The 72,089-nt window shown below is 45.0% G+C and overlaps 2 long non-coding RNA genes across 3 annotated transcripts; both read left to right on the top strand.

The window, feature by feature from the left end:
- The first annotated feature begins 29,481 nt into the window (after positions 1-29,481).
- On the top strand, positions 29,482-32,895 carry LOC141026397 (uncharacterized). Its single transcript, XR_012188478.1, has 2 exons — positions 29,482-29,902; positions 32,629-32,895. It is a non-coding gene; the product is annotated as an uncharacterized lncRNA (long non-coding RNA).
- A 4,029-nt stretch (positions 32,896-36,924) lies between these two features.
- LOC141026396 (uncharacterized) lies at positions 36,925-46,323 on the top strand. Of its 2 annotated transcripts, XR_012188476.1 has the most exons (4): positions 36,925-37,304; positions 38,401-38,469; positions 40,058-43,494; positions 45,706-46,323. It is a non-coding gene; the product is annotated as an uncharacterized lncRNA (long non-coding RNA). The 2 variants fall into 2 exon arrangements; XR_012188477.1 differs by lacking the exon at positions 38,401-38,469.
- The last annotated feature ends 25,766 nt before the right edge of the window (positions 46,324-72,089 follow it).

The following is a 72,089-nucleotide window of genomic DNA, read 5'->3' as shown; positions in this document are numbered from 1 at the left end:
GATCACCAGACAACGCTCTTGGTTGTTTGAAGCAGGAAGAGCAACTGAAATGGGTTCAACATTGAGGGGCTCAGAAGCGACATCACACTCTTTCTTTGAAGACTTTGTCTTCAACTTCTTCTTGGATGGGGCCTCATCAGAAGCATCCTTGTGTTTGCGCTTCCTGGCTTCGGCTGCCCTTGTCTTCTTTAGCTCTGAAGCTGCTGAGGTGACCTTAGGCTTCGAGCCTGTCATGCTGGCAGGGAAGACAATGCGAGGTTCTTCCTGCCTTGGTGCTTCAGTTTGGGTCACAGCAGACTTCTTCTTTTGCTTGACAGCCATCTTGGGATCGATGCCAGGACGCCCAAGAGCTTTTGCTTTTCAGCTTCATTGTGTGCTTGAACACATTTCTGTGCGAAGTACTCATGCGCTCTCTTGAACCTTTAGCTTCATTGCGCTTCTTGTGAAACTCTTCCTTGAGGTCATGCATCATTTTCTTGAAGATTTGAACATCTGCCACGCTGAGCTTGGCCATGTTCTTCTTGAAGTGAGCATTCTCATAGTCGATCTTGTTCTTGAGCTCAACAATCTTCTGAGCCAAGGCCAACTCATTAGCAATTGCTCTATGAAATGTGACACTTATGTCAACGGGTAGCTAAAGATCATCAATACTGATGCTCTGGTCATCGAACCATTCATCAATGAAGTTGTTCAGTATATCAACATCAAAGAGGGGCAGATCGTTGAAGATCTCCGCCTCTTGCTTGCTCTTGATCAGCATCTCAAGGGCATCATCACCAAGATCTTCATCACTGGACAGATCAATGGTGTCATCCTCATTGCACAGAACGGCAGTAGGAGTCAGTTCATGCCCAGAAATCTTCTTGGGCTTCTTGGTTTTCTTTGCCTTCTCGGTCTTCTTGGAGACACGAGACAAATCTTCAGACTGCACACTGGGTTCAGGAGGTGCAGTGGCAAATGGCTTCACAGTCGAAGCTTTTGGTGTGGCAGAGGGCATCGAAGCTTTTGATTTCTTCTTCTTCTGCTTTGGTGGTGCTGGCACATCTTCAGAATCTGCGTCGTCAGCTGATTGCTCCATAGTGTGTGTAGCTATGTGAGAGAGAAGCCCATCGAAGTTGGTGAAGGGTCCAACGACATTTGGATTGGCATCACGCGTTCCATCAACCCTTGGAGCAGATGGACCAGGGTTGAAGTTGAGGCCTAGCTCCTTCTTGTTTTTGACAACTGACTCCTTGGCAAATTGATAGTTGCGCTTGAAGAGATTGTCTTCCCGACACCATAACATAGATGATGGGTCAACATTCTCTGGCTTCGGTCCTCGGACCATGCATGGGTAGAAGCCTTGAGCAATGGCTTCAGACTTTGACTTGGGCTGCAGATTCCTGTACAGAATATCTCCCCATGGGCGCTTGATAGCATTCTTCTCTGCATATTCAGGAGTTACGGAGTTATACTTGAACCACTGTTCTGCCCAATATCTTTGAATCCATTGGATTCGGGTCTTACACTGGCCATAGCTTTCTTCTGGATCTGACTTGTACTGTTCAAACAGATCAGGAGGTAAATCCTTGGCAGTATCTCCACGGTGTTGCCTGCCACCTTTTCTTGCTGATTTCTCAGTTGCCATTGTATTCAGACTGAATGGCTTTAGAACAGTGAATGGCTTCCTTCTATTAGTCAGACAAGAGCTGGCTTCAGGGGAGTGTATATGACATTGTAAGAACTCTGCAAATGAATGCAGACTATGAGAACCAAGGGATTCTCCCACGGACATGTACCTGTGACAGCATTAGAGATGCGAGGGAAGGGGAAGAGGTCATATGCATTCTCAGAAGATTTTGAAGAAAAATCGGTTTGAAGACATTGACCTCATAGAGCGAAGACATTCACTTATTTGAAGAGAGTTGGTTCCAGATTTGTACGAATCCATGAATAAGTACAAGTGAGGAATCTAACTAGTTATGAGCATAAGGGAATATTCTTAGCATGATATGAGATGCAGATAAGAACATATCCATACTTGGAAGTGAAGAAACCACTTTTGGTTAAAGTGGATGGATTGGACGGATTGAAACGGCAGTAAAAAGTAAGATTTAATTACCGCTGACGAACTGCTAGACGAGGCAGAGTTAGAGGCCGAGCAGTTCAATCTCCCGCGCCCTAACTTGGTGGCGGAAGACACCTACGGCGGCGGCGGAGAGGACGAGGTCCGCGGCCGGCGTGAGGATGGTGTCGAAGAAGTCGCGGTAGCTAAGCGCTTTGTCTCCGGCGTCGACGCGAGCTAGCGGAGGCACTAGGGTTTGAGCGAGGCGGCGAGGTGGAAGAGATAATGACCGCGGTGAGTGTGTATTTATAAGGAAAGGGACTGCACAACGCAATTACCCAGGTGCCCCTGGTGGTTCACATTTGGAGGACACGTGGCTTGCATGCAACTTATTGAAAGTTGTTCCACATTCCCACGCACGCCTGGATTGTCAGGTGGTCGTTCCGGCTTCTCCGGTATTCAGGCAAAAAGGATATGGCATTAAAACAGATTTAAATGTTTGTCTCTTTGTCTTCTGCTTACAAGGACTCAGAGAAGACAATCGATAGGTTTCAATAGAATGCACATGATTTGGACAGATAGAATTTGAGGAAGAAGCACAGAAGAGGTTAGGGTCCGATCACATTCACTTAGATCAAGTAAAATCAAGTATGAAGACATAGCTATAAGTGAATGCTGTAGAGGATAGAACACGCATATGCATATATATATATATATATATACCTCGAAGTCAAATTAATGTTGAAGATAAACCAAATGCGAAGACTAAGCAATTATGATGCCAAAAGAAACACTTCAAAAAGATTTTGGTGGTGGCGTTACCCACCATATAGGAAGTATTAGACCCAGACACGGTGCACAATTATCGTGGCGCTCTGAAGTCAAATTCCACGTTATTGTATTCACACTTAGAGTGTATGTCTTCATTGATTGAAGATATACGTTACTTCGTGTGTTGCACATCTAAGTCATCAACATGCATAAGCGTTAGGATGTGTGTCCAATTACAAGACATTTGAGGATTCTAAGATATTTAGCTCACACCGCAACTTGCAAAACCTTTTCTCATCCAAGGGCTTTGTGAAGATATCTGCCAATTGATCTTTAGTGTTGACATGAATGATATCAATATCTTCCTTCCTGACATGATCTCTGAGAAAGTGATGATGGATCTGAATGTGCTTTGTCTTTGAGTGCTGAACTAGGTTGTTGGCAATATTGATGGCGCTTTCATTATCGCAGTAGAGTGGCACATGCTTCAGGTGGATACCATAGTCCTTGAGAGTTTGCTTCATCCATAGAAGCTGAGCGCAGCAAGATCCAGCAGCAATGTATTCAGATTCAGCAGTGGAGAGAGATACACAGTTCTGCTTCTTTGAAGACCAACAGACAAGAGATCGTCCAAGAAAGTGACATGTGCCTGATGTGGACTTGCGATCAACCTTGTCACCAGCATAATCAGCATCTGAGAATCCAACTAGATCAAACTCTGAGCCCTTTGGATACAATAATCCTAGTGTTGGGGTGTAAGCCAAATATCGAAGAATTCGCTTCACGGCTAAGTGATGCGATTCCTTTGGTGCCGCTTGGAACCGGGCACACATGCAAACGCTAAGCATTATATCTGGCCTAGATGCACATAAATAGAGTAAAGAACCAATCATGGAGCGGTATACCTTTTGATCAAACTCTTTACCATTGTCGTCGGGACCCAATTGACCTTTGGTTGGCATTGGCGTCATGTATCCTTTGCAGTCTTGCATTCCAAACTTCTTCAGGCAATCTTTGAGGTATTTCTCTTGTGATATGAAGATGTCGTTGCTCTGCTGACAGATTTGAAGACCGAGGAAGAATTTCAGCTCACCCATAATGGACATCTGATATTGCTCTTGCATCATGTGTCCATACTCATCACTGTATTTCTTATCAGTGCAGCCGAAGATAATGTCATCCACATAGATTTGGCACACAAACAGTTCTCCATCATATGTCTTCGTGAAGAGTGTAGGATCCAGAGAACCAGGTTTGAAGCCTTTGCTCTTTAGGAAGTCTTTGAGTGTGTCATACCAAGCACGAGGGGCTTGTTTGAGGCCATACAGTGCCTTGTTGAGCTTGTATACCATATCAGGATGTTTTGGGTCTTGAAAACCAGGTGGTTGTGCAACATATACCTCTTCTTCAATCTTGCCATTGAGAAAGGCACTCTTCACATCCATTTGATACAGAAGGATGTTGTGATGGTTGGCATAGGCTAGCAGTATGCGAATGGCTTCAAGCCTAGCCACGGGAGTGAATGTTTCATCGAAGTCAATCCCTTCTACTTGAGTGTAGCCTTGAGCAATGAGACGAGCCTTGTTCCTTACAACTTGACCATGTTCATCTTGTTTGTTGCGATAGATCCATTTGGTGCCAATGATGTTATGCTTGCGAGGATCAGGACGCTTAACCAATTCCCACTCATTGTTCAGCTCGAACTGTTGAAGCTCTTCTTGCATCGATTGAATCCATTCAGGTTCCATGAAGGCTTTAGCAAGTTTCTTGGGTTCAGATATAGAGACAAATGCAAAGTGTCCACAGAAATTTGCTAGCTGTGTTGCTCTTGAACGAGTGAGCGGACCAGGTGCATTGATGCTATCGATTATCTTCTCAATCTGTACTTCATTTGCAACACGAGGATGAACTGGACGAAGATTTTGCCCTTGCAGATCATTGTCTTCAGCTTCAGCATTGACTTCAGGCTGAGCATTGTCTTCGGGTTGATTAGGTGCAGAAATGATGATTTCTTCTTCAGCCTGAGCCTCTGAAGGTATGATTTCTCCAGTACCCATAAGCTTGATAGATTCACTCGGTGAGGCTTCATCTAGCACATTTGACAGGTGCTCTCTTTGCGAGCCGTTAGTATCATCGAACTGCACATCCACAGTTTCAACCACTTTATAGTGAAAGAGGTTGAAGACTCTGTAGGAGTGTGAATCCTTTCCATAGCCCAGCATAAAACCTTCATGTGCTTTCGGTGCAAATTTTGAAGTGTGATGTGGATCCTTGATCCAGCACCTAGCACCAAATACTCTGAAGTAACTGACGTTTGGCTTCTTACCAGTTAGTAGCTCATATGATGTCTTGTTTAGAAGCTTGTGAAGATAAACACGGTTGATGACGTGACATGCAGTGTCAATTGCTTCAGTCCAGAATTTCCTGGGAGTCTTGTACTCATCGAGCATCGTCCGTGCCATCTCAATGAGGGTTCTATTCTTGCGCTCCACGATGCCATTCTGCTGAGGTGTGTATGGAGCTGAGAACTCATGAGTGATGCCCAATGTATCAAGATAAGTGTCGAGGCAGGTGTTCTCGAATTCTGTGCCGTTGTCACTTCTGATGTGCTTGATCTTGATGTCATAGTTCGTCATGGCACGATTGGCGAATCTTCTGAAGACGCAGTACTTCATTCTTGTAGAGGATTATGTGCACCCACGTGTATCTTGAGTAATCATCAACAATGACGAAGCCATAGAGGCAAGCAGTGGTAGTAAGAGTAGAGTAGTGAGTAGGGCCAAATAAGTCCATGTGAAGCAGCTCGAAGGGACGTGATGTCGTCATGATTGTCTTCGAGGGATGCTTGGCCCTAGTCATCTTTCCAGCTTCGTAGGAACCACACAGATGATCCTTCTTGAACTTGACGCCCTCGATGCCTACGACACGCTTCTTCTTCACGAGAGTGTACAAGTTCCTCATACCAGCATGCCCTAGCCTCTAATGCCAGAGCCAGCACTCTGAAGCTTTTACTAGAAGACATACGGCCAACTGTGGTCCTGCTGAGAAATCTACCATGTACAAATCGTCTTTTCGATACCCTTCAAAGACTAGAGACTTGTCAGATTCCATAAGCACAAGGCAACGATACTTTCAAAATATCACAATCATGTTCAGATCACAAAGCATTGAGACAGACATTAAGTTGAAACCAAGGGATTCAACAAGCATCACTTTATCCATGTGCTGATCCTTTGAGATTGCAACTCTACCCAGACGCAATACCTTGCTTTTACCAATGTCAGCAAATGTGATGTGACTCTTGTCAGATGGACGTAAGGTTGAGTCCATGAGAAGACTTCGATCACCAGTCATGTGGTTAGTGCATCCACTGTCCATAATCCACTCAGAAGCCTTTGGTGTCGTACCCTACAGTGCAGTTAGGGGGATAGGCTTCACCAAGGGAAATGTGAAGCATAAACATTTGACGAACAAGCATATTATCAAAGTTCAGATCCGGGTAGGGTATATGGGATGTTTGTCAAGGAATCCTGGAACGAAATACATAGTAAGACCATTTGGACATTTTATCTTGCATCCCACAAGATGTTTTAGGTCTCCAGCATAAGCATCAGATGCCTTTGATTTCCGGCTGGATACCTTTCCATGCAAAAGAGAGTTATTTTTTCTTAACCATCCACATTTTCAGGGGTGGCTTAGAAGCAATGAGTCTAAGTGCAGCATCTGAGAACTTTGGCTTTGGAGCCCTAGCAAATAGCCTTGTAGGAGGTGAATAATACTCATAAGAATAAGCAGAAAAGTTCTTGGTCTTATGAACATAGCGGTTTGACGAAACACGCTCATATTCATAAGTCTGAGTATGGTTTCCCTGCAAAACATTGGCGTTACGGTGACTCTGGTGAGTCCTCTGTCTGTATGAAGCCTTTGGACCATATGAAGCCTTTGGTCTGGGGTTTGTCTTCTTCCCAGGTGGTGTCATGATGACATTCACAGGAAGATTCTCAAGACAACTTTTGGGCACCCAGATCTTCTTCAAAGGTGGTCCATTCCTGCAGTTAGTACCAATATACCTGGCAAACACTAAACCATTTTGATTCTTAAACAGTTTATAGTTTGCATCAAAGGATTCATCAATGATAATCGGGTTAGCACAAGTGAAGCCAGATAAGGTAGATGGATCCACTGAAGGTCCGTTTGCAGCAACCCATGTGGTTTTGGGGTACTGCTCAGGCTTCCAGTAAGAACCATCAACATTCATTTTCCTCTCGAACCCAACACCCTCTTTCCTAGGGTTTCGATTCAGAATCTATTTCTTGAGGACATCACATAGTGTCTGATGCCCTTTGAGACTTTTGTACATTCCTGTCTCAAGCAATGTCTTCAACCTGGCATTCTCATCAGCAATAGTGGTGGTATCCTCAGCAGAGGGTTTAGTTACCACATCAGCAATTGAAGATATTGCAATAGTAGCAGCAGTAGAACATTCAGCAACAGAGACAACATTATCACGCTCAAGACATTTTAGACATGGTGGTTCAAATCCTTCCTGAGCGGAACTGATCTGTTGAGCGCGGAGTGACTCGTTCTCTTTTTGAAGATCTTCATGAGACGCTCTCAGGTTCTCAAGCTCTTGCTTCCTTTGAAGATAATCATAGGAAAGCTTCTCATGAGTAGCTGATAGCGTTTCATGATGACTTTCAAGTTCCTCATACTTAACATGAAGATTTTTTATGTCTTCAATTAAGGACTGAGATCGGGTCATTTCCGCATCCAACAGGTCATCGCTTTTGTCTAGCAACTTTTGAATATGTTCCATAATATTCTGTTGTTCAGTTGCAATTTTAGCAAGTGTTTTGTAGCTAGGTTTAGATTCACATTCAGAGTCATCTTCACTTGATGTTTGAAAGTAAGCATCGCGTGAGTTTACCTTGGCACCACATGGCATGAAGCAGTAGGTGGGAGCAGAGTCATCCTCATCATTAGCATCAGCGTTGGTGACGGGGCCATTGTCTTTAGTGTTGAAGATGGACTTGGCGACATACGTTGAATCTAGAGCCAGGCTTGCCACGCCTGAATCAGATTCCTCTTCAGACTCCACCTCTGCCTCCTTAGATGCAGACTCCTCCTCTGAATCCATCTCCTCGCCAACAAATGCACGAGCCTTGCTGGATGAGCTCTTCTTGTGTGATGAATACTTCAACGAACACTTGGAAGGAGACTTTGAGGATTTCTTCTTCTTCTTGTCATCAGAATCATATTCCTTGCTCTTTTTCTTCTTCGGCTCATTGTACCACTGTGGACACTCGGAGATGTAGTGACCAGGTTTCTTGCACTTGTGGCATGTTCTCTTCTTGTGATCACGAGTGGAAGCTTCATCATTTCTTGAGCTGGATCTTGAAGACTTTCTGAAGCCTTTCTTCTTGGTGAACTTCTGGAACTTCTTCACAAGCATAGCAAGCTCCTTTCCAATGTCTCCAGGATCCTCAGAACTGTTGGAAATATGCCCTAGAGGCAATAATAAATTGGTTATTATTATATTTCCTTGTTCATGATAATTGTCTATTGTTCATGCTATAATTGTGTTATCCGGAAATCGTAATACATGTGTGAACACATAGACCATAACATGTCCCTAGTGAGCCTCTAGTTGACTAGCTCGTTGATCAATAGATGGTTACGGTTTCCTGACCATGGACATTGGATGTCATTGATAACGGGATCACATCATTAGGAGAATGATGTGATGGACAAGACCCAATCCTAAGCATAGCACTAGATCATGTAGTTCGTTTGCTAAAGCTTTTCTAATGTCAGGTATCATTTCCTTAGACCATGAGATCGTGCAACTCCCGGATACCGTAGGAATGCTTTGGGTGTACCAAACGTCACAACGTAACTGGGTGGCTATAAAGGTGCACTGCAGGTATCTCCGAAAGTGTTTGTTGGGTTGGCACGGATCGAGACTGGGATTTGTCACTCCGTGTGACGGAGAGGTATCTCTGGGCCCACTCGGTAATGCATCATCATAATGAGCTCAATGTGACTAAGTAGTTAGTCACGGGATCATGCATTACAGAACGAGTAACGTGACTTGCCGGTAACGAGATTGAACGAGGTATTGGGATACCGACGATCGAATCTCAGGCAAGTAACGTACCGATTGACAAAGGGAATTGTATACGGGATTGCTTGAATCCTCGACATCGCGGTTCATCCGATGAGATCATCGTGGAACATGTGGGAGCCAACATGGGTATCCAGATCCCGCTGTTGGTTATTGGCCGCAGAGATGTCTCGGTCATGTCTGCATGACTCCCGAACCCGTAGGGTCTACACACTTAAGGTTCGATGACGCTAGGGTTATAGGGAAAGTTTGTACGTGGTTACTGATTGTTGTTCGGAGTCCCGTATGAGATCCCGGACGTCACGAGGAGTTCCGGAATGGTCCAGAGATGAAGATTTATATATGGGAAGTCCTTATTCGGTCGCCGGAAGTGTTCGGGGGTCTATCGGTATTGTACCGGGACCACCGAAAGGGTTCCGGGGGTCCACCGGGAGGGTCCACCTGCCCCGGAGGGCCCTATGGGCTGAATATAGAGGGGAACCAGCCCCTAGGTGGGCTGGGTGCCAAACCCCCCTAGGGCCCATGCGCCTAGGGTTTGGGGGAAACCCTAAAGGGGGCGCCCCCCTTGGCTTGGGGGGCAAGCCTCCCCCCTTGGCCGCCGCCCCCCTCTAGATCCATCTGGAGGGGGCCGGCCCCCCTCTCCCTTGCCCCTATAAATAGAGGGGGGGTGGGAGGGCAGCCGCACCACATCCAAGGCGCAGCCCTCCCCCTCCCCAACACCTCCTCCTCCTCCCGCGAAGCTTGGCGAAGCCCTGCAGGAGTACCACGCTGCTCCAACACCACCACGCCGTCGTGCTGCTGCTGGACGGAGTCTTCCCCAACCTCTCCCTCTCTCCTTGCTGGATCAAGGCGTGGGAGACGTCACCAGGCTGCACGTGTGTTGAATGCGGAAGCGCCGTTGTTCGGCGCTTGGATCGGAATCAACCGCGATCTGAATCGCTACGAGTACGACTCCCTCATCCGCGTTCTTGTAACGCTTCCATGTCGCGATCTTCAAAGGTATGAAGATGCACTCCCCTCTCGTTGCTAGTAAACTCCATAGATTGATCTTGGTGATGCGTAGAAATTTTTTAATTTCTGCAACGATCCCCAACAGTGGCATCATGAGCTAGGTCTATGCGTAGTTTCTATGCACGAGTAGAACACAAGTTATTGTGGGCGTCGATTTTTGTCAATTTACTTGCCGTTACTAGTCTTATCTTGATTCGGCGGCATGGTGGGATGAAGCGGCCTGGACCGACCTTACACGTACGCTTATGTGAGACAGGTTCCACCGACTGACATGCACTAGTTGCATAAGGTGGCTAGCGGGTGTCTGTCTCTCCCACTTTAGTCGGATCGGATTCGATGAAAAGGGTCCTTATGAAGGGTAAATAGAAATTGGCATATCACGTTGTGGTTTTGGCGTAGGTAAGAAATGTTCTTGCTAGAAACCTATAGCAGCCACGTAAAAAATTTGCAACAACAATTAGAGGACGTCTAACTTGTTTTTGCAGCATGTGTCATGTGATGTGATATGGCCAGAAGAATGTGATGAACGATATATGTGATGTATGAGATTGATCATGTTCTTGTAATAGGAATCACGACTTGCATGTTGATGAGTATGACAACCGCAGGAGCCATAGGAGTTGTCTTAATTTATTTATGACCTGCGTGTCAACTGAAACATCATGTAATTACTTTACTTTATTGCTAACCGTTAGCCATAGTAGTAGAAGTAATGGTTAGCGAGACAATTTCATGAAGACACGATGATGGAGATCATGGTGTCATGCCGGTGACGATGATGAACATGGCGCCCCGAAGATGGAGATCAAAAGGAGCAAAATGATATCGGCCATATCATGTCACTATTTGATTGCATGTGATGTTTATCATGTTTTACATCTTATTTGCTTAGAATGACGGTAGCATAAATAAGATGATCCCTCGCTAAAATTTCAAGAAAGTGTTCCCCCTAACTGTGCACCGTTGCGAAGGTTTGTTGTTCCGAAGCACCACGTGATGATCGGGTGTGATAGGTTCTAACGTTCGCATACAACGGGTGTAAGCCAGATTTACACACGCAATACACTTAGGTTGACTTGACGAGCCTAGCATGTATAGACATGGCCTCGGAACACAAGAGACCGAAAGGTCGAACATGAGTCGTATAGCAGATACGATCAACATGAAGATGTTCACCGATGATGACTAGTCCGTCTCACGTGATGATCGGACACGGCCTAGTTGACTCGGATCATGTATCACTTAGATGACTAGAGGGATGTCTGTCTGAGTGGGAGTTCATTAATAATTTTATTAGATGAACTTAATTATCATGAACTTAGTCTAAAATCTTTACAATATGTCTTGTAGATCAAATGGCCCGCGCTACTGTCAACCTCAACTTCAACGCGTTCCTAGAGAAAACCAAGCTGAAAGACGATGGTAGCAACTATACGGACTGGGTCCGGAACTTAAGGATCATCCTCATAGCTGCCAAGAAAGCATATGTCCTTGAAGCACCGCTAGGTGAAGCACCCATCCCAGCAAACCAAGACGTTATGAACGCCTGGCAAACACGTGTTGATGATTACTCCCTGGTTCAGTGCGGCATGCTTTACAGCTTAGAACCGGGGCTCCAAAAGCGTTTCGAGCAGCACAGAGCATATGAGATGTTCCAAGAGCTGAAAATGGTTTTTCAAGCTCATGCCCGGGTCGAGAGATATGAAGTCTCCGACAAGTTCTACAGTTGTAAGATGGAGGAGAATAGTTCCGTCAGCGAACACATACTCAAAATGTCTGGGTTGCACAACCGCTTGTCTTAGCTAGGAGTTAATCTCACGGATGACGCGGTCGTTGACAGAATCCTTCAGTTGCTCCCACCTAGCTACAAGATCTTTGTGATGAACTTCAGTATGCAGGGGATGGAAAAGACCATTCCTGAGGTATATTCAATGCTGAAATCAGCGGAGGTGGAGATCAAAAAGGAACATCAAGTGTTGATGGTGAATAAAACCACTAAGTTTAAGAAAGGCAAGGGTAAGAAGAACTTCAAGAAAGACGGCAAGGGAGTTGCCGCGCCAGGTAAGCAAGCGGCCGGGAAGAAGACAAAGAATGGACCCAAGCCTGAGACTGAGTGCTTTTATTGCAAGGGAAACGGTCACTGGAAGCGGAACTGCCCCGAGTACTTGGCGGATAAGAAGGCCGGCAATACCAAAGGTATATGTGATATACATGTTATTGATGTGTACCTAACCAGTGCTCGTAGTAGCTCCTGGGTATTTGATACCGGTGCGGTTGCTCATATTTGTAACTCAAAGCAGGAGCTGCGGAATAAGCGAAGACTGGCGAAGGACAAGGTGACGATGCGCGTCGGGAATGGTTCCAAGGTCGATGTGATCGCCGTTGGCACGCTACCTCTACATTTACCTACGGGATTAGTTTTAAAACTCAATAATTGTTATTTAGTGCTAGCTTTGAGCATGAACATTGTATCTGGATCTCGTTTGATGCGAGATGGCTACTCATTTAAATCCGAGAATAATGGTTGTTCTATTTATATGAGAGATATGTTTTATGGTCATGCCCCGCTGGTTAATGGTTTATTCTTAATGAATCTCGAACGTGATGTTACACATATTCATACTGTGAATGCCAAGAAATGTAAGGATGATAATGATAGTCCCACATACTTGTGGCACTGCCGCCTTGGTCACGTTGGTGTCAAACGCATGAAGGAACTCCATGCAGATGGACTTTTGGAGTCTCTTGATTATGAATCATTTGACACATGCGAACCATGCCTCATGGGCAAAATGACCAAGACTCCGTTCTCCGGAACAATGGAGTGAGCAACCAACTTATTGGAAATCATACATACTGATGTGTGCGGTCCAATGAGCGTTGAGGCTTGCGGTGGCTATCGTTATGTTCTCACCCTCACTGATGACTTAAGTAGATAAGGGTATGTCTACTTAATGAAACACAAGTCTGAGACCTTTGAAAAGTTCAAGGAATTTCAGAGTGAGGTTGAGAATCAACGTGACAGGAAAATAAAGTTCTTACGATCAGATCATGGAGGGGAATATTTGAGTCACGAATTTGGCACACACTTGGAAATGTGGAATTGTTTCACAACTCACGCCGCCTGGAACACCTCAGCGTAATGGTGTGTCCGAACGTCGTAATCGCACTCTATTGGATATGGTGCGATCTATGATGTCTATTACCGATCTACCGCTATCATTTTGGGGTTATGCTTTAGAGACTGCCGCATTCACTTTAAATAGGGCTCCGTCGAAATCCGTTGAGACGACACCGTATGAATTATGGTTTGGAAAGAAACCTAAGCTGTCGTTTCTTAAAGTTTGGGGATGCGATGCTTATGTCAAGAAACTTCAACCTGGAAAGCTCGAACCCAAGTAGGAAAAATGCGTCTTCATAGGATACCCTAAGGAAACCATTGGGTATACCTTCTACCTCAGATCCGAACGCAAGATCTTCGTTGCCAAGAACGGGTCCTTTCTGGAGAAAGAGTTTCTCTCGAAAGAAGTAAGTGGGAGGAAAGTGGAACTTGATGAGATGACCCCTCTCGAACCAGAAAGTAGCACAGCACAAGAAAATGTTTCTGTGGTGCCTGCACCGACTAGAGAGGAAGTTAATGATGACGATCATGATCAAGTTACCACTAAACTTTGTAGGTCCACAAGGACATGTTCCGCACCAGAGTGGTACGGCAACCCTGTCCTGGAAATCATGTTGTTGGACAACGGTGAACCTTCGAACTATGAAGAAGCAATGGCGGGCCCAGATTCCAACAAATGGCTTGAAGCCATGCAATCCGAGATAGGATGCATGTATGAAAACAAAGTATGGACTTTGACAGACTTGCCCGATGATCGGCGAGCGATAGAAAATAAATGGATCTTTAAGAAGAAGACGGACGCGGATGGAAATGTTACCATCTATAAAGCTCGACTTGTCGCTAAGGGTTATCGACAAGTTCAAGGAGTTGAGTACGATGAGACCTTCTCACCCGTAGCGAAGCTGAAGTCCGTCCGAATCATGTTAGCAATTGCCGCATTCTACGATTATGAAATATGGCAAATGGACGTCAAAACGGCATTCCTTAATGGCTTCCTTAAGGAAGAATTGTATATGATGCAGCCGGAAGGTTTTGTCGATCCTAAGAATGCTGACAAGGTATGCAAGCTCCAGCGCTCAATCTATGGGCTGGTGCAGGCATCTCGGAGTTGGAACATTCGCTTTGATGAGATGATCAAAGCGTTTGGGTTTACACAGACTTATGGAGAAGCCTGTGTTTACAAGAAAGTGAGTGGGAGCTCCGTAGCATTTCTCATATTATATGTGGATGACATACTATTGATGGGAAATGATATAGAATTCTTGGAAAGCATAAAGGCCTACTTGAATAAGTGTTTTTCAATGAAGGACCTTGGAGAAGCTGCTTACATATTAGGCATCAAGATCTATAGAGATAGATCGAGACGCCTCATAGGTCTTTCACAAAGCACATACCTTGATAAGATATTGAAGAAGTTCAATATGGATCAGTCCAAGAAGGGGTTCTTGCCTGTATTGCAAGGTGTGAGATTAAGCACGGCTCAATGCTCGACCACGGCAGAAGATAAAGAAAAGATGAGTGTCATCCCCTATGCCTCGGCCATAGGGTCTATTATGTATGCCATGCTGTGTACCTGACCTGATGTAAACCTTGCCGTAAGTTTGGTAGGAAGGTACCAAAGTAATCCCGGCATGGAACACTGGACAGCGGTCAAGAACATCCTGAAGTACCTGAAAAGGACTAAGGATATGTTTCTCGTTTATGGATGTGATGAAGAGCTCGTCGTAAAGGGTTACGTCGATGCTAGCTTCGACACAGATCTGGATGACTCTAAGTCACAAACCGGATACGTGTATATTTTGAATGGTGGGGCAGTTAGCTGGTGCTGTTGCAAGCAAAGCGTCGTGGCGGGATCTACATGTGAAGCGGAGTACATGGCAGCCTCGGAGGCAGCACATGAAGCAATCTGGATGAAGGAGTTCATTGCCGACCTAGGAGTTATTCCCAATGCATCGGGGCCGATGACTCTCTTCTGTGACAACACTGGAGCTATTGCCCTTGCCAAGGAGCCCAGGTTTCACAAGAAGACCAGGCACATCAAGCGTCGCTTCAACTCCATTCGTGAAAATGTTCAAAATGTAGACATAGATATTTGTAAAGTGCATACGGATTTGAATGTCGCAGATCCGTTGACTAAACCTCTTCCACGAGCGAAACATGATCAGCACCAGAACTCTATGGGTGTACGATTCATCACAATGTAACTAGATTATTGACTCTAGTGCAAGTGGGAGACTGTTCGAAATATGCCCTAGAGGCAATAATAAACTGGTTATTATTATATTTCCTTGTTCATGATAATTGTCTATTGTTCATGCTATAATTGTGTTATCCGGAAATCGTAATACATGTGTGAACACATAGACCATAACATGTCCCTAGTGAGCCTCTAGTTGACTAGCTCGTTGATCAATAGATGGTTACGGTTTCCTGACCATGGACATTGGATGTCATTGATAACGGGATCACATCATTAGGAGAATGATTTGATGGACAAGACCCAATCCTAAGCATAGCACTAGATCGTGTAGTTCGTTTGCTAAAGCTTTTCTAATGTCAAGTATCATTTCCTTAGACCATGAGATCGTGCAACTCCCGGATACCGTAGGAATGCTTTGGGTGTACCAAACGTCACAACGTAACTGGGTGGCTATAAAGGTGCACTGCAGGTATCTCCGAAAGTGTCTGTTGGGTTGGCACGGATCGAGACTGGGATTTGTCACTCCGTATGACGGAGAGGTATCTCTGGGCACACTTGGTAATGCATCATCATAATGAGCTCAATGTGACTAAGTAGTTAGTCACGGGATCATGCATTACGTAACGAGTAAAGTGACTTGCCGGTAACGAGATTGAACGAGGTATTGGGATACCGACGATCGAATCTCGGGCAAGTAACGTACCGATTGACAAAGGGAATTGTATATGGGATTGCTTGAATCCTCGACATCGCGGTTCATCCGATGAGATCATCGTGGAACATGTGGGAGCCAACATGGGTATCCAGCTCCTGCTGTTGGTTATTGGCTGGAGAGATGTCTCGGTCATGTCTGCATGACTCCCGAACCCCTAGGGTCTACACACTTAAGGTTCGATGACGCTAGGGTTATAGGGAAAGTTTGTACGTGGTTACCGAATGTTGTTCGGAGTCCCGGATGAGATCCCGGACGTCACGAGGAGTTCCGGAATGGTCCGGAGATGAAGATTTATATATGGGAAGTCCTTATTCGGTCGCCGGAAGTGTTTGGGGGTCTATCGGTATTGTACCGGGACCACCAAAAGGGTTCCGGGGGTCCACCGGGAGGGTCCACCTGCCCCGGAGGGCCCTATGGGCTGAATATAGAGGGGAACCAGCCCCTAGGTGGGCTGGGCGCCAAACCCCCCTAGGGCCCATGCGCCTAGGGTTTGGGGGAAACCCTAAAGGGGGCGCCCCTGGCTTGGGGGGCAAGCCTCCCCCCTTGGCCGCAGCCCCCCTCTAGATCCATCTGGAGGGGGACGGCCCCCCTCTCCCTTGCCCCTATAAATAGAGGGGGGGTGGGAGGGCAGCCGCACCACATCCAAGGTGCAGCCCTCCCCCTCCCCAACACCTCCTCCTCCTCCCGCGAAGCTTGGCGAAGCCCTGCCGGAGTACCACGCTGCTCCAACACCACCACGCCGTCGTGCTGCTGCTGGACGGAGTCTTCCCCAACCTCTCCCTCTCTCCTTGCTGGATCAAGGCGTGGGAGACGTCACCGGGCTACACGTGTGTTGAACGCGGAGGCGCCGTTGTTCGGCGCTTGGATCGGAATCAACCGCGATTTGAATCGCTACGAGTATGACTCCCTCATCCGCGTTCTTGTAACGCTTCCGTGTCGCGATCTTCAAAGGTATGAAGATGCACTCCCCTCTCATTGCTAGTAAACTCCATAGATTGATCTTGGTGATGCGTAGAATTTTTTTAATTTCTGCAACGATCCCCAACAAGAACTCCAGTCAGATTCTTCTTCAGATGAGGAAACAGCCTTTTCCTTCAAAGCGCGAGTTCAGCCATAGTTGGGACCATAGAGATCTCTTTTCTCAGATAACTGGAACTCATGTGTGTTGAGCGTCTCAAGTATGTCAGACGGATCGAGAGTCTTGAAGTCAGGGCGTTCTTGAATCATCAGGGCCAGGGTGTCGAATGAGCTGTCAAGCAATCTCAGAAGCTTCTTGACGATTTCGTGCTTGGTGATCTCAGTGGCGCCGAGTGCGCGAAGCTCATTTGTGATATCAGTGAGGCGATCAAATGCGAGCTGGACATTCTCATTGTCATTTCTCTTGAAGCATTTGAAGAGGTTGCGAGGAACATCCATCCTTGAGTCTCTCTGGGTTGAGACGCCTTCGTTGACCTTGGAGAGCCAGTCCCAGACTAGCTTCGCAGTTTCCAGAGCACTCACACGGCCATACTGTCCTTTGGTCAGATGACCACAGATGATGTTCTTGGCAGTCGAGTCCAGTTGAATGAACCTCTTGACATCAGCAGCAGTGACACCTTCACCGACGTTGTGAACGCCGTTCTTGATGACATAGCAGAGGTCGACGTCAATGGCTTCAAGATGCATACGCATCTTATTCTTCCAGTAGGGGTAATCAGTGCCATTGAAGACAGTGCACGTAGCGGAGACTTTGATTATCCCTGCAGTCGACATAGCTAAAACTCCAGGTGGTTAAACCGAATCACACAGAACAAGGGAGCACCTTGCTCTGATACCAATTGAAAGTGCTAGTTATTGACTAGAGGGGGGTGAATAGGCGATTTTTATGAAAGTCTTCAAAACACGGGGGCTTTGAAGACAAACAGTAGAAATGAACCTATTGATATGCAGCGGAAGGTAGACTACACTAGACAGGCCATAGTCAAGTAACCTATGAAGTGAAAGCACGAAGATTATCAGCAGCTAGGTAGTATGGATCAGGATGGAAGATAGTATGAAGCCAGACAGCAAACAGTCTTCACACAGTGAAGCCAATCAGATCATCCAAGCAGGCAATGACTTCACGAAGACAAACTGTAAAGTAAAGAGATAGGAAGGATAGAACCAGTTGCTTGGAGAGGACACGGATTTGGTAGACCAGTTCCAGTTGCTGTGACAACTGTACGTCTGATTAGGGAGGCTGAGATTCAACTCAGAAGACCGCGCCTCACCTTATTCCCCTTGAGATAAGAACACACAGTCCTCGCCCAATCACTCTGGTAAGTTTTCAAGGTATACTTCCAAACCTTCACAAACTTCATTCACTGGCAATCCACAATGGCTCTTGGATGCTCAGAACGCGATGCCTAACTGGCTGGAGGATTCACATTCCTCAAGTGTAACAAGTCTTTAGATCACGCGGACAGAAAGACTTCAGCGATGCCTAACACTCTTTGGCTCTGGGTGTTTTGGGCTTTGTCCTCGCAAGGATCTCTCTCTCAAATGCTTCGGAGGTGGGTTGCTCTCAAACGAAAAAAGCCGTGTAATAACTCTTAGCAGCCACCAATTTATGGTGTAGGAGTTGGGCTATTTATAGCCAGGAGGCAACCCGACCTGATTTGTCTGAAATGACCCTTGGTCACTAAGGAACTGACACATGTCCAACGGTCAGATTTCAAACACACGCGACAGCTTGACTTGGGCTACAAGTAAAGCTGACTCATCCAGATCTGGATAAGATTTGCTCTCATTGTCTTCACTCGAAGACATAGGATTTGGTTGAGCATCACAACAGTCACTCTATAGGATCGAAAGTATGTCTAGAGGGGGGGGTGATTAGACTACTTGACCAAATAAAAATCTAGCCTTTTCCCAATTTTAAGTCTTGGCAGATTTTAGCAACTTAGCACTAGTCAAGCAATCAACCTACACGTGCAAGTCTAAGAGTATAGCAGCAGAATGTAAAACATTGCACATGAAGGTAAAGGGAGGAGTTTGGAGGGAGCAAACGCAATGTAGACACGAAGATTTTTGGCGTGGTTCCGATTGGTGCTGCTATCGTACATCCACATTGATGGAGACTTCAACCCCCAAAGGGTAACGGTTGCACGAGTCCATGGAGGGCTGCACCCACGGAGGGTCCACGAAGAAGCAACCTTGTCTATCCCACCATGGCCATCGCCCACGAAGGACTTGACTCACTAGGGTAGATCTTCATGAAGTAGGCGATCTGCTTGCCCGAACAACCTCCTTGGTTCAACTCCACAATCTTGACAGAGGCTCCCAAGTGACACCTAACCAATCTAAGAGACACCACTCTCCAGAAGGTAATAGATGGTGTGTTGATGATGAACTCCTTGCTCTTGTGCTTCAAATGATAGTCTCCCCAACACTCAACTCCGTCTCTCAGATTTGGATTTGGTGGAAAGATGATTTGAGTGGAAAGCAACTTGGAGAAGGCTAGAGATCAAGATTTATGTGGTTGGAATGGAATATCTTGACCTCAACACATGAGTAGGTGGTTCTCTCTTAGAAAATGTATGCTGGAAGTGTAGGCATGTTCTGATGGCTTTTTCCACGAATGAAGAGTGGGTGGAGGGGTATATATAGCCTCCACACAAAATCTAACCGTTACACACAAATCACCAAACTCGGTGGGACCGAATAATGAAACTCGGTCACACCGATTTAGTTCAAAAAGTGAACGTTAGGATTTTCGGTGGGACCGACATGTCAACTTGGTGGGACAGATTTCATTAGGATTAGGGCATAACGTAATCTTGGTGTGACCGATTACACAAACTCGGTGGGACCAATTTTCGTAATAAGCTAACCAGAGAGTTGGTCAGGCAAACTCGGTGGGACCGATTCGCTCATCTCGGTGAGACCGAAACGTTATGAAGGGGAACTAGAGAGTTTGCATTGCGAACTCGGTGGGACTGATCGCTCATCTCGGTTGGACCGAAACATTACGAAGGGAAACAGAGAGTTTGCAATCCCAGCTCGGTGAGACCGAGATCCCTATCGGTGAGACCGAAGTGACTAGGGTTTGTGGTAGTGGCTATGTTAAGAGAACTCGGTGGCGCCGGATAGAATGTTTTGGTGGGGCCGAGTTTGACTTTTGGTTTGGGACATATGTGGATATGAGAAAGTAGTTTATGGTTTTTGGAGCATATCACTAAGCATTTTGAGCAAGCAACCCATTAAGCAACACCTCATCCCTTTTAATAGTATTGGCTTTTCCTATGGACTCAATGTGATCTTGGATCACTAAAAGTAAAATGTAGAGTCTTGAGCTTTAGAGCTTGAGCCAATCTTTTGTACTTAGCATTTTGAGGGGTCCACATTTCTAATCCATGCCATGCCAATCATTGAGCTTTCCTGAAATATTTATCTTGAGATATCATTAGCTCAATGAGCTATATGTTGTTAGGAATTACCAAAACCACCCAGGGATAGTTGCACTTTCAATCTCCCCCCTTTTGGTAATTGATGACAACATATAGATCAAAGCTTCGACAAATGATCATAAGATTGAAATACATCGTCGCTTTGAGAAGTATGTGATAAGCAAGAGCTCCCCCTAAATTTGTGCATTATTTAAAATTTGCTTTTGAATGCAAATGCACAATCGATTAGGATCGTGGGTTACTCTTCCATGTCACATACATCTTGGTGGAGCGCTCAAATGATGGAAATTAAAAGCATGCACTCATCACCAAGCAAAGTGAATGAACATATATGGGATATAAGAGATAATATCATCCAATCAAGCATTAAAAGTAGCATATGATCAAACACATGATCAAGCAAGTATCTCACACACAGGCATAGAGTATCAACCAAGCACACAAAAAGTTCAACCAAAAGCAAGAGAGACAAAGAAGCAAAACACTCTCTCTCGAAGCCTATGATCTATACATTTCTCCCCCTTTGGCAACAAGTTACCAAAAAGTTCGAAAATGCATAGTGATATGCGTCTCTCAGGCTTGGTCTTCGGGAGGTGGTGTAGAGAGAACTCCAAGGACGAAGGCATCAGTTGATGTAGTTGGAGCTGGTGGAGTGGCTGCTGGAGGTGGCACTGAAGCTGTAGCTGCTGGTGCTGACGATGTAGCTCTAGTATCTGGTACTAGCACTGCAGCAGACCTCTGACTCCTTGGCACTCGCTGAAAAGCATCTGTAGTTGCCTTCCCTTTCCTCTCTTCTGCTTCCTCCTGGAGCTGCTCAACTGTTGTCTGTATCTCAGTGACCTTCAGATCAAGATCATAAAATTTTGTCTCTATGATCCTCTCCAAGCTCTCCTGATTTTGAGCCAGGGTGGCCAAGCCCTTCTCAATCCTCAATGTAGCTTGAATCAGATATCCAAGCTGATCTTGCTTGCTCTTCAGGAACACCTGAGATGCTTCCTCGACACTTGGCATCCTTGCAGCCTTTTCTGCCTTTGCTTTAGCTCTCTTCTCTTGTGCTTGTGCTGATGAAGGTTCACTCTCATTCATGACAACTTCATTATCTTCAAAATCTGGGAGCAAGGGGAAATGCTCTTTGTCCAACAAGTAAGTCCCTGTGCCCATCTTGGAGTTGATGAGCACCTGAATATGTGGAGCATACCCACAAGATCTTTTCTGGTCAGCAGCTGTCCTTTTGATTGTCTCTACAATCAGACTCATGACCTTGAATTTTTGAGGCACATCAAATATTTGCAGCAAGTTGATGGAGTGTTCTCTAATCATCTCGTGATCTCCAGATTTGGGTAACAGAGTATGCCTTAAGATGGTGTTGATAGTGGGTAGACCAGACAACAAATAGTGCACAGATCCAAACTTGTGTGTCTCCAAAGCTTTATCAGGGATCTCTTTGTACATGTTTGCCATGGAGTTGTGGTCTTTCTTCTTATTGGCATACACATCCAAATCATCCTCATGCTCTTCTGGGGCTTTGATCAACTTGCCCCATTCTTCTACAGTTGATTCATACCTTGTACCTTCAGACATCCACACTATCCTCCCATCTGGATAGAAATGAGCAGTGGAATAAAACTGCATGATTAGCTCATCATTCCATTTGGTGAGCTTCTGACCTACAAACTTGTCAACTCCACAAGCTTTGAAGCTGTCTTGTACACCTGGGAAGTGATCTTCATTCTCTTTGATGTATTCCCAATCAACCCATCTCATGTCACAGACAATTGGCTTCTTGTCAAGCAGAATAGTCTCATAGAAGTCTTGTTGTTCTTTGGTGTGGAACCTATAGTCCACAACAGTTCTCCTTTTCACAGCATAAGGATCAGACTATCTCCAAAGTCTCAATCCTGCATCTTTCCTGATGTGCATGTCCTCAGCCACTGGATGAGTCTCATTGTGGTCTGAAATCTTGGGTTTCAGTTTTCTTGGCACTAGGGCTTCATCATCCTCTTCTTCAACTTCAGGCACTGGGGCCTTGTTCTTCTCTTCAGCAGGAATGTTTCTGGTGCTTCTCTTGGGCTTAGAGGGTTTCTGAGTTTGAGATGTTGCTTTGGGAGCAGTCTTGGGCTTTGATGGAGCAACCCTTGACTTGATTGCATCTCCCATAAGCTTATATGACTTGGGTACTGGTGCAACATCCTCTTCCTCTTCTTCTGAATCTCTTACCATAGTTGATTTTCCAAGAACTTTTGCAGATGTGGTTCTTGCCCTCTTCTTCTTCTTGGCATCTCCAACTGCCTCACCATCATCTGATTCTATTGTGAATTTCATGGTTTCTCCTGTTGGAACTTTCCTTGGCTTTGACATTGGGACTCTCTTTGCTGATGCCTTCTTATGCAACCCCGGCTTAGTTGTAGCAGTTGTGCCATACTCTTTCTTTAGCACTTTCTTCCTTGAGGTGGCCTCATCCTCAACAGCCACATAGTCCTCATCCTCAGAATCTGAGGTTTTCTTCTTCCTTGATCTGGTGGCTGCTTTGGGCAAGTTACTTGGTGTGCTCCTGCTGCCCTCATCATAGCTGCTTGAGGGATTAGTGCCCTCACTCAATTGCACTTGCTCTTCAGATCTGTTTTGGCTATAACTTTGATCCTACATCTTGGCAAACACACTGACAGCAAACCCTGTGAATAGATGTAGATGAGGTATAGTGGATGAACATCACAAAGTGCAGAGTTTTTGCAAAACAAATGAGTCAAAAACTTAGTTTCAGTTCTCCACAGAAAGCATTTCGGAGCTACTGATTTGTTAAACTCGGTGATACCGAAGCAACTTTAGGAACCTAAACTAGTGAACTCGGTCAGACCGAGTCACAGTTCGGTGGCACCGAGATTGCTAGGTTTCACAGAGAGTCGAACTCGGTCGCACCGATTTGCAGTTTTCGGTTAGACCAAAAATGCATGTGCAATGACCTAAGCCAAATCGGTGAGACCGATTTCTACAACTCGGTCGGTCCGAGATGAGTTCGGCGGAGACATAACCCTAAATTTTCGAATCAAATCTAACCTAAAGGATGTTTTCTATGGATAGATTATTTTCATACGTGGTAAAGATCATGGAAAAGCAATGTATTACGAATCAGAGTAGGGAAATAGCACAAAGAGTCGAACCCATACCCTAGTTCGACGGGAGTTCGCTACGGCGACAACGGCGGAGCAGAATTCCGTTGACGGCGACGGGAACCAGCGGTGAGAGGTCGCTGGCGGCGAGGAGACGATCCGGAGACCCGAGGAGGCAGAGCAGGACACGCGCGGGCTGGGGAGTTTGAAGAAATTTCCAAAATCTCACCCGTGGGTTTATATATCCCGACCCTGTCGGTGTGACCGAGTGGAAGAACTCGGTGGCACCGAGATGCAGAATCGCAAGCGGTTACTGCAACTCGGTGTGACCGAAAAGTTCAAATCGGTTGCACCGAGATGGAAAACCTAGATCAACTTAGTGAACTCGGTGTGACCGAAGTGGATGACTCGGTCATACCGAAATGCACAAAGAGGTTTTGGAAGTTTAAGTCTATGACGAACCGGGGACTCCGAGTGCTCCTCACACAGAGTGGTTCGAATCTGACTTGATCAAACTTTGTGATGTAGCATGAATAGAGTTTGAGACGAGAAAAGCATAGATAGCTAGAGGGTGTTCTTAGGCATTCTTGTCCATCCATTTGGCAAAATAGAGAAAACCAAACAATCAAAGCAACAAATGGATGTCCTCGAATGAGTAAAGTATGCATCCAACATGCTCACACAATAAAATGGGAAATGAAGTATGTGACGAAGCATGCACAAACACTGTAGCATCTATCAAGCAATTGGCGATGACTAGGTCATCTATATATGAGTATATTGACTTAAGAGTCAAATGAGAACATTTGATCATAGGTCATACTCATCGTTTAAGCACAAGTGGGGTTACCACTTTTACATAACGCATTGTTGTGTTCACACCATTAGAGTTGCTTTAGCTTAATTGGTTAGATTAAATCTCCCCCTAGATGTGATATCCCCCCTAAGAGGGATGAACTAACCTTGGGTTTTGTCGATGGTGACTTCATGTAGGTGTTGAAGACGTGGACGCTCAATGTTGATGTACATCATTCGGAGCAATCCATTTGAGTGAGTTGCACTTTCAATACCTACACGGGTTAGTCCCACAAGGAACAAACAAGGATATCCATAGACATAGAGTGATGTACACACAAGATGATGTCCATGAAAGCATTAGGTTACCTTATCCCTTGTCTTACCAACAAGAGGGTTTGTGACTCCTTGAACTAGTGCAATATGTGGAAGTTGTTTGCACATGTCCTTGCCAAAGGATATGAGTGAAGTATGTTGGCAGAGTCACCCTCAAGAACTCTCTATTTCTTCTTCTTCGGGATCCAAATCATCTTGATGGGAATCCTTGGAGTTGTATTCATACTTGATGTAGTAGTACTTGATGTAGTCTTGGGAACCCACTTGACCAAGGCCTTGGGAGCTTCTTCAAATGCATCAATCTCCTCTTGAAGCTTGTCCTTGCCTTTTTGCTTGTGGTCTTATGGTGGAAGATCATCTTGAGCTTGAGTTCCTAGGAAAGAAGTAGGATCATACTTCTCTTGTTGAGGAACAAACTTCGTCTTGGGGTATTGATCTTCTTCCCACTCAACTCCATTGGCATTGAACTTTCGTTCAAAACCAACACCTTGATTCTTCCGGTGCCTTCCTTGCTTGCGTACAATTTCCTCAAATTGCTTACTTCCGGCAAGGCTCTTATAAACACCTTTATCTATAATTCCCTTCAATAAGCTATTTTCTTGCTCAAGTGGAACTTGACTAAGAGAATCATTAGTGGAATCAAGAGAACTACTAGAAGCAACAACATTGGATTTAGCATGATTCTTGTTACTACTGGATGAAGAATCTTTCTTACTCTTGTTGCTAGATTTTACTTGTGGCATGTAAGTAGACAAGAGTAAATGCTTGGCAATGTAAGAAGAACTTTTATTGCGAAGATCAACATTGATTGCTTTTAAGAACCCATGCTATTGCTCAAGGTTGAGCTTTTCAAAGCGTAGCTTCTCATGAGTCTTTAAAAGTTCTCGATGATCTTCCAAGGTAGTTTCATGAGCTAACTTAAGAGTGTTTAGTTCTTTAGTTAGACGCTCAATCTCCTTCTTATCATCATCATTCGTTTTATCTTGATTAGCATGATTAATAGCAAGTTCATCATAGTTTTCATAACTAGAGTTGTCAACAAGTAAATCATCATCTCCTAGCAAATCATCTTCATCACTATTGAAATCAACATGCTCGGGGTGTGATACCTTTGGGCCTTTAGCCATGAAGCATCTTCCAATTCCTTCATTTGGTGAGTCAAATATGTCGTAGGAGTTGGTTGACACAAGTGCTAGACCGGCAACACCTTCATCTTGAGTATATTCGGAGTCGGAGTGATAACTTCTTTCGGAGTGATGGTCGGAGTCGGAGCCGGATACCCATTCACCAACGTGAGCTTGATGTCTTTGTTTTGTGTAGCTCTTTGATGATTTGTCCTTCCTTTCCGAATCCTTGCTTCTCCAAGAGGTTCTTCATTCATAACGATCATCTCTACTCCTTCTCTCTTGGTGGTGATTCTTATCTTCTACTTCTTCTTTTGGGAGAATCTTCTCTTCTTTTGTAGGGTGCCGTACACTCATTGGAGTAGTGTCCGGGTCTTCCACAATTGTAGCAATTTCGTTCACGACTTGAAGATCTTTTGTCATTGTAGGACCTTGACTTGGAACTTCTTTCCTTGCTTCTACTCTTGTAGAACTTGTTGAAATTCTTCACCATTAGGCTCAATTCTTCATTGAAGGTTTGTTTCTCACTTGATGATGTGGGAGCATCACATGAGGCTTTGTAAGCACCACTTGACTTGTTGTGGAGCTCTTCCTTATCTTTAAGTGACCTCTCATGAGCAACAATTCTTCCAATGACTTCCGTTGGCTTGAGATCTTTGTAATTGGGCATCATTTGGATCAATGTGCACACGGTATCATATTTTCCATCCAAGGCTCTTAGGATATTCTTGATGATGAATCTATCGGTCATCTCTTCACTTCCTAAGCCAGCAATCTCATTTGTGATGAGAGCAAGCCTAGAGTACATTTCAGCGACACCTTCACCATCCTTCATTTTGAACTTGTCAAGTTGACTTTGAAGCACATCCAATTTGGATTCCTTGACGGAGTCGGTACCCTCGTGCATATCAATCAAAGTATCCCAAATTTCCTTTGCATTCTCAAGGCGGCTGATTTTGTTGAATTCTTCGGGGCACAATCCGTTGAAGAGAATATCACAGGCTTGAGCATTGTATTGCATCATCTTCAACTCTTCCGCGGTAGCTTCACGGTTCGGTTCTCTCCCATCAAAGAATTCACCTTGCAAGCCAATACACACAATAGCCCAAATGGCGGGGTTATGTCCAAGAATATGCATTTTCATCTTGTGCTTCCAACTAGCAAAATTAGTACCATCAAAGTAAGGACCTCTACGGTGGTAATTTTCCATGCTAGACGCCATACTCTCCTAGGTTGTGAAACCAAGGCTATGATCACCAAAAGCTATGGAAATCAAGGCAAATGGAGACCGTAGCTCTGATACCACTTCTAGGATCGAAAGTATGTCTAGAGGGGGGTGATTAGACTACTTGACCAAATAAAAATCTAGCCTTTTCCCAATTTTATGTCTTGGCAGATTTTAGCAACTTAGCACTAGTCAAGCAATCAACCTACACATGCAAGTCTAAGAGTATAACAGCGGAATGTAAAACATTGCACATGAAGGTAAAGGAAGGAGTTTGGAGGGAGCAAACGCAATGTAGACACGAAGGTTTTTGGCGTGGTTCCGATAGGTGGTGCTATCGTACATCCACGTTGATGGAGACTTCAACCCATGAAGGGTAACGGTTGCGCGACTCCATGGACGGCTCCACCCACGAAGGGTCCGCGAAGAATCAACCTTGTCTATCCCACCATGGCCATCGCCCATGAAGGACTTGCCTCACTAGGGTAGATCTTCACGAAGTAGGCGATCTCCTTGCCCCTACAAACTCCTTGGTTCAACTCCACAATCTTGACGAAGGCTCCCAAGTGAAACCTAACCAATCTAGGAGACACCACTCTCCAAAAGGTAATAGATGGTGTGTTGATGATGAACTCCTTGCTCTTGTGGTTCAAATGATAGTCTCCCCAACACTCAACTCTCTCTCTCAGATTTGGATTTCGTGGAAAGATGATTTGAGTGGAAAGCAACTTGGAGAAGGCTAGAGATCAAGATTTATGTGGTTAGAATGGAATATCTTGACCTCAACACATGAGTAGGTGGTTCTCTCTCAGAAAATGTATGCTGGAAGTGTAGGCATGTTCTGATGGCTTTTTCCATGAACGAAGAGTGGGTGGATGGGTATATATAGCCTCCACACAAAATCTAACCATTACACACAAATCACCAAACTCGGTGGGACCGAATAATGAAACTCGGTCACACCGATTTAGTTCAAAAAGTGAACGTTGGGATTTTCGGTGGGACCGACATGTCAACTCGGTGGGACCGATTTCATTAGGGTTAGGGCATAACGTAATCTCGGTGTGACCGATTACACAAACTCGGTGGGACCGATTTTGGTAATAAGCTAACCAGAGAGTTGGTTAGGCAAACTCGGTGGGACCGATTCGCTCATCTCGGTGAGACCGAAACATTACGAAGGGGAAACAGAGAGTTTGCATTGCGAACTCGGTGGGACCGATCGCTCATCTCGGTTGGACCGAAACGTTATGAAGGGAAACAGAGAGTTTGCAATCCCATCTAGGTGAGACCGAGATCCCTATCGGTGAGACCGAAGTGACTAGGGTTTGTGGTAGTGGCTATGTCAAGAGAACTCGGTGGCGCCAGATAGAATGTTTCGGTGGGGCCGAGTTTGACTTTTGGTTTGGGACATATGTGGCTATGATAAAGTAGTTGAGGGTTTTTGGAGCATATCACTAAGCATTTTGAGCAAGCAACCCATTAAGCAACACCTCATCCCCTTTTAATAGTATTGGCTTTTCCTATGGACTCAATTTGATCTGGGATCACTAAAAGTAAATGTAGAGTCTTGAGCTTTAGAGCTTGAGCCAATCTTTTGTCCTTAGCATTTTGAGGGGTCCACATTTCTAATCCATGCCATGCCAATCATTGAGCTTTCCTGAAATATTTATCTTGAGATATCATTAGCTCAATGAGCTATATGTTGTTAGGAATTACTGATACGTCTCCAACGTATCTATAATTTTTGATTGTTCCATGCTATATTATATTCTGTTTTGGATGTTTAATGGGCTTTATTATACACATTTATATTATTTTGGGACTAACCTATTAACCAGAGGCCCAGCCCAGAATTGCTGTTTTATGCCTATTTCAGAGTTTCCCAGAAAAAGAATATCAAACGGAGTCCAAACGGAATGAAACCTTCGGGAACGTGATTTTTGGAACAAAAGTGATCCAGAGGACTTGGACCCTACGTCAATGTAACACCCCAGTAGTTCAGCTACACTAATCACACGCTAATGGTGCCATGTCATCGCAATTAATTGCTAAACCTCACTTTGATCCAAACCGGGTTTTAAATCAAAGTCAAAATAATATTTCTTCAAAATGCAAAACAAAAATATTTACAAATTTCCAAATAATCCCCTAATATTGGTAAAAATAATGCCAACTCCTTTTGGTTGCCCAATATGTCCCTAGCAATTAAAACAGAGGATCAACACCACTTATGAGAGCCTTTTAAATTTAAACATAATCCAGATGATTTCAAAATGCCCCTAAACTTTGTGGGTAGATCCAAAACTTTTCAAAGTAATTATGTGACAAGTTTCATGTGCAATAAAAGTCATTTGAAATTAAATAAAATACAAACAGTGTTACAATGATTTTGTTAGAAAAAAATGAAAAGGTTAGTGATGCATTGCACTGTTGGGCTTCAACTCAACACGTACGGCCAGCCCAGCCCGCATGGGGCATCCCCTTCCTCTCGCTACAGTGGAGGCAGGGGGTAACCGTGGCAGCCATCCGCCGGCCGTGGCCACGTGCCGGCCGTCGATGCCCCCTGGCTGCCTACAAGACCGACCCCGCGACCCCAGTCAATCCCTAGCCACTACCCCCTTCTCCCCCCTCGCTCTCCTCCCCGATCTGGAGAGGCACCCGACGGGGTCGACGCCGTCGCCGCGTCGATCCCGTGGCCACCGACCGCCTCTCATCTTCCCGGTGTGACCAGGAGCTCCGTCACGTCGCGCTCGTCCTCGCCAACTACTCCGTTCGCACCTGCAGGCCCCAAGACGATGCCACGGTCAACTTCCTCACCGTCACAGCCGCCGCACCTCGCCGTTGATTCGCTGCTCCGGTCCGTCCCCAACCACTCTCAAGCTCGCCTGCGTCCTCCCTGGTGAGCACCCCGTCGATTTCCCCCCTGATCCCCTGCGAGTCCATCGCGATAGATGCCCCCCAATCGTAAGCCGCCGTGGCTGGGCTCGAGTCCCGGCCACCCCGTGCGCGCCCTGGACTCCCTTGCCGGCACCCGTCCGCGCGCCCGCCTGCTGCCGCAGCTGCTGCTACCCTGCGCCGCCGCGGCCACGCGCCGCTCTGCCTGCTGCTGCTTGCGGCGCTGCCACTGCTGCTGTTGCCGCCCCGCTACGCCAACCCGCGTGCGCGTGCGCTCGCCTACTGCTGATGCTGTCTTGCCGAGCCTGCTGCTATTGATTGCTGCGCTGATGCTCTTGCTTCCTACTGTTGCTCCTCCATTGTTGCTGCTAGCTGCGCTTGCGCCGCTGCTCCTGTACTGCGGCTTACTACTGATGTTGCTTAATCCTACTACTAGACTGTTGCTTGCTACTGCTGCTAATGGCCGTGACTCTGCGCCCATATGAGTTGACCATGGCAACACAGCCGTGGCAGGATGTGTGGCCGGCCATGCTCTAATTTGTAGTACTAATTAGGTAGTAGTACTAATTAGGTTAGCTAGTTTAGTTGTTTACTAATTTATGCTAAATAAAACAATGACATGTGGCCCCATAATTTTATCTATACACTAGTTAGTTTCAGTGACTTGTTGACTAGTCAAAAATTGACTGAGTTGACTGCACTTAAGATTTTAATTTTCGGATTAAAATAATTCCAGAAAATTTCAGAAAATCAATAAATCTTTGAAAAATCGTAGAAAAATAATCGTAGCTCGGATGCAAATGTTTTCTATATGAAAGTTGCTCAGAAAAATCCAACGAATCAGAATACGCGGTCCGTTCATCTGTCACATACCCCTAGCATGTTGAACATGGAACCGTCCCCTCTCTTTCATCTGTCCGAAATTCGCCTACCGCCGGGAAATCATCCCCGGATGTTTCCCCCTTCGTCTGCAACGTGTAGTACCGCGTTAGAGCACGCCTAGCACTACGTATCGTCATGTCATGCTTAGTGATACCTCTGTTTGCTATGTATTTACTATTTCTTCCCCCTCTTCTCTCCGGTAGACCTCGAGTCCGATGCCGCCCCTGTGATCGACTACGTCGACGACGACCCCTACTTGCCAGAGCAACCAGGAAAGCCCCCCCTTTGATCATCCCGATATCGCCCATTCCATTCTCTCATGCTTGCATTAGATTTTGCTATTGTTATTGTTTGCTCCTATTCTAATGCATAGCCTGCTTTTGTAACCTGCTTATTGTTACCTATCTGCTTATCCTAAACTGCTTAGTATAGGTTGGTTAGTGATCCATCAGTGACCCCCACTTGTCCTTGTTGCCCCTGCTTCATCATTGAAGACTCGATAACCGGGATCGAAGACCAGGCCCCGGCACCGCACATCACTTTCCCCTTAGTTGCTCGACACTACTAGGTTACTATCGAGTGCCGTGGGTGAGACATCTACAACATTTCTGATGTTAACCCTATAGTGTAGCTATTCGGTCGTGGTCATCGAGGGTGATTCCACCTTAACCACTTCCGATACGACTCTGTCGTGCAACCCCTCAAGTGTGAACCTCGGGGGTGGTTCCTCTTACGTTCACCTTGATGATTACATCGAGTGGAATTCACCGGGGGTGATTTCCTCGGGTTTTCCCCTTGATGTTTGGACACACGGATACTTGGACTTTACCACTGTTACTTGGAAAGGCGGGTCGACCCTGAGGGGTACCCGCAAGTGATGTGGAGACGGGTTGACCTGGAGGGTGCCCGCGAGATAATTACGAGGCATGGCCAGGCATTCCTAGCCCTTGCCGCAAGTCCTCGAGACGGGGCAACGGGGTCACATCTTTCGTGAGTCTCTGCTTGTTACCGCGTGCTCCTAATCCACTACGATTTGGATATTTGATCCGAGGGGCCTCTGGCATGATAGCACTAAACATCACGTGGGCATAGTATGGGCGTTCTGTGTCGTATGCATCAGCCGAAGCTTAATAGACATCAGCGACTGAGCGGTGCGCACCGGGTTGGACTGGTAAGCACCTGCCTTTTTAAAGGAGGTAGCTAGGTCTGCTCACCGGCCGCGTACGCAACGTGCAGGAGTTCCCCGGGAGATGGCCCATGACCCCTGGGGGCATAGGTTTAGTCCGCGCGTGCTGACCTCTCTATTAAGCCTAGGTTGGGTTGCGGCGTATTGTTTGGCCGAGGCCGGGCATGACCCAGGAAAGTGTGTCCGGCCGGAGTTAATTGAGCGTGGTGGGTAAGTTGGTGCACCCCTGCAGCGAAGAAAACATCTATCGATAGCCTGTCCTACGGTAACAGACACTTGGAGTTGTATCCCGATCGATACAACTGGAACTGGATACTTGATATGAGAAATGGATAGTATGGCTCTGGGATTGCTTTCTCGCAGGGAGTCGAGAAAGGATCTCTGGCCAAGGTTGATAACACTTCTACTACTTTACTTTATGCTACTCTACTCCCTCATGTTGCTGCAAGATGGTGGTTTCCAGAAGATGCTAGTGTTTGATAGGCTAGGCTTTCCCCTTCTCTTCTGGCATTCTGCAGTCCAGTCCACAGATACAACCCTTTTTGTTGATACTGATGCATATGTAGTGTAGATCCTTGCTTGCGAGTACTTTGGATGAGTACTCACGGTTGCTTTGCTCCCCCTTTTCCCCATTTCTTCTTCTTTCCGGTTGATGCAACCAGATGTCGGAGCCCAGGAGGCAGATGCTATCGCCGATGCCTGCTACTACGTGGAGACCGCCGACGACCAGGAGTAGTTAGGAGGCTCCCAGGCAGGAGGCCTTGCCTTTTTGATCGTTGTTGCTTTTGTGCTAGCCTTCTTAAGGCAAACTTGTCCAACTCATGTCTGTACTCGGATATTGTTGCTTCCGCTGACTCTTGTGTATTCGAGCTTATGTATTCGAGCCCTCGAGGCCCCTGGCTTGTAATATAAATCTTGTATTATTTTAATTTGTGTCTAGAGTTGTGTTGTGATATCTTCCTGTGAGTCCTTGATCTTGATCATACACATTTGCGTGTATGATTAGTGTACGATTGAATCGAGGGCGTCACAAGTTGGTAGCAGAGCCAACTGCCTGTAGGTAGCCTCCTTTCCAACTCCTTGGCCGAAGTCAAGTCTAGTCGTCCAAAACTGTTTTACCAACTTGGCTGTGTGACTTATGGGCCCACGTCGCCATTGGGTGGTATTAGGATCTTTTTATTCCTCGTCAATACTCTGGGACTCTGATCTCTCGTCTATTCGGGTTAAAGATTTTACTAACTCTGACTCTAGGATCTCGTAACCACTTCCTCCCAGAGAGCCCCTTCACTACAGATGATCGCTTGCTTCGCCAGAAGATTCTGCAGATACTCCTCGATGTTTCCTGAGACCCTGTGCCCACTGCTTTGCAGTTCCTGACCACCGATAATCCCCGTGAATAACATCCTTGCCGCTTGTACATTCTTCCCCAGTTGTTCCTGTTGTTACAAGATATCCCTAGTACTCTCCGTTATTTCGAGAATCCTTTGTGCCTTCTGCTTTGCAACTTCTTTTGTACTGCGGAAAATTCACTTAACCGGGGTTCGTTCATCCCCAGTTGTTCATATGCTTTCCAAAATACCTGAAAATGCTATCCGATCTTTCAAAAACCTCTGCAGCCTATTGCTCTTGATTCTCCTTGCCTGCTTGCATTATGGTTAATCCCATATGTCTAGTGAATATTCATTTAAATACTTTGTGATTGTCATTCTGATCCTATTGATTCAACATGTGTGCGAATACTCGCAATCATCAATTAATCCTTAGAAATTTTCTTTCCGGCTCAGACATCGCTCCAGTTATGAGCTGGTTCTTGCCCAATCAAGAATTGATCGGTTGTGCCTCTAAGTCCATTCAACCTATCCATCTATGATCAGAGCGTCTGCTTTTGATCCCCAGTTTAGAAATTGCAATCACTTTGTATTTAAGCTTTGAAATTATCCATGTACTTCTATATTCCGATGCCCCTGCATTACTTCTTCTGGTTGAACATTGATACTCACTTCTGATTCTTTATGGTCCGCTAGATCCTTTGGTGGATTATTATCCAGCAGATCCGCATATTTAAAATCCTTGTGAGTCTTCCCCTGATACACAACGCCTTTGGTAAATTGTATCCTCTCCTTTTGTCAACCATGCTCTACCTTCGAGCTTGTGTTTTTTTACTCTTTAAGTTTGTGGTATATGTTCCTAATATGCCCCTATGGGTTGAACCTATGCTTTCCCTAATCCGTGCGAACCCGAGAGTTTTCACGAGTCATACTCTTCTGGTGTTTTGCCAGATATAATTTCAACACTACAACTTCATCGAAAACGAGAAGTGAAGGAAAGGTTATACATTGAAGAAGTGGGAGTCGACCTTGAACTTTGTGTTCATGCCCATGGACACGATGTAGATCTTATCATGGAAGCTTCTCTTAAATTAATTATTCCCCTATCTTATATCTAGGACCTGGTCTTTTGCAATCGTGGTTCCGACCATATTTTCTCCCTGATTCCATTTCTCAGACAAGTTAAAGCACTTGTCTTCTACAGATCGATGCATCTCCGTAACCTCTATTTTGATCTTCCTTCAAGTATTACCCTCTGGTATCTCGAGAATATCACGGGACTACATAACTTCTTATGAGTTCTTCCTCAACTATTATTTCTCGCCGATTCCAATATTCCACGGGTTCTGAGTTATTAGTCACTCAAGAACACCAATGAGTGAATCGATTCCGCACTCTGAATTCAACAACTCTAAGTAATTTTGTTGCTTACGAGTTTATCCTTCAAGTTCTTCCTAGCCTGATTAGCTATATCATTATCGTGCTAAAATTTAACTGTGCTACCTGGTCCTTCTTCCCGGAGCATAATTTTCGATGATGAGCTAAGCTTACATCGATCTTTCTCGTCATATCATTTCACCTTGAACAGCAAGTTTGATTTTGACTTTGTGTCGTACTCGTGGTTTCAATAACCTTTCGCCTCATCATTTCTTTGACTTGATGTCATCGCCGATCGATTACATCTTCATGAAATCTCTCGACAAATGTGCCGTGATCATCATCAACAGTCTGAGCTATTCCAGGGTATCAATCGAATTCATGATGAGAAATACCATCCTTGCCCCTTGATGATTTATGTTATCATCGAAAACATTCTTGCCTCCCCCCAACACAAACTAGTTCATACAATTTTGGAAATACATCATTTTTGACATGTCGATGGATTGCTGCTGAACCCATCGGCCACATCCTCATCTTTTTCCTGGTAAAATTGCATGAGATGTTCTAAAAAATTTCGATGGATCCCTTGAGTATCCAAAGACTGACCTTTACCTGATGACCATGTCAATGCTATCCCGAAGCACAACTGTGGTACTCCGTTCATCAATAAGAACATTGGCGGCGCAATACTAAATGTTTCTTGATCAACTATCCACACACCATTGTATGGGTAACATCACGAGTTTCCCCACCCTTTTCCCTAGTTGGTTAACTACTTGCAGTCCTGTCATGATTATCCCGCTCTGCTTGCTCCTGGGAAGGAGATACACCTAATACTCGTGTATACACCTCTTCCTTTCCATTGTTTTGTTTAACTTTTTTTGTGTGATCTGTATGATATAAGCAGTAATATTTTGTTGCTTAGGTAAACACCTCGATGTACAACTCTGTCAGTAAGACCCTGTTACTATTGTTGATGACATTCCGGTAACCGCCGATGGACGAGAACATTGCCTATTGGTCCGCCTCGTTTCAACGAGCAGGAAAATGGTTCTCTTCATCCCTCGCCCTTGGTACCAACGTTGTTGCCAACATAACTGACAGGCTATCCTCTGACATGCCTTGCTACCATGACCGTGCTATATGTCAGCGTCCTTCCTACTTTTGAACCACATGGTGGGCCCATACCCACAGTTCAACAGGATCGAAACCTGACTCTCCTGTACATCCTTGATTCCGAAGTATCCTTTGCACTTGCCTTCGTATGTAATTCATGAGCCACCGTCCTAGAGATGATCTATTCTGGTATCATACGCAATACTTATTCCATTGCTCTGAACCCCCCATCACACTCTACTTTAGGCATCGAACGATTGCTTACCCATTTGAAACTTTCGTACCCCCCTATAATGTTCTCAAGGTGTTTCATATAATCAACTCGATAGACACTTTATACTTCTTCCCTGAGTTAATCGTCTGATGCTCAGTCTTGTTAAAACCCTTCCTTATAGAGTTTTCCCCTCTCATCCTTTCGTAAGTACGGTGAAGATCCTGAAGGGAGGATGATGACTTCATCAAGATACCCTGATGCAGCGAAATGAAGGCATCAAAGAAAAGGATCAACTTCTTCGATAAGGGCAACCAAGACCGTGAAGACTCGTTAGAATTTCATAACCAACTCTTTCCCCCCTTACTCCACTCTTAAATCTCGGGACGAGATTTCTTGTAGTGGAGGAGATTTGTAACACCCCGGTAGTTCAGCTACAGTAATCACACGCTAATGGTGCCATGTCATCGCAATTAATTGCTAAACCTCACTTTGATACAAACCGAGTTTTAAATCAAAGTCAAAATAATATTTCTTCAAAATGCAAAACAAAAATATTTACAAATTTCCAAATAATCCCCTAGTATTGGTAAAAATAATGCCAACTCCTTTTGGTTGCCCAAAATGTCCCTAGCAATTAAAACAGAGGATCAACACCACTTATGAGAGCGTTCTAAATTTAAACATAATCCAGATGATTTCAAAATGCCCCTAAACTTTGTGGGTAGATCCAAAACTTTTCAAAGTAACTATGTGACAAGTTTCATGTGCAATAAAATTCATTTGAAATTAAATAAAATACAAACAGTGTTACAATGATTTTGTTAGAAAAAAATGAAAAGGTTAGTGATGCATTGCACTATTGGGCTTCAACTCAACACGTACGGCCAGCCCAGCCCGCATGGGGCATCCCCTTCCTCTCGCTACAGTGGAGGCAGGGGGTAAACCGTGCCGGCCGTCGACGCCCCCTGGCTGCCTACAAGACTGACCCCGCGACCCCGGTCAAGCCCTAGCCACTACCCCCTTCTCCCCCTCGCTCTCCTCCCCGATCTGGAGAGGCACCCGACAGGGTCGACGCCGTCGCCGCGTCGATCCCGTGGCCGCCGACCGCCTCTGAACTTCCCGGTGTGACCAGGAGCTCCGTCACGTCGCGCTCGTCCTCGCCAACTACTCCATTCGCACCTGCAGGCTCCAAGACGATGCCACGGTCAACTTCCTCACCGTCACAGCCGCCGCACCTCGCCGTTGATTCGCTGCTCCGGTCCGTCCCCAACCACTCTCAAGCTCGCCTGCGTCCTCCCCGGTGAGCACCCCGTCGATTTCCCCCTGATCCCCTGCGAGTCCATCGCAATAGATGCCCCCCAAACGTAAGCCGCCGTGGCCGGGCTCGAGTCCCGGCCACCCTGTGCGCGCCCTGGATTCCCTTGCCAGCACCCGTTCGCGCGCGCCTGCCTGCGGCCGCAGCTGCTGCTACCCTGTGCCGCCGCGGCCACGCGCTGCTCTGCCTGCTGCTGCTTGCGGCGCTGCCACTGCTGCTGTTGCCGCCCCGCTACACCAACCCGCGTGCGCGTGCGCTCGCCTTCTGTTGATGCTGTCTTGCCGAGCCTGCTGCTATTGATTGCTGCGCTGATGCTCTCGCTTCCTACTACTGCTCCTCCATTGTTGCTGCTAGCTGCGCTTGCGCCGCTGCTCCTGTACTGCGGCTTACTACTGATGTTGCTTAATCCTACTACTAGACTGTTGCTTGCTACTGCTGCTAATGGCCGTGACTCTGCGCCCATGCGAGTTGACCATGGCAACACAGCCGTGGCTGGATGTGTGGCCGGCCATGCTCTAATTTGTAGTACTAATTAGGTAGTAGTACTAATTAGGTTAGCTAGTTTAGTTGTTTACTAATTTATGCTAAATAAAACAATGACATGTGGCCCCATAATTTTATCTAGACACTAGTTAGTTCCAGTGACAATGACATGTGGGCCACATTGTCCTTGTTGATTAGTCAAAAGTTGACTGAGTTGACTGCACTTAAGATTATAATTTTCGGATTAAAACAATTTCAGAAAATCAATAAATCTTTGAAAAATTGTAGAAAAATAATCGTGGCTCGGATGAAAATGTTTTCTATATGAAAGTTGCTCAGAAAAATCCAACGAATCAGAATACGCGGTCCGTTCATCTGTCACATGCACCTAGCATGCTGAACATGGAACCGTCCCCTCTCTTTCATCTGTCCAAAATCCGCCTACCACTGGGAAATCATCCTCGGATGTTTCCCCCTTTGTCTGCAACATGTAGTACCGCGTTAGAGCACGGCTAGCACTACGTATCGTCATGTCATGCTTAGTGATACCTCTATTTGCTATGTATTTACTGTTTCTTCCCCCTCTTCTCTCCGGTAGACCTCGAGACCGATGCCGCCCCTGTGATCGACTACGTCGACGATGACCCCTACTTGCCAAAGCAACCAGGCAAGCCCCCCTTTGATCATCCCGATATCGCCCATTCCATTCTCTCATGCTTGCATTAGATTTTGCTATTGTTATTGTTTGCTCCTATTCTGATGCATAGCCTGCTTTTGTAACCTGCTTATTGTTACCTACCTGCTTATCCTAAACTGCTTAGTATAGGTTGGTTAGTGATCCATCAGTGACCCCCACCTTGTCCTTGTTGCCCCTGCTTCATCATTGAAGACCCGATCAACGGGATCGAAGACCAGGCCCCGGCACCGCACATCACTTTCCCCTTAGTTGCTCGACACTACTGGGTTACTATCGAGTGCCGAGGGTGAGACCTCTATAGCACTTCTGATGTTAACCCTGTAGTGTAGCTATTCGGTCGTGGTCATCGAGGGTGATTCCGCCTTAACCACTTCCGATACGACTCTATCGTGCAACCCCTCAAGTGTGAACCTCGGGGGTGGTTCCTCTTACGTTCACCTTGATGATTACATCGAGTGGAATTCACCGGGGGTGATTTCCTCGGGTTTTCCCCTTGATGTTTGGACACACGGATACTTGGACTTTACCACTGCTACTTGGAAAGGTGGGTCGACCCTGAGGGGTACCCGCGAGTGATGTGGAGACGGGTTGACCTGGAGGGTGCCCGTGAGATAATTACGAGGCGTGGCCGGGCATTCCTAGCCCTTGCCGCAAGTCCTCGAGACGGGGCAACGGGGTCACATCTTTCGTGAGTCTCTGCTTGTTACCGCGTGCTCCTAATCCACTATGATTTGGATATTTGATCCGAGGGGCCTCTGGCCTGATAGCACTAACCATCACGTGGGCATAGTATGGGCGTTCTGCGTCGTATGCATCAGCCGAAGCTTAATAGACGTCAGCGACTGAGCGGCGCGCGCCGGGTTGGACTGGTAAGCACCTGCCTTTTTAAAGGAGGTAGCTAGGTCTGCTCACCGGCCGCGTACGCAACGTGCAGGAGTTCCCGGGGAGATGGCCCATGACCCCTGGGGGCATAGGTTTAGTCCGGCGTGCTGACCTCTCTATTAAGCCTAAGTCGGGTTGCGACGTATTGTTTGGCCGAGGCCGGGCATGACCTAGGAAAGTGTGTCCTGCCGGAGTTAATCGAGCGTGGTGGGTAAGTTGGTGCACCCCTGCAGGGAAGAAAACATCTATCGATAGCCTGTCCTACGGCAACAGACACTTGGAGTTGTATCTCGATCGATACAACCAGAACTGGATACTTGAGATGAGAAATGGATATGAGAAATGGATAGTATGGCTCTGGGATTGCTTTCTCGCAGGGAGTCGAGAAAGGATCTCTGGCCGAGGTTGATAACACTTCTACTAGTTTACTTTATGCTACTCTACTCCCTCATGTTGCTGCAAGATGGTGGATTCCAGAAGATGCTAGTCTTCGATAGGCTAGGCTTTCCCCTTCTCTTCTGGCATTCTGCAGTCCAGTCCAAAGATACAACCCTTTTTGTTGATACTGATGCATATGTAGTGTAGATCCTTGCTTGCGAGTACTTTGGATGAGTACTCACGGTTGCTTTGCTCCCCCTTTTCCCCATTTCTTCTTCTTTCCGGTTGATGCAACCAGATGTCGGAGCCCAGGAGCCAGATGCTATCGCCGATGCCTGCTACTACGTGGAGACCGCCGACGACCAGGAGTAGTTAGGAGGCTCCCAGGCAGGAGGCCTTGCCTTTTCGATCATTGTTGCAGTTGTGCTAGCCTTCTTAAGGCAAACTTGTCTAACTCATGTCTGTACTCAGATATTGTTGCTTCCGCTGACTCTTGTGTATTCGAGCTTATGTATTCGAGCCCTCGAGGCCCCTGGCTTGTAATATAAAGCTTGTATTATTTTAATTTGTGTCTAGAGTTGTGTTGTGATATCTCCCCGTGAGTCCTTGATCTTGATCGTACACATTTGCGTGATTAGTGTACGATTGAATCGAGGGTGTCACAGTCAAGAAACCAATCAGGAGTGCACGAGGTAGGGGGCGCGCCTACCCCCCTGGGCGCGCCCTCCACCCTCGTGGGGCCCATGTTGCTCCACCGACGTACTTCTTCCTCCTATATATACCTACGTACCCCCAAACTATCAGATACGGAGCCAAAAACCTAATTCCACCGCCGCAACCTTCTGTACCCGAGAGATCCCATCTTGGGGCCTTTTCCGGAGCTCCGCCGGAGGGGGCATTAATCACGGAGGGCTTCTACATCAACACCATAGCCTCTCTGATGATGTGTGAGTAGTTTACCTCAGACCTTCGGGTCCATAGTTATTAGCTCGATGGCTTCTTCTCTCTTTTTGGATCTCAATACAAAGTTCTCCATGATTCTCATGGAGATCTATTCGATGTAATCTTCTTTTGGGGTGTGTTTGTTGAGACCGGTGAATTGTGGGTTTATGATCAAGTTTATCTATGAACAATATTTGAATCTTCTTTGAATTCTTTTATGTATGATTGGTTATCTTTGCAAGTCTCTTTGAATTATCAGTTTTGTTTGGCCTAGTAGATTGATCTTTCTTGCAATGGGAGAAGTGCTTAGCTTTGGGTTCAATCTTGCGGTGTCCTTTCCCAGTGACAGCGGGGGCAGCAAGGCACGTATTGTATTGTTGCCATCGAGGATAACAAGATGGGGTTTATATCATATTGCATGAGTTTATCCCTCTACATCATGTCATCTTACTTAAAGCGTTACTCTGTTCTTTTGAACTTAATACTCTAGATGCATGCTGGATAGCGGTCGATGTGTGGAGTAATAGTAGTAGATGCAGGCAGGAGTCGGTCTACTTGTCGCGAACGTGATGCCTATATACATGATCATACCTAGATATTCTCATAACTATGGTCAATTCTGTCAATTGCTCAACAGTAATTTTTCACCCACTGTAATACTTATGCTCTCGAGAGAAGCCACTAGTGAAACCTATGGCCCCCGGGTCTATTTTCCATCATATTCATCTTCCAACACTTAGCTATTTTTACTGCCTTCTATTTTACATTGCATCTCTATTATAAAAATACCAAAAATATTATCTTATCATATCTATCAGATCTCACTTTCGTAAGTGACCGTGAAGGGATTGACAACCCCTTTATTGCGTTGGTTGCGAGGATCTTATTTCTTTGTGTAGGTGCGAGGGACTCGTGCGTGGCTTCCTACTGGATTGATACCTTGGTTCTAAAAAACTGAGGGAAATACTTACGCTGCTTTACTACATCACCCTTTCCTCTTCAAGGAAAAACCAACGCAGTGCTCAAGAGGTAGCAAGAAGGATTTCTGGCGCCGTTGCCGGGGAGTCTACGCAAAAGTCAACATACCAAGTACCCATCACAAACCCTTATCTCCCGCATTACATTATTTGCCATTTGCCTCTCGTTTTCCTCTCCCCCACTTCACCCTTGCCGTTTTATTCGCCCTCTCTTTTCGTTCGCCTCTTTTTCGCTTGCTTGTCGTTATGGCTAGTCCTCTATCTTCTCCGTTGTCTCCCGAGAATGTAGTTCTTAATTTTAAGCAAAGGGAGGGAGAAAATCTAAAAGACGCTTGGTATAGAATTTGCAATGCTCAAAATAGATCTACCAGGAAGCATTCTACTTCCGTTCTTCTCCGCAACCTTTATGTAGGCGCTACTCCTTGGTACAGATATATCCTTGATACCATTACCGGAGGGAATTTCTTGGGTAGCCATACTTTTGATTCTTATAATGCTATGATAGATTTGTTTGGCTCACCACCTCTTTTGGTTAATGGAACTATGTTAACTTTGGAGCATGTAATGCAAAGACTTGAAATTATTGAAAATAAAGTTGCTACCGTAGAGTTAATTGAAAATTTGGATAAAAAGATCCACAACCAAATTACCCAATATGGATCTAAAGTAGGAGTCACTTTGAAAAATATTAAGAAGAAGGAACCCATAGTTAATGAAAGAATAAATCAGGATTCCACTAGAATCGATAAACTTGAGGGTATCATTATCAACTTGGGGACTGCTTTCTCTTCCGTAAAAAATACTCCAAGTCCTCCAACTAAAATTGCCAAGCTTATTTATGTTCCTAAAAATAAAGGTGAATCCTCTAGCAAGGAGACAGCGGACTCGAATCTATAAGTATTCATCCCAATCTTTTTGCTATCATTAAGGAACCATTTGCTACAAATGATTTTTTCGATTTGTGCCTAGAAGTTTGATAATTAATAAAGAAAAAGAAACTCCTAAGGGTAATAGGTGTTTTATTGAAAAATTACCTACCAAAGATGGCAATAGCTAAATCTATCCTTGCTATTATGCCTAGCTAGGGGCGTTAAACGATAGCGCTTGTTGGGAGGCAACCCAATTTTATTTTTATTTTTTTTCTTTTTGCTTCTGTTTAGGAATAAATATTTGATCTAGCCTCTTTTTAGATTTGTTTTTATGTTTTAGTTAGTGTTTGTGCCAAGTTTAACTTATAGGATCTTCTTGGAGGATAGTTATTTGATCTTGCTGAAAATTCCAGAAACTTTCTGTTCACGAAAACAATTGTTAAATATCACCAGAACGTGATAAAATATTGATTCCAATTGCAGAATATCAATAAACAAATTGTATAGGTCGTCCTATTTTGGTTGATGTTTTGGAGTTCCAGAAGTTTGCGTTAGTTACAGGACTGTTCTGTTTTTGACAGATTCTGTTTTTCGTGTGTTGTTTGCTTATTTTGATGAATCTATGGCTAGTAAAATAGTTTATAAACCATAGAGAAGTTGTAATACAGTAGGTTTAACACCAATATAAATAAAGAATGAGTTCATTACAGTACCTTGAAGTGGTGTTTTGTTTTCTTTCGCTAACGGAGCTCACGAGATTTTCTGCTGAGTTTTGTGTTGTGAAGTTTTCAAGTTTTGGGTGAAAGATTTGATGGATTATGGAACAAGGAGTGGCAAGATCCTAAGCTCGGGGATGCCCATGGCACCCCAAGATAATATAAGGACACCAAAAAGCCAAAGCTTGGGGATGCCCCGGAAGGCATCCCTTCTTTCGTCTACTTCCATCGGTAACTTTACTTGGAGCTATATTTTTATTCACCACATGATATGTGTTTTGCTTGGAGCGTCTTGTATTATTTGAGTCTTTGTTTTTTTAGTTTACCACAATCATCCTTGCTGTACACACCTTTTGAGAGAGACACACACAAATCGGAATTTATTAGAATACTCTATGTGCTTCACTTATATCTTTTGAGCTATATAGTTTTTGCTCTAGTGCTTCACTTATATCTTTTAGAGCACGACGGTGGTTGTATTTTATAGAAATTATTGATCTCTCATGCTTCACTTATATTATGTTGAGAGTCTTAAAACAGCATGGCAATTTGCTTTAATTATAATATCATGAGAAATTTGGTGCTTCATAATTGTTTTGAGATATAAAGGTGGTAATATCATAGTTGTGCTAGTTGAGTAATTGTGGAATTGAAAAATACTTTTGTTGGAGTTTGTGATTCCCGTAGCATGCACGTATGGTGAACCGTTATGTAACGAAGTCGGAGCATGAGGTATTTATTGATTGTCATCCCTTGTGTGGCAGTCGGGATCGCGCGATGGTTAACTCCTACCAACCCTTCCCCTAGGAGCATGCACAGTAGTACTTTGCTTCGAGGGCTAATAAATTTTTGCAATAAGTATATGTGTTCTTTATGACTAATGTGAGTCCATGGATTATACGCACACTTACCTTTCCGCAATTTTCTAGCCTCTTCGGTACCGTGCATTGCCCTTTCTCACCTTGAGAGTTGGTGCAAACTTCGCCGGTGCATCCAAACCCTGTGATATGATACGCTCTAGCACACATAAACCTCCTTATATATTCCTCAAAACAGCCACCATACCTACCTATTATGGCATTTCCATAGCCATTCCGAGATATATTGCCATGCAACTTTCCACCGTTTCGTTTATCATGACACGCTCCATCATTGTCATATTGCTTTGCATGATCATGTAGTTGACATTGTATTTGTGGCAAAGCCACCATTCATAATTCTTTCATACATGTCGCTCTTGATTCATTGCATATCCCGGTACATCGCCGGAGGCATCCACATAGAGTCATATTTTGTTCTAAGTATTGAGTTATAATTCATGAGTTGTAAGTAAATAAAAGTGTGATGATCATCATTATTAGAGCATTGTCCCAAGTGAGGAAAGGATGATGGAGACTATGATTCCCCCACAAGTCGGGATGAGACTCCGGACTAAAAAAAAGAGACCATAAAAAAGAGAAAAGGCCCCAAAAAAAGAGAGAAAAAGAGAGAAGGGACAATGTTACTATCCTTTTACCACACTTGTGCTTCAAAGTAGCACCGTGATCTTCATGATAGAGAGTCTCTCATTTTGTCACTTTCATATACTAGTGGGAAATTTCATTATAGAACTTGGCTTGTGTATCCAATGATGGGCTTCCTCAAATGACTGAGGTCTTCGTGAGCAAGCAAGTTGGATGCACACCCACTTAGTTTCTTTTATTTGAGCTTTCATACGCTTATAGCTCTAAGTGCATCCGTTGCATGGCAATCCCTACTCCTTGCATTGACATCAATTGATGGGCATCTCCAAAGCCCGTTGATTAGCCTCGTTGATGTGAGACTTTCTCCTTTTTTTGTCTTCCCACATAACCCCTATCATTATACCTTATTCCACCATAGTGCTATATCCATGGCTTGCGCTCATGTATTGCGTAAGAGTTGAAAAGGCTGAAGCGTGTTAAAAAGTATGAACCAATTGCTTGGCTAAAACTGGGGTTGTACATGATATGAATATTTTGTGTGGGGAAGATGGAGCATAGCCAGACTATATGATTTTATAGGGATAACTTGCTTTGGCTATATTATTTTGATAGGACATAATTGCTTGGTTAGCATGCTTGAAGTATTATTGTTTTTATGTCAACATTAAACTTTTATCTTGAATCATATCAAATCTGAACATTCGTGCCACAATAAGAAGAACTACATTGAAATTATGCTAAGTAGCATTCCACATCAAAAATTCTGTTTTTATCATTTACCTACTCGAGGACGAGCAGGAATTAAGCTTGGGGATGCTTGATACGTCTCCAACGTATCTATAATTTTTGATTGTTCCATGCTATATTATATTCTGTTTTGGATGTTTAATGGGCTTTATTATACACCTTTATATTATTTTGGGACTAACCTATTAATCGGAGGCCCAGCTCAGAATTGCTGTTTTTTTGCCTATTTCAGAGTTTCGCAGAAAAATAATATCAAACGGAGTCCAAACGGAATGAAACCTTCAGGAACGTGATTTTTGGAACAAACGTGATCCAGAGGACTTGGACCCTACGTCAAGAAAGCAATCAGGAGGGCACGAGGTAGGGGGGCGCGCCTACCCCCCGGGCACACCCTCCACCCTCATGGGGCCCATGTTGCTCCACCGACGTACTTCTTCCTCCTATATATACCTACGTACCCCCAAACTACCAGATACGGAGCCAAAAACCTAATTCCACCGCCGCAACCTTCTGTACCCGAGAGATCCCATCTTGGGGCCTTTTCCGGAGCTCCGCCGGAGGGGGCATTGATCACGGAGGGCTTCTACATCAACACCATAGCCTCTCCGATGATGTGTGAGTAGTTTACCTCAGACCTTCGGGTCCATATTTATTAGCTAGATGTCTTCTTCTCTCTCTTTGGATCTCAATACAAAGTTCTCCATGATTCTCATGGAGATCTATTCGATGTAATCTTCTTTTGCGGTGTGTTTGTTGAGAACGATGAATTGTGGGTTTATGATCAAGTTTATCTATGAACAATATTTGAATCTTGTCTGAATTCTTTTATGTATGATTGGTTATCTCTGCAAGTCTCTTCGAATTATCAGTTTGGTTTGTCCTACTAGATTGATCTTTCTTGCAATGGGAGAAGTGCTTAGCTTGGAGTTCAATCTTGCGGTGTCCTTTCCCATTGACAGCAGGGGCAGCAAGGCACGTATTGTATTGTTGCCATCGAGGATAACAAGATGGGGTTTATATCATATTGCATGAGTTTATCCCTCTACATCATGTCATCTTACTTAAAGCGTGCAGTAATTTGTTCACCCACCGTAATACTTATGCTCTCGAGAGAAGCCACTAGTGAAACCTATGGCCCCCGGGTCTATTTTCCATCATATTCATCTTCCAACACTTAGCTATTTTTACTGCCTTCTATTTTACATTGCATCTCTATTATAAAAATACCAAAAATATTATCTTATCATATCTATCAGATCTCACTTTCGTAAGTGACCATGAAGGGATTGACAACCCCTTTATTGTGTTGGTTGCGAGGATCTTATTTGTTTGTGTAGGTGCGACGGACTCATGCGTGGCCTCCTACTGGATTGATACCTTGGTTCTCAAAAACTGAGGGAAATACTTACGCTGCTTTACTGCATCACCCTTTCCTCTTCAAGGGAAACCAACGCAGTGCTCAAGAGGTAGCAATTACCAAAACCACCCAGGGATAGTCGCACTTTCACACTCTGACTTTGTTCACTTGGACCCCACTTAACAGTACGGTGGTTCCTATGACTCAACAAAGAAGAAAAGGAAACTAGGGAACAACTATGTCTTCGTACTCCATAGTCTTCACGCGATGTCTTCTCATGTCATAATCTTCAGTTTGAATATCTTCACAGACCACCATTGTCTTCAATGTCTTCACACAATTTTAGGGGTCATCTCTGGTAGGTAAACCGAATCAATAAGGGACTACTACCTGTGTTATCCTACAATTCTCACAAACACATTAGTCCCTCAACCAAGTTTGTCGTCAATACTCCAAACCCAACTAGGGGTGGCACTAGATGCACTTACACCGAAATGCAATTCGTGTTGGAAATATGCCCTAGAGGCAATAATAAATTGGTTATTATTATATTTCCTTGTTCACGATAATCGTTTATTGTCCATGCTAGAATTGTATTGATAGGAAACTCAGATACATGTGTGGATACATAGACAACACCAGGTCCCTAGTAAGCCTCTAGTTGACTAGCTCGTTGATCAATAGATGGTCACGGTTTCCTGACCATGGACATTGGATGTCGTTGATAACGGGATCACATCATTAGGAGAATGATGTGATGGACAAGACCCAATCCTAAGCCTAGCACAAGATCGTGTAGTTCGTTTGCTCAGTGCTTTTCTAATGTCAAGTATCATTTCCTTAGAGCATGAGATTGTGCAACTCCCGGATACCATAGGAATGCTTTGGGTGTACCAAACGTCACAACGTAACTGGGTGGCTATAAAGGTGCACTACAGGTATCTCCGAAAGTGTCTGTTGGGTTGGCACGAATCGAGACTGGGATTTGTCACTCCGTGTAAACGGAGAGGTATCTCTGGGCCCACTCGGTAGGACATCATCATAATGTGCACAATGTGACCAAGGAGTTGATCACGGGATGATGTGAGTTACGGAACGAGTAAAGAGACTTGCCGGTAACGAGATTGAACAAGGTATCGGGATACCGATGATCGAATCTCGGGCAAGTAACATACCGATAGACAAAGGGAATTGAATACGGGATTGATTGAATCCCCGACATCGTGGTTCATCCGATGAGATCATCGTGGAACATGTGGGAACCAACATGGGTATCCAGATCCCGCTGTTGGTTATTGGCCGGAGAACGTCTCGGTCATGTCTGCATGGTTCCCGAACCCGTAGGGTCTACACACTTAAGGTTCGGTGACGCTAGGGTTATAGAGATATTAGTATGCGGTAACCCAAAAGTTTTTCGGAGTCCCGGATGAGATCCCGGACGTCACGAGGAGTTTCGGAATGGTCCGAAGGTAAAGATTTATATATGGGAAGTCTTATTTTGGTCGCCGGAAAAGTTTCGCACTTTATCGGTATTGTACCGGGAGTGCCGAAAGGGGTCCGGGGGTCCACCAAGGGGGTCCACCAGCCCCGGGGGGCCACATGGGCTGTAGGGGGTGCGCCTTGGCCTATATGGGCCAAGGGCACCAGCCCCAAGAGGCCCATGCGCTAAGAGATAAGGAAAAGGGAGAGTCCTAAAGGGGGAAGGCACCTCCGAGGTGCCTTGGGGGGGGGGGGGAAGGACTCCTCCCTGGCCGCACCCTTCCTTGGAGGAAGGGCCAAGGCTGCGCCCCCCCTCTCCCTTGGCCCTATATATAGTGGGGGAAAGGGAGGTCAGCAATACCTAAGCCCTGGCGCCTCCCTCTCCCTCCCGTGACACACCTCCCTCCTCCCGCAGCGCTTGGCGAAGCCCTGTTGGAATCCCGCTACTTCCACCACCACGCCGTTGTGCTGCTGGATCTCCATCAACCTCTCCTCCCCCCTTGCTGGATCAAGAAGGAGGAGACGTCGCTGCTCCGTACGTGTGTTGAACGCGGAGGTGCCGTCCGTTCGGCGCTAGGATCATCGGTGATTTGGATCACGACGAGTACGACTCCATCAACCCCGTTCTCTTGAACGCTTCCGCTCGCGATCTACAAGGGTATGTAGATGCACTCCCCTTCCCCTCGTTGCTAGATTACTCCATAGATTGATCTTGGTGATGCGTAGAAAATTTTGAATTTCTGCTACGTTCCCCGACAGTGGCATCATGAGCTAGGTCTATGCGTAGTTTCTATGCACGAGTAGAACACAAAGTAGTTGTGGGCGTCGATGTTGTCAATTTACTTGCCGTTACTAGTCTTATCTTGATTCGGCGGCATCATGGGATGAAGCGGCCCGGACCGACCTTACACGTACACTTACGTGAGACAGGTTCCACCAACTGACATGCACTAGTTGCATAAGGTGGCTAGCGGGTGTCTGTCTCTCCCACTTTAGGCGGATCGGATTCGATGAAAAGGGTCCTTATGAAGGGTAAATAGAAATTGGCATATCACGTTGTGGCTTTTGCGTAGGTAAGAAACGTTCTTGCTAGAATCCCATAGCAGCCACGTAAAACATGCAACAACAATTAGAGGATGTCTAACTTGTTTTTGCAGCATGTGCCTTGTGATGTGATATGGCCAAAAGGATGTGATGAATGATATATGTGATGTATGAGATTGATCATGTTCTTGTAATAGGAATCACGACTTGCATGTCGATGAGTATGACAACCGGCAGGAGCCATAGGAGTTGTCTTAATTTATTGTATGACCTGCGTGTCAATGAAAATGCCATGTAATTACTTTACTTTATTGCTAACCATTAGCCATAGTAGTAGAAGTAATATATGGCGAGACAACTTCATGAAGACACGATGATGGAGATGATGATGATGGAGATCATGGTGTCATGCCGGTGACGAAGGTGATCATGCCGCGCCTCGAAGATGGAGATCTAAGGCGCAAGATGATATTGGCCATATCACGTCACTTTATGATTTGCATGTGATGTTTGTCATGTTTACATCTTATTTGCTTAGAACGACGGTAGCATAAATAAGATGATCCCTCACTAAAATTTCAAGAGACGTGTTCCCCCTAACTGTGCACCGTTGCGAAGGTTCGTTGTTTCGAAGCAGCACGTGATGATCGGGTGTGATAGATTCTAACGTTCGAATACAACGGGTGTTGACGAGCCTAGCATGTACAGACATGGCCTCGGAACACATGCGAAACACTTAGGTTGACTTGACGAGCCTAGCATGTACAGACATGGCCTCGGAACACAAGAGATCGAAAGGTCGAACATGAGTCGTATAGTAGATGCGATCAACATGGAGATGTTCACCGATGATGACTAGTCCATCTCACGTGATGATCGGACACGGCCTAGTTTGACTCGGATCAGGTATCACTTAGATGACTAGAGGGATGTCTATCTGAGTGGGAGTTCATTAAATAATCAGATGAACTTCATTATCATGAACATAGTCAAAAAGTCTTTGCAAATTATGTCATAGCTTGCGCTTTAGCTCTACTGTTTAAGATATGTTCCTAGAGAAAATTTAGTTGAAAGTTGATAGTAGCAATTATGCGGACTGGGTCCGTAAACTGAGCATTGTCCTCATTGCTGCACAGAAGGCTTATGTCCTTAATGCACCGCTCGGTGTGCTGAACCTCAGCGTCGTCTGTAGATGTTGCGAAACATCTGACATACACGTTTTGATGACTACGTGATAGTTCAGTGCGTAATGCTAACGGTTTAGAATTGTGGCACCAAAGACGGTTTTGAAACGTCGCAGAACATATGAGATGTTCCGAAGACTGAAATTGGGATTTCAGACTAGTGCCCACGTCAGGAGGTATGAGACCTCTGACAAGTTTCTTAAGCCTGCAAACTAAGGGAGAAAAGCTCAATCGTTGAGCATGTGCTCAGATTGTCTGAGTGCCACAATCGCTTGAATCGATTGGGAGTTAATCTCCCAGATGAGATAGTGATGGTTCTCCATAGTCACTGCCACCAAGCTAGTAGAGCTTCGTGATGAACTATAACATATCAGGGATAGTTATGATGATCCTTGAGCTATTCGCGATGTTTGACACCGCGAGAGTAGAAATCAAGAAGGAGCATCAATTGTTGATGGTTAGTAAAACCACTAGTTTCTAGAAGGGCAAGGGCAAAAGGGATACTTCATGAAACAACAAGTCGTTTGCTGCTCTAGTGAAGAATCCCAAGGTTGAACCCAAACCCGAGACTAAGTGCTTCTGTAATGAGAGGAACGGTCACTGAAGCAGTACTACCCTAGATATTTGGTAGATGAGAAGGCAGGCTAGGTCGACAGAAGTATATTGGATATACATTATATGAATGTGTACTTTACTAGTACTCCTAGCAGCACCAAGGTATTGGATACCGGTTCGGTTGCTAAGTGTTAGTAACTCGAAATAAAAGCTGCGAAATAAACGGAGACTAGCTAAAGGTGAGATGACGATATGTGTTGGAAGTGTTTCCAAGTTTGATGTGATCAAGCATCGCATGCTCCCTCTGCCATCGAGATTTGGTGTTTGCGTTGAGCATGATTGGATTATGTTTATCGCAATACGGTTATTCATTTAAGGAGAATAATGGTTACTCTGTTTATTTAAATAATACCTTCAATGGTCTTGCACCTAAAATGAATCTCGATCGCAGTGATACACATGTTCATGCCAAAAGATATAAAATAGTAATGATAGTACCACATACTTGTGGCACTGCAATTTGAGTCATATTGGTATAGAACGCATGAAGAAGCTCCATGTAGATGGATCTTTGGACTCAGTCGTTTTTGAAAAGATTGAGACATGCGAACCATGTCTATTGGTATATATGCATGAAGAAACTCCATGCAGATGGATCGTTTGGACTCACTTGATTTTGAATCACTTGATACATGCAAATCATACCACATGGGCAAGATGACTGAAAGGCCTCGTTTTCAATAAGATGGAACAAGAAAGCAACTTATTGGAAGTAATACATTTTGATGTATGCAGTCCAGTGAGTGCTGAGGCATACAGTGGATATCGTTATGTTCTTACTTCACAAATGATTTGAGTAGATGCTGAGTGCATTTACTTGATAAAACACAAGTCTGAATTATCGAAAGGTTCAAGTAATTTCAGAGTGAAGTTGAAGATCGTCGTGACAAAAGGATAAAATATCTGTGATATGATCATAGAGATGAGTATCTGAGTTACGAGTTTGGCACACAATTAAGACATTGTGGAAAGTGTTTGGCAATTAATACCGCCTGGAACACCATAGTGTGATGGTGTGTCCGAACATCATAACTGCACCCTATTGGATATGGTGCATACCATGATGTCTCTTATCGAATTACCACTATCGTTTATGGGTTAGGCATTAGAGATAACCGCATTCACTTTAAAAGGGGCACCACGCAATTCCGTTGAGACGACACCGTTTAGAGAAACCTAAGTTGTCGTTACTTAAAAGTTTGGGTTGCGATGCTTATGTGAAAAAGTTTCAGGCTGATGAGCTCGAACCTAAAGCGGATAAATGCTTCTTCATAGAAAACCCAAAACAGTTGGGTATACCTCCTATTTCAGACCTGGAAGCAAAAGTAATTGCTTCTAGAAACGAGTCCTTTCTCGAGGAAAAGTTTCTCTCGAAAGAATTGAGTGGGAGGATGGTGGAGACTTGATAAGGTTATTGAACCGTCACTTCAACTAGTGTGTAGCAGGGCACAGGAAGTTGTTCCTGTGGCACCTACACCAATTGAAGTGGAAGCTTATGATAGTGATCATGAAACTTCGGATCAAGTCACTACCAAACCTCGTAGGACGACGAGGATGCGTGCTACTTCAGAGTGGTACGTGATCTTGTCTTGGAAGTCATGTTGCTAGACTACAATGAACCTATGAGCTATGGAGAAGCAATGGTGGGCCCATATTCCGACAAATGGTTAGAAGCCATGAAATCCGAGATAAATGGATCTTTGAGAAGAAGACGGACGTGGACGGTAATGTTACCGTCTATGAAGCTCGACTTGTGGCAAAGAGTATTTCCACAAGTTCAAGGAGTTGACTACGATGAGATTTTCTCATCCGAAGCGATGCTTAAGTCCGTCGGAATCATGTTAGCATTAGCTGCATTTATGAAATCTGGCAGATGGATGTCAAAACAAGTTTCCTTACCAGTTTTCGTAAGGAAAGGTTGTATGTGATACAATCAGAAGGGTTTTGTCGATCCTAAGGATGCTAAAAGGTATGCTAGCTCCAGCGATCCTTCCAAGGACTAGAGCAAGCATCTCGGAGTCAGAATATACGCTTTGATGGAGTGATCAAAGTTTTTGGGTTTATACAAAGTTTGTTGGAAACTTGTATTTACAATAAAGTGAGTGGGAGCGCTACAACATTTCTGATAAGTATATGTGAATAACATATTGTTAATCCGAAATGATGTAATATTTCTGGAAAGCATAAAGGGTTGTTTGAAAGGAGTTTTTCAAAGGAAAACCTGGATAAAAGCTGCTTACATATTGGTCATCAAGATCTATAGAGATAGATCAAGACGCCCGATGATACTTTCAAAGAACGCACACCTTGACATGATTTTGAAAGAGTTCAAAATAGATCAGCAAAGAAGGAGTTCTTGGCTGTGTTACAAGGTGTGAGTATTGAGTAAGACTCAAGACCTGGCCACAGCAGAAGAGAGAGAAAGGATGAAGGTCGTCCCCTATGCTTTAGACGTAGGCTCTACAGTATGCTATGCTGTGTACCGCACATGTAGTGTGCCTTGCCATGAGTTGGTCAAGGGGTACAATAGTGATCCGGGAATGGATCACATGACAGCGGTCGAACTTATCCTTAGTATCTACTGGACTAAGGAATTTTCTCGATTATGGAGGTGAAAAGGAGTTCGTCGTAAAGGGTTACGTCGATGCGAACTTTGACACTAATCCGGATGACTCTGAGTAGTAAACCGGATTCGTATAGTAGAGCAATTATTTGAAATGGCTCCAAATAGCGCGTGGTAGCATCCACAAGATGACATAGATATTCGTAAAGCACGCACGGATCTGAAAGGTTCAGACCCGTTGACTAATAACCTCTCTCACAAGCATAACATGATCAAACCAAAACTCATTGAGTGTTAATCACATGGTGATGTGAACTAGATTGTTGACTCTAGTAAACTCTTGGGTGTTGGTCACATGGTGATGTGACCTGTCAGTGTTAATCACATGGTGATGTGAACTAGATTATTGACTCTAGTGCAAGTGGGAGACTGTTGGAAATATGCCCTAGAGGCAATAATAAATTGGTTATTATTATATTTCCTTGTTCACGATAATCGTTTATTATCCATGCTAGAATTGTATTGATAGGAAACTCAGATACATGTGTGGGTACATAGACAACACCAGGTCCCTAGTAAGCCTCTAGTTGACTAGCTCGTTGATCAATAGATGGTCACGGTTTCCTGACCATGGACATTGGATGTCGTTGATAACGGGATCACATCATTAGGAGAATGATGTGATGGACAAGACCCAATCCTAAGCCTAGCACAAGATCGTGTACTTCGTTTGCTCAGAGCTTTTCTAATGTCAAGTATCATTTCCTTAGAGCATGAGATTGTGCAACTCCCGGATACCATAGGAATGCTTTGGGTGTACCAAACGTCACAACGTAACTGGGTGGCTATAAAGGTGCACTACAGGTATCTCCGAAAGTGTCTGTTGGGTTGGCACGAATCGAGACTGGGATTTGTCACTCCGTGTAAACGGAGAGGTATCTCTGGGCCCACTCGGTAGGACATCATCATAATGTGCACAATGTGACCAAGGAGTTGATCACGGGATGATGTGAGTTACGGAACGAGTAAAGAGACTTGCCGGTAACGAGATTGAACAAGGTATCGGGATACCGACGATCGAATCTCGGGCAAGTAACATACCGATAGACAAAGGGAATTGAATACGGGATTGATTGAATCCCCGACATCCTGGTTCATCCGATGAGATCATCGTGGAACATGTGGGAACCAACATGGGTATCCAGATCCCGCTGTTGGTTATTGGCCGGAGAACGTCTCGGTCATGTCTGCATGGTTCCCGAACCCGTAGGGTCTACACACTTAAGGTTCGGTGACGCTAGGGTTATAGAGATATTAGTATGCGGTAACCCGAAAGTTTTTTGGAGTCCCGGATGAGATCCCGGACGTCACGAGGAGTTTCGGAATGGTCCAAAGGTAAAGATTTATATATGGGAAGTCTTATTTTGGTCGCCGGAAAAGTTTCGCACTTTATCGGTATTGTACCGGGAGTGCCGAAAGGGGTCCGGGGGTCCACCAAGGGGGTCCACCAGCCCCGGGGGGCCACATGGGCTGTAGGGGGTGCGCCTTGGCCTATATGGGCCAAGGGCACCAGCCCCAAGAGGCCCATGCGCTAAGAGATAAGGAAAAGGGAGAGTCCTAAAGGGGGAAGGCACCTCCGAGGTGCCTTGGGGGGGAAGGACTCCTCCCTGGCCGCACCCTTCCTTGGAGGAAGGGCCAAGGCTGCGCGCCCCCTCTCCCTTGGCCCTATATATAGTGGGGGGAAGGGAGGGCAGCAATACCTAAGCCCTGGCGCCTCCCTCTCCCTCCCGTGACACACCTCCCTCCTCCCGCAGCGCTTGGCGAAGCCCTGTTGGAATCCCGCTACTTCCACCACCACGCCGTCGTGCTGCTGGATCTCCATCAACCTCTCCTCCCCCCTTGCTGGATCAAGAAGGAGGAGACGTCGCTGCTCCGTACGTGTGTTGAACGCGGAGGTGCCGTCCGTTCGGCGCTAGGATCATCGGTGATTTGGATCACGACGAGTACGACTCCATCAACCCCGTTCTCTTGAACGCTTCCGCTCGCGATCTACAAGGGTATGTAGATGCACTCCCCTTCCCCTCGTTGCTAGATTACTCCATAGATTGATCTTGGTGATGCATAGAAAATATTGAATTTCTGCTACGTTCCCCAACAATTCGGTGACTCCGAGATGCTATGGTTTCATAGAGAAAGTGAACTCGGTCACACCGATTAGTACACTTCGGTCAGACCGAGTAGTACATGTGCAATGGCCTGAGGCAAATCAATGAGACCGAAATATTCAGATCGGTCGGTCCGAGATGAGTTCGGCGCAAACCTAACCCTAAGTTTTTGCATCAATTCTATGCTAAAGGAACTTTTCGGTGGATAGATTGATCTCAATCGTGGCAAGAAACTAGGCATTGATCTTTGTGCAAGAATCGGAGTTAAGGAAAGCACAAAGAGATCGAGTCCGTACCCTAACTTGGCGACGAACTCGCTACGGCTACAGCGGCAGTGAGATTTCCGTTGACGACGACGGAGACTAGCGGCAGGAGGACGCTGGCGATGATGGAGACGATCCGGAGACCAGGAGGGCAGCAGAGCTGGGTAGGAGTGGTTGGGTGTTTGAAGAATTTTCCAAATTTCGACCCGCGGCATATATATACCCAGTCACTGTCGGTGTGACCGAGTGGAATGACTCGGTGGCACCGAGATGCAGAATCGCAAGCGGTTTCTGTAACTCGGAGAGACCGAACAGTTCTAATCGGCTGCACCGAGGTGAAAACCTAGATCAACTCAATGATTTTGGTGGGACCGAAAGGAATGAATTGGTCAAACCAAAATCCATTAAGAGGTTCTAGAAGTTTAAGCCCTTGACGGATCGGTGGCTCCGAGTGCTCCTCACCCGGAGGGTCCGAATTCGACTTTCTCAAACTTTGTGATCTAGCATGAATAGAGTTTGAGACAAGAAAAGCATAGATATCTAGAGGGAGTTCTTAGGCATTCTTGTCCATCCATTTGGCAAAAAGAAAGACCAAACAATCAAAGCAACAATGTCCTCGAATGGAGAAAATTATGCAACCAACATGCTCACTCAATGAGATTGCAAATGAAATATGTGGCAAAGCATGCACAAACACTCTAGCATCTATCAAGCAATTGGCGATGACTATGTCATCTATATATGAGTATATTGACTGAGGAGTCAAATGAGAACATTTGATCGTAGGTCATACTCATCGTTTAAGCACAAGTGGGATTACCACTTTTACATAAAGCATTGTTGTATTCACACCATTAGAGTTGCTTTAGCTCAATTCTTAGAGCAAAGCTCTCCCTAGATGTGATATCCCCCTAAGAGGGATGAACTAACCTTGGGTTTTGTCGATGATGACTTCATGTAGGTGTTGAAGATGTGGATAATCAATGTTGATGTAGATCATTTGGAGCAATCCATTGTGAAAGGATCGATATGGTTGACTAGAAGGGGGTGAATAGGCAGCTAATAATTTTTAGCTTTTCTTGACCAAATTAAACTTAACATCAAAATAGGTTGTCTAGATGTGCAACTAGGTGAGCCACCTATATGATGCAACAACAACAAGCACACAAGCAATCAAGGGATACAACACAATAAAAGCTTGTACAAGTAAAGGTAAGAGATAACCAAGAGTGGAGCCGGTGGAGACGAGGATGTGTTACCAAAGTTCCTTCTCTTTGAGAGGAATTACGTCTCTGTTGGAGCGGTGTGGAGGCACAATGCTCCCCAAGAAGCCACTAGGGCCACCGTATTCTCCTCACGCCCTCACACAATGTGAGATGCCGTGATTCCACTATTGGTGCCCTTGAAGGCGGCGACCAAACCTTTACAAAAACAAGGTTGGGGCTATCTCCACAACTTAATTGGAGGCTCCCAATGACACCATGAAGCTTCACCACAATGGAATATGGATCCGCGGTGACCTCAACCGTTTAGGGTGCTCAAACACCCAAGAGTAACAAGATCTGCAAGGGATTAGTGGGGGAAATCAAATTTCTCTTGGTGGAAGTGTAGATCAGGGCCTTCTCAACCAATCCCTAGAAAATCAACAAGTTTGATTGGTTAGGGAGAGAGATCAGGCGAAAATGGAGGTTTGCGCAACAATGGAGCTTGGGGAGGGAAGGGGTGGTCTTCTTGGGGAAGAAGACCCCCTTTATATAATGGGGGAAAAGATCCAACCGTTATCCCCTCACTCAGCCCACGCGGCTGGTACTACTGCACACAGCAGTGGTATTACCGCAAAGGGTTGCGGTACTGCCGCTTTATGGCGCGGTACTACCGCTTGCGCAGTAGTGACCAGACGAGGGCCTGTTGCACAGGGCAACGAGCGGTAGAACCGCTGGAGCGGTACTATTGCGCACCCCTACGGTACTACCTAAGGCAGGGCTCAAATGGCGCTGGAAATGCACGGAATTAATAAATTACTTCCGTAACTACTTCCGCTGAGTTTGGAGTTGTGCAAAAATCCGGCACGGTACTACCGCTCACAGGGAGCAGTACTACCGCGTAGGGACGGATGTAAAAAATTACATCTGCCCTACTTCCGCATGCGTCAGCGTCAGGGCTGGAGACAGCGGTACTACCGCTCCCTGCGGTACTATCGCTCCCTCGAGCAGTACTACCGCACGCCACAGAAGCTTTAGAATTTGGCAGCCTACGTATTGTAGAGACATGGATAGCCGGATGGTGCTCCATCGAAGCGAAGGAAAGGTGGTGCAAAGGAACAAATGTGTATGTGTTGATTCCACCCTAACCTTTCCGAAGCGGACCCCCTCTTAATAGTACGGCTTTCCTACGACTCAAATCCATCGAAAAGAAACGTAGAGAACCACCGTCCTCGATAGGCTTCGAGGGGCACCGAATCATCTTGTGCCTAGACATGAGATATCTGAAATGCTCAATGCACACGATTAGTCCGCAAATGCATTGTCATCAATCACCAAAACCACTTAGGGAGAAATATGCCCTTACAATCTCCTCCTTTTTGGTGGGGATGACAATACGCGATTTGCACACAGAGATATATAATGAGCATAAGCAAACCCGAAATCTATAAAATGTAGACTGGCTCCCCCTAGATGTGTGCATTCTATAGATATGCTTTGGACTGCAAAACACACACACAAGGATCAACACTCCCCCTATATTTTATAGACAAGGCAATCCTTGCAACAAGATAAGTGACACTAAGCATGGAAGCAAGGTATAGCAAGTGAGCATGAAGATAAGTGCACAAGACAAACTAAACTCACAAGCTACTAATCATACTAGAAAATAAATGGATAATAGTGCAGGCATATGTGTCACACCATATGATAGAATAAGTCTCCTAGTCTCACACGCAAATAACACAAACCAAAGCAACAAAGGTTCAACGAAAGCAAAGAGACAAAACAAAGAACTCGCAAATCCTACACTCTCTCCCCCTTTGGCACCGAGACACCAAAAAGGTAGAGAGGACACCTAAGACACAAGAGGTAGCTCCCACTAAAGTGATCACCCAACAATCTCCTCCTCTGAAGCAGCAGGAATGGACTCCTCATCTGACTCAACCCACGGATAGCCCTTCTTCTTCATCCAAGCAGCCTCAGGTGTGATGTTCTTCTCAGACCCACTCGAGAAGTGCTCGCCAAGCTTCCTCAAAATCCGCTTGTCACGCTGTCGACTCTCCTCCTGAGCAACGTGAGTCTGATACTGCCCCTTGGCCTGCATGCAGAACAGAGTCTTCACCTTGTCCTTGAGCTTCGAAGCTGTTGACGCTCAGAATTGGCATAGTCATAAAATTAGCATAGGTTATATCAAGACCAATTCAAACTTATGATTGGAAGTCACCTTGGAATGTCTCTCTTCGAGAAGATCAAGATGGATATGAAGATGGTCTAAAACGGAGCTCGGACTGAAAGTTTATGACAAGTTCAGAGATGCTCATGTTGACACCAGAGTAAAGAAAGGCATAAAAATCAATAAATATGGACTCTGATGGAAACTTTCTCAACATGAAAGTTGTGAGTCTCATTGAAATGATTGATTTTGATATCCAAATCGTCTTAATCCGGATTCGTATGCAACCTGTGAAGGCAAAACAAGGTCAGAAACAGAAGCTGCAGAGTCATTTCGGACCGACCGAGTTGATTTGATCGGTGAGACCAAGTTGGTCCGAAAATTTACCAGAAAGTTGACAATGTTCACTCGGTAGGACCGAAGCAAACCAATCGGTGAGACCGAGTTGATCCGAGAAATTACAGAAGGATACAGAGAGTTGGCAACGTTCACTCGGTGGGACCGAAACGAACCAATCGGTGAGACCGAGTTGGTCCGGAAAATTACCAAAGATTCCTGTCCGAGTTATGTTAGGGTTTTTGATGTTTTGGACGGAATTTTTAGTCCTTTTATTGTACGGGAAGTCCAGCCGCCTCATAAATAGATGAGAGGTGACGGCCGATTGAACAACACACAATCGAACAAATCAATCTACTACTTTTTCGTGTTCATTATCCCTCTCCCTTGTATCTTTCTTCTCGTTCTTCATTCGTTCTTCGTTTACCGGGCGGCGAACCTCAAGGCTCTAGAGGCGATCAGGTCGACCTAGGGCAGCCCATAGCCGCTGCACACCCTGACGGGGTCCCTCCCGAGCGTGTTGGGTTTTGGGTCTACAAAAGCGCCCGCCGGATTGCTTGCGTACCGCGCTTCCGGCTGGGTCTCCTTCAACGTGAGCTGCGGTGCATCACCCTCGGCGTCGAGGGTACACGGTGACGTGTTCGTGTGCGAACACACTTTTTGGCGACTCCGCTGGGGACAAAGATTTGAACGGTCTCCAACATGTTCTTGCTACGAAGAGATCGTCATCTAGGGTTTGCAATCTACAAAGGTAACATGAATACCCAATTCCCTACTGTGGATGCAAATAATTCATATGGTGTTACTAGATTGTTCAATGAGTATACTCTATCGGCCAACCCTAGTTTTTTCAATAATGCATCTAATTACGTGCATAGGCCGATTCAAAGTAATTTACATGCTTCAACTTCTTATGATACTAGTAACATACAACATATGTGTCCTAACTCTCATGCATCGGCAACACCACAAATCCATATGCCAATGAACAACATGACGGGTTTGGTTAATCAATTGAAACACCTCATGTTAAAATTTCCAATAGCATACAAGAAAGTGATTCGCCCTTTTATTCATCGGTAACTAATTTGCAATATATGAATCCAACCTTGCCGATGGATAGGAGAATTGGCCATACTGATACTAGCTATTCGGCCAGTTACTCTCAACCATCATATGCTACACCTCATCATAGTAATTTTTCAGCACCATTCACAACTGTAGATGTTCATAATTCGGCTTCACACCTTTCTGGTCATAGCCGAATAAATGTAAATTTTACAGGAGCGGTTGTGCCAAATATTGTAGAAGATGAGGTAGTGGTGGCTGCATTGAAGAGTTTAGCTCAGAATAAGAGGATTAGTGCTATTTGCCTTGAACAACATGAAAAAGGGCTATTTCCTGATTATGCGGCAATAAAAGCTAGAGTTTTGCAAGAAGATGAATCTTTGCCAATTGATAAAATTGGCGAGCAAAAATATGGTTTTACAACAATTCATATGCCTTCACCTAGTACTACATCATATTGTACATCCCCTACACAATTGGAAAGTTTTGGCAACACCCATGTGTCATTGCCGAAAGAATCTAAAAGCATTAGGGGGCAATCATATCCGGAGTGGACTGGAATTGAGAGAAAGCTTAAAGCCAATTTTGCCGCTCGCCGCAAGAAACAAATAGAAAAAGAATTGACTCAGATAAAAGAAGCATTGCCAATTGGTAGAATCAATGAAAAGAAGGATGATTTGGAACATGAAAATGCTTCGGTTGAAAAAGCCGAATCAAGTAGTATATATTCCGAGTCCATCAAATCCAAAGAGACAAGCATTATTGAGAAAGGGCATGGCAAGCATAGAAAAATGACCATGCTTGATTTTTCTGAAGTTAATGGAACCTACTTCCTGCCCTATGAGTTCCGTGCCACAGAAATTGACAAGCCTCAAGGACAAGAACAAGTAGCCAAACAAAGTTTGGTTGCCAAGGATCTTCAGAGTAACGATTCACGGAATCAAGAAAAAGGTGATGAAAAGGCGTTGGTGAGCAATCCAAAGACGGAGCAAGATATTGTTCAAGTCATATCACCATCATGCTCTCCCAACATATTTGAAGAGATATGTCTAGCAAGTAATTTACCTGTTTTCATATTTGGGCACAACTTTATTGTTGATGCATCTATTAGAAAAATTCTCATAAGTAATTTTGAAAGACCAATGAAGAAGGGTCATTTACTTGTTAGCAATAAAATTGTGATAAAGCATATCGGTCAACCCATTGCACCATTTATAAAGACCGATAATGACTTATTGTTGCAGTCAAAGCTTTCCCCATTGCTTTATTTAAAGTTTATATCTAATTGGGTAGCTTTGCTTATTTCTTACTTGGCTTACACTTGGTCTCAATTGAGACATGTGTGTTCTAACTATTTTCGTTTCAGAAATTTAAAGCCAAGGTTAAATTCTTTTAAGAATACCGATGCTAGTATAATATCTTATCCAAATACATCGGAGATAGAGTGCTAAACATAGTGCATAGCTGAATGGGGAGATTCCAAATCTGAACCATTCATTTGCTTACTTCCAAAGCCGTTCTCACAGCAAGATAGGCTAGAAGATAAAAGGTATACCTTCACTGCAAACATGTGTGATCAAATCTTTGATTTGTTGTTGAGAAATAATTATATTAGAATTCTTGATCACAATGTCGAGCCATCTATCCATGGACAAATGTATTGTAAGTTGCATGATTCGTTCAAGCCTAATTTTGAGGATTGCAACATGTTTCGTCAAATAGTTAAATCGGCCATTGAAAAAGGACGATTGAAATTTGTTGAAACACCAAGAGATGAACAGTCTATTCCAATTGGTCCTGATGGCAAAAAGTTTATGCATCGGCTGCTTCAAGCCAATCCATTTAAAGAGAAGGAAAAAACTGCAGGTAATGGGATCAAGCTTTCAAGTAAATAAGTTTTTGAAGAGCACAATGAACATGAACTTGAGGGTGAGAATTCCATCGAAGCTACAATGAAGATGCTAAGGACTGGGGGGCAACAAGGAAATCCAATGATAGATGAAAGCAAACCAAAAGAAAACAAAGGTCGAAATAAGCGCAAGTTTAAGAGATCAAAAATCACCTTCGTTGAACTATTGGATAAATATCAAAAGAAGAGTGAAGATAAAAGTGCTTATCGGTCAAGTAATTCAAAAGCATCAAGATCACCCCCTAGGCGCAAATCCAAGGATCGGTATTGGCAAAGTGAGAATCTCAATGCAGCATATTCATATGCTTACTTTGGGCCGCCGATGCCAATGTCGTGGATACCTCCCTATGCTCATGTAAATCCATATCCATCATGGGACAGGTATGATACAGGGGCACAGAATCCATCTTATTTTATACCATCTCACCAACATTATGCAACTCCAAGAAGATCAACATTTGATGAACAATCACATGTCAAAGACCGTTTCAATCATAAGGAATCGGTCCGGAGCTCAAGGAACAAGAAAGAGGTGGTCAAGCAAGTTTACCGTGTTAAAAAAGATGGCTGTAAGAGTGCTACTTCAGATTTGATCCCAAATGAAAAAGAGCCAATTAAAGTGTTGACATTGGCTACTAAAGGCGATGAGGCAAGTTAATCAAGTGCAAAATCTGAAGAGAAGAAGTTGAGAGTGCACAAGGTAAAACAAGAGTTGCCATTGCTTCAGACAAAATCGCGGCCGGGGTGCCCACTCGGCTTATCATATTGGCAAAAGAAGAAATTGCAAAAACTTAGTGCACAAGAACTTGAGGAAAGGAATATGGCATGGGTTCCGAAAGGAAGTACCCAAAATAAGAATTATGTGCAAGATTCCATTACAAGAAGTACAATAAAAGTGAAGAGAGACAAGGATGGAAGCAACAAACAATTAAGCCGAAGGAGTGCATCACAACAACAAAATCTTCGGTTAGCACATCATCCATTTTCTTCAACCATGCCATTGATGCCTTTGCCATGGAATTTATCCCTAGGTATGATCAATTACCCTCCATGGATTTATTTTCATCCATGAATGCAACATAATTTTCTATATCATGAGAGGGTATTACCAAATCACTATACATTTGATTAGCTACAAGTTTGTTGCTGATCCAAAGAGTCGAAATACTTGATTTGTCATTTCATTTGCTTATTTCGGCTATACATGCTTTGGTGGATGAATTCTACATGAACCTTATGGAGGTCGCCGATATTTATTTATCGCCTTAAGAATATGACAAAGCATGGTCGATGTAGCATTCTAACATCGTCCTTAGTTTGATTGGAGAGCAAGACAAGGTACATGTTCATGGAAATCTATACGTATACTTATATTATGCTTGCATGGAGATGAAACATTATGACTGATGCCATTCAAAATATGTTGCATAGACCAATTCATAGAAATTGGGTGGGTTTATGCTTTGATTTAATATATATGATTTGGCCTACGAATCTTTCAAGTCTATGAGAGGCCAAATCATTGTTGTTTTATTACCGACCATCGGATTTATGACATGCATAATATTGATATTAGCCTTGTCTTTCTTGTACTATGGAGATTATGTTTTGATGGTTGAATTCATAACAATGGCCAAGGTGTTGGTGTTGTTTATATATCTCCTTATGGTGCTATTTTGTGAAGCCTCATGCCACTTAAAATATTTTTTGCACAATAATCAAAGCTGAATATGCAATGTTATTCGGTTTGGATCTTTTGGGTGCCATAGGTGCTACGCACATTGAGGCTTTGGGTGATTCGTTATGAGTAGTGCAACAAATATCCAAGGGTCATCAATGTTTTGACGAATCACTTATAGTTTACCTTGAGGTATCTCTAGATATAAAATTTACCTTGGGTTGCTTTAATATTTCTCATATATCTAGACATGAAAATTGAAGAGCAAATGAGTTGGCGCAACAAGCATTCGGCTACCATGTTGATCATGGTGTATTGCACATTTATCAATAGCCGATGCTTGATCTCACCGACATAGGTAAGGCCGAACCAAAGCCCATTGCTTCGGCCACTAATGAAATTTGTATGCACGTGAAGAAAGGATTAGAGGGAATTCATTCTTGATTGTCTGCAAAATCCCAGCGAAAGGGTGAACAATATGATTCAGAGGATGACTTTGAAATACATATCTATGGAAATTTATCACCGGATTGTTAAGGAAATTGAGAAGGTTTTACCCAAGTTTGTATCAAGGATTCAAACAAGTAATGGCCGATATATACTTATCGTCCTAAGAAGACGCAGAATGACATATGGAGTGTGGACATCGTCCTTAGAACCAACATGGTACAAGTTATTTTTCGGCACGCTAGCTATGCCGAAAAACAGGGGGGCATGTGTTGACCCTCAAAATTGGCACAGTCATAAAATTAGCATAGGTTATATCAAGACCAATTCAAACTTATGGTTGGAAGTCACCTTGGAATGTCTCTCTCCGAGAAGATCAAGATGGATATGAAGATGGTCTAAAACGGAGCTCGGACTCAAAAGTTATGACAAGTTCAGAGATGCTCATGTTGACACCAGAGTAAAGAAAGGCATAAAACTCAATCAAGATGGCCTCTGATGGAAACTGTTTCAACATGAAAGTTGTTCGTGTCATCGAAACGATTGATTTTTATATAAAAATCGTCTTAATCCGAGTTTGTATGCAACCTGTGGAGGCAAAACAAGGTCAGAAACAGAAGCTGCAGAGTCATTTCGGACCGACCGAGTTGATTTGATCGGTGAGACCGAGTTGGTCCAAAAATTTACCAGAAAGTTGGCAATGATCACTCGGTAGGACCGAAGCAAACCAATCGGTGAGACTGAGTTGATCCGAGAAATTACAGAAGGATACAGAGAGTTGGCAACGTTCACTCGGTGGGACCAAAACGAACCAATCGGTGAGACCGAGTTGGTCCGGGAAATTACCAAAGATTCCTGTCCGAGTTAGGTTAGGGTTTTTTATATTTCGGACGGAATTTTTTGTCCTTTTCTTGTACGGGAAGTCCAGCCGCCTCGTAAATAGATGAGAGGTGACGGCCGATTGAACAACACACAATCGAACAAATCAATCTACTACTTTTTCGTGTTCATTATCCCTCTCCCTTGTATCTTTCTTCTCGTTCTTCGTTCGTTCTTCGTTTATCGGGCGGCGAACCTCGAGGCCCTAGGGGCGATCAGGTCGACCTAGGGCAGCCCATAGCCGCTGCGCACCCTGACGGGGTCCCTCCCGGGCGTGTTGGGTTTCAGGTCTACAAAAGCGCCCGCCAGATTGCTTGCGTACCGCGCTTCCGGCTGGGTCTCCTTCGACGTGAGCTGCGGTGAATCACTCTCGGCGTCGAGGGTACACGGTGACGTGTTCGTGTGCGAACAGAAGCCCTAGATGGCTCAGTAGAGGGAGGTGCATACTCCTCAGAACTGTCCTCCTCCTCCTCCTCAATCTCATCTTCATCAACATCCATGCGGGCAGCCTCGGCCTCAGCCCGGGTAGTGGTGTTAGCCCACTTGTTGTTCTGGCGCAGCCTAATGGGCTCATGGCGAATATAGTTGGGAGCATGAAACTCTTCACCCGGAAAGAGCTTCTCCCAAGTCTTCGAAATCAAGAGGTGCAAATAAGGTCCATAGATGGGAACCTTACGATGGAACACAGCTGACTGAAGCTCACACCACATGATGTGAGAGACATCAAGTGGTCCAGGTTGTTGATGACACGCTTCCTCACAAATAAGCATCATGTCCACAAGATAGGAATGCACCTTGTCCTTGTCACCCATGCGAGGAAAAAGAGAGTTGCGGAAGATCCGATGCATGATGTCGAGAAACGGGTTCAACACATAAGACTTCTTGCCATTGGGTAAAGTCTTCTCAACAAGGTAGGGTTGAAGCTTGTTCTTGGAAGCAGACTCTGGGTTGGCATGGAGGTGGATACCAATGGGCACATCTAGCCCCTCATCATGAACGTGCAACAGATCCATGAACTCCTTCCACTCAGCATTCATCCTCTTTCCATTTGTCATCCAAGTCATGCTCCGCTCCTCATCCATGTGGAAGTGGACAGAAGCAAAAAACTGAGCCACAATCTCCAGGTCATAGTCAAGGTGGAACGTGATGATCTCATCAATACCAAACTGCTCTACCAAGTCCAGAGGCTCACCAAAATATGCCTGGTTCTTCCTCAGATGGTCCATGTCAATCCATTGAACCAGTACGTTGATGTTCTGATTGGCCTTGATCACATCTAGGAAGATGAGATTTTGTTGCTTGGTCCAAAACAAGTCATTGCCCCTTATGAGTCCCTAGGCTTGACGTAGGGTTTGAGCTTCCTTCGAATTAGAAACTCTGCTTGAGGCATTTCTTCCAAGCTGACAACTGGCTCCTTGATCTTGGTGGCTGTGGTCTTGACGTTGCGTTGCGGGGCATTGGACCCCTCAGGAGCTTCTTGGTTGCGAAGGCGCTTTGAGCTCGTATCACTACTGGGGTTCGAGTGCCTAGCAACGGAACCGGAGCCACCACCTATGACACACAACGCAAACACATGAGAAGAGCGAGAAGGATTATTGCAAAGACCAAGGCCAAAACAGAATGAAACAAATAGAAATGAGATTGGGTGTGATAAAGCAAAGCAATTTTAAGTCAAGCGGTAGTACTGTAACAGGACGCGGAAGTAAAAGTTTACTTCTGCTCTGACCGCGGTAGTACCGCAGTGGACAGCGGTAGTATCGCTGAGTGTGGTAGTACCGCACTGAGGGCAGAAGTAAAATTTTACATCCGCGCACCGGGTGGTAGTACCGCTCCAGGCGGGGCGGTAGTACCGCACGAGGCGGATCTCGCACGAACGGATCTGAGAACATCCGTAAAGTTAAATTGGTACTACTGTTGATCAAAACTACATTGTTGTATCATACCAAATAGCATATCTACTACACTAGCACTCTCCAACTATTTCCTGTTGCAAAGATTTAGCCAAAAATCACAAGACCTACTCATACATCCCCCAAAACCTAGAAGCAAAATAAAGAGGCAAAGGGAGAAGAACTAGGGGAGATACCCGAGTCCATGGCAAGAGGGCGAGGTGGGGATCGATCCCACCGGCTGAAATGAGAGGAGAGTGGCCAGAGGCGGAGATCCGGCGAGGTCCTCCGGCGCCACTCTTGGGTAGGAGAGAGAGAGAGAGATGTGAGGGGAAGAGATGAATGGGTATGGGGGAGTTGGAACTCCCCCTGCCCGCGCTTAACCCCCACGCGGTCTCGACAGCGCGGTAGTACTGCAGATCATCGCGGTAGTACAGCCTGGGCGGTAGTACCGCACGCTGGGCGGTAGTACTGCTCTTCCAGCGGCAGTAAAAATTTACTGCCGCGCTGGAAGCGGTAGTACCGTGTCGTGGTCGCATCTGTGCAAGCACAGGAGCCACCCACCTCCAGCGGTAGTACCGTGGCCTGCCACGGTAGTACCACATGCCCAAGAAAGTGCAGGTTTCGGCAAGAGAGAAATAAAAGGCCTTTGCAATACAAACTTCAAGCAAACGGACACACAAAAGAGGCAACTTAACCACGAACAAGGTTCAAAAGATAAGCACGGAGAAAGAGAGGACCAAACTACGAACCAAAACCTCTCAAGAAGAGAGGGCGATCGCCAGAACCACCTATGTTTGAGTCAATTGGTATGGCACTGCAAAGAATTATCCTTGGGCCCATGACCAAAACTCGTCTTTGAAGCACAAGTGCCATAAAAAAAGGCGAATGTGAAAGAGTTGATCAATTTATGCATAATGGGTGGAGGGAGAGTTCATTGAGAGAACAACACTCCCCCTATGTCCACGCCTACACCTAAACAAGACAACAAGATGAGTATGGTGGGGTGTCCAAAGGTTCAAGCCACATTGCTCAAATCGAAGATATTTAGCTCATGCCTTAACTCGCGAAATCTTGCTTCATCCAAAGGCTTCGTGAAAATATTTGCAAGGTTATCATGAGTGTTGACATAGCTAAGCTCAATCTCCCCTCGCCTAATGTGATCCCGGATGAAGTGATACCGAATCTCAATATGCTTCGTGAAGTGTTGCACCGGGTTGAGAGAAATCTTGATGGCACTTTCATTGTCACACCAAAGAGGCACTTTGTCACAAATGACACTGTAATCCTTTAAAGTTTGCCTCAACCATAGAAGTTGATCACAATAACTACCGGCGGCCACATACTCAGCTTCGGTGGAGGAGAGAGACATACAACTTTTTTTCTTAGAAGAGCAACCAAGAAATTGGCACCCTCCAGAAGTTGACTTCCTATCCACTTTGTCTCCCGCCCAATCCGAATCTGGAAAACCCACGAGATTGAAGTTTTCTCCTCTATGGTACCATAAGCCAAAGTTTGGGGTATGAGCCAAATATCAAAAGATTCGCTTGACTGCCACAAAGTGGCTTTCCTTAGGTGAGGCTTAAACCATGCACAAATTCCCACACTCAACATGATATCCGGTCTAGATGCACAAAGGTAAAGCAAGGAGCCAATCATAGAATGATATACCTTTTGTTCCACCGCTTTACCATTGGGATCAATGTCAAGTTGGCATTTGGTAGGCATTGGTGTAGAAGCTGGCTTGACATCACTTAGCTTGAATCTCTTGAGCATGTCTTGAGTGTATTTGGCTTGGTTGATGAAGATTCCTTCTCTTCTTTGTTTTACTTTGAATCTGAGAAAGAACTTCAACTTGCCCATCATGGGCATCTTAAACTTCCCGGTCATGATTGCGGAGAACTCCTCATTGAAAGATTTGTTAGGAGAACCAAAGATAATATCATCAACATATATTTGGCATACAAACAACTCCCCTTTGACCTTCTTAGTAAAAAGAGTGGGGTCGATTTTCCCAATTTCAAACCCACGATCTTGCAACAACTCGGTAAGGTGCTCATACCATGCACGTGGGGCTTGTTTAAGGCCGTAGAGCGCCTTATCGAGTTGGTACACATGATTGGGGAACTTGGGGTCCTCAAACCCCAGGGGTTATTTGATATACACCAACTCATTAAGAGGACCATTAAGAAAAGCACTCTTCACATCCATTTGTTGCAACTTGAAGTTATGATGAGAAGCATAAGCAAGCAACAAACAAATAGATTCAAGGCGAGCAACGGGAGGAAAGGTTTCACCGTAGTCGATACCCTCGGCTTGGGAGTAGCCTTGTGCCACCAAAGGAGCCTTGTTGCGAATGACAATCCAGTGAGCATCTTGCTTGTTACTGAAGATCCATTTGGTTCCAATGACATTATGGTCCTTTTCCCTTGGCACCAATCTCCACACCTAGTTGCGCTCGAAGTTGTTGAGTTCTTCATGCATGGCATTAAGCCAATTCGGATCCTCGAGCGCCTCATAGACCTTTTGGGGTTCAACACAAGAAACAAACGCATGATGTTCACAATAGTTTGCTAATTGTCTAAAAGTGCTTACCCCCTTTCATAAGCTTCCAAGCACATTCTTCATGAGATGATCTTTGGTAGTGAGCTTGGGCGCAATTTTGGCGGCACGACGCTCCAATTGCTCCTCAAGAGAGAGTTGAGGAGCGGTAACTTGATCATCATGAGCGTCGTCTTGAGCTTGTTCTTGGGCTTGCTCTTGATCTTGAACTTGCTCGGTGGCAAGAACTTGACCTTGGGCATCACTTGGTGGATCACCACCATCTTGAGGATGATCTTGCCCTTGATCTTGTTCATTTGGTTGAGGGCCTTCACTTTATTCTTCGGAAGCGTGTGGGTCTTGGGTTGGTGATGATTCCACTTGAGTGGAACATTGTCCTTCTCCTTCGGCCACAAGGGGTTCCTCAATGGGTAGGATATGGCCAACACCCATTCTTCTTATGGCTTGGGGAGGAATCTCATCACCTACATCACAAGTACCACTTTGCTCCACTTGGGAGCCATTATTCTCATCAAACTCCATGTTACACGTCTCATCAATGAGTCATGTGGACTTGTTGAGGACACGGTAAGCATGAGAGTTTGTAGCATAACCAACAAATATGCCCTCATGAGCTCTAGCCTCAAATTTAGACAAACAAACACCTTTCTTGAGAATGAAACACTTACAACCGAACACCCGGAAGTAATTCAGGTTGGGCTTGTTGCTGGTAAGTATCTCATATGGAGTCTTGTTCAAGACTTTGCAGAGATAGAGCCGATTGTATGCATGACAAGCGGTGTTGATGGCTTTGGCCCAAAAGTTGTAAGGAGACTTGAACTCCGCCATCAAGGTCCTTGCCGCATCCATCAATGTCCGGTTCTTCCTCTCCGCTACACCATTTTGTTGAGGAGTGTAAGGTGCGGAATATTGATGCTTGATCCCCTCATCACTAAGAAACTCATCCAAGGTGTAGTTCTTGAACTTGGTGCCGTTGTCACTTCTTATCATCAAAATCTTTGCATCGTGTTCATGTTGAGCTTCATTTGCAAAGTCGATGACGGTTTGTTGGGTCTCACTCTTCCTCTTGAAGAAATACACCCAAGTGTATCTTGAATGATCATCCACAATCACCAAGCAATACTTTCTACCCCCAAGGCTATCAAAGGATGGAGGCCCAAAGAGATCCATGTGAAGGAGCTCCAAGGGCCTCTTCGAGTAGATGATAGTCGTGGGAGGGTGAGCCTTCTCATGAAGCTTTCCTTCGATACAAGCAGTGCAAGCACGATCTTTGGCAAAACTAACATTTGTTAGTCCACGGACATGGCCCCCCTTGAGAAGACTTTGCAAATATCTCATATTGACGTGGGTTAAACGGCGATGCCAAAGCCATCCCATGTCAACTTTAGCCATTAGGCATGTCGCGGTCTTAGTGGGTCGCTCCGAAAAGTTAATCACATAAAGACCGTTCTCGACATGCCCAACAAAGGCTACTTTAAGAGTCTTACTCCACAAGAGGGCCACGGTACCAATATCAAAGAAAGTGGCAAAGCCCATGAGTGCAAGTTGACGAACGGAAAGTAAGTTGTATGCAAGGGACTCAACAAGCATGACTTTCTCGATCGTGAGATCATGAGAAATGACAACCTTGCCAAGACCTAATACCTTGGAAGATGAGGCATCACCCCATTCAACACTGGTGGGCATAGATGAAACCTTGTGCACGTCCACCACCAAGTCCTTGCTTCCGGTCATATGATTTGTGGCTCCACTATCGAGCAACCAAGATTCCCCACCGGAAGCAAACACCTACAAGAGATC

This window comes from Aegilops tauschii, chromosome 7 (assembly GCF_002575655.3).
Source record: "Aegilops tauschii subsp. strangulata cultivar AL8/78 chromosome 7, Aet v6.0, whole genome shotgun sequence".
Taxonomy (NCBI): Eukaryota; Viridiplantae; Streptophyta; class Magnoliopsida; order Poales; family Poaceae; genus Aegilops; species Aegilops tauschii.
The sequence above is the reverse complement of the archived record's forward strand: the minus strand, read 5'-3'. Positions and strand labels throughout refer to the sequence as shown.